At 42.5% G+C, this 71,402-nt stretch overlaps 3 protein-coding genes across 11 annotated transcripts in view; all 3 read left to right on the forward strand.

Moving 5' to 3' along the window:
- The first annotated feature begins 1,312 nt into the window (after window positions 1-1,312).
- sptan1.S (spectrin, alpha, non-erythrocytic 1 S homeolog) lies at window positions 1,313-36,206 on the forward strand. Of its 7 annotated transcripts, XM_041574741.1 has the most exons (58): window positions 1,313-1,407; window positions 1,546-1,600; window positions 12,107-12,346; window positions 12,639-12,764; window positions 14,339-14,479; window positions 15,759-15,905; window positions 15,992-16,125; window positions 16,660-16,804; window positions 16,902-17,056; window positions 17,198-17,333; window positions 17,708-17,809; window positions 17,894-18,031; window positions 18,115-18,225; window positions 18,334-18,411; window positions 18,508-18,663; window positions 18,756-18,960; window positions 19,047-19,228; window positions 19,327-19,570; window positions 19,683-19,805; window positions 19,940-20,157; window positions 20,434-20,526; window positions 20,612-20,746; window positions 20,832-20,980; window positions 21,493-21,552; window positions 22,321-22,519; window positions 22,610-22,714; window positions 23,227-23,247; window positions 23,799-23,834; window positions 23,924-23,971; window positions 24,085-24,176; window positions 24,366-24,510; window positions 24,588-24,769; window positions 25,416-25,515; window positions 25,622-25,819; window positions 25,905-26,051; window positions 26,207-26,310; window positions 26,390-26,552; window positions 27,667-27,681; window positions 28,919-29,050; window positions 29,170-29,307; window positions 29,476-29,580; window positions 29,683-29,891; window positions 29,997-30,117; window positions 30,366-30,487; window positions 30,601-30,733; window positions 30,909-31,007; window positions 31,085-31,244; window positions 31,575-31,651; window positions 31,740-31,949; window positions 32,072-32,368; window positions 32,489-32,601; window positions 32,822-32,839; window positions 33,546-33,608; window positions 34,330-34,384; window positions 34,471-34,721; window positions 35,194-35,340; window positions 35,430-35,577; window positions 35,947-36,206. In XM_041574741.1, the coding sequence occupies exons 1-58, from the start codon at window positions 1,328-1,330 to the stop codon at window positions 36,070-36,072; spliced, it is 7,632 nt and encodes a 2,543-aa protein (XP_041430675.1). In that variant the 5' UTR covers window positions 1,313-1,327; the 3' UTR covers window positions 36,073-36,206. The 7 variants fall into 7 exon arrangements, with proteins under 7 accessions (XP_041430675.1, XP_041430678.1, XP_041430676.1 ...); XM_041574744.1 differs by lacking the exon at window positions 33,546-33,608; XM_041574742.1 differs by lacking the exon at window positions 27,667-27,681.
- Window positions 36,207-51,015: 14,809 nt separating this feature from the next.
- On the forward strand, window positions 51,016-55,774 carry LOC121397614. Its single transcript, XM_041574666.1, has 2 exons — window positions 51,016-52,275; window positions 52,622-55,774. Exons 1-2 carry the CDS (start codon window positions 51,016-51,018, stop codon window positions 54,038-54,040), a joined length of 2,679 nt encoding a protein of 892 aa, XP_041430600.1. The 3' UTR covers window positions 54,041-55,774.
- A 13,589-nt stretch (window positions 55,775-69,363) lies between these two features.
- The window catches only part of set.S (SET nuclear proto-oncogene S homeolog), a 6,979-nt gene continuing 4,940 nt past the window's right edge, over window positions 69,364-71,402 (forward strand). For 2 of the 3 annotated variants that reach the window (XM_018231939.2, XM_041574156.1), the window contains exons 1-2: window positions 69,407-69,548; window positions 71,040-71,097. In XM_018231939.2, the coding sequence (XP_018087428.1) occupies window positions 69,476-69,548; window positions 71,040-71,097 (131 nt within the window). In that variant the 5' untranslated portion in view covers window positions 69,407-69,475. 3 annotated transcript variants of the gene reach the window in all.

Genomic DNA, 71,402 nt, shown 5'->3' on the forward strand with positions numbered 1-71,402 from the left:
GAGGAACTACTGGGGCATCTTTGGGGGCACAGATCTTCCCTGCTAAAGGGCTGTGGTTGCCTTGGGCTGGTACAGAAGCCCAAAACATAATGTACAACTCTTCTAGGCTACTTCTTTAGTTAGGCTTTCGTTCTCCTTTAAGAGAGAGAAATGGCTGCATGGGTCTGCTTTGTTGGTTGTGCTTGGCCTGTGACAGCGTCCTAGTATGGCAGGGTTAAATTCTCCTGAATAAATGCCTGGCACATTTCGGATTCCAGACATAAGATGGGACCTCCTATGTTACACTGGCACAAAGAGCTGGCCTGGAGAGGTCCTCGGTCACATTGGCAGCTACATGCCAAACAGCCTATGATTTGTCTATCTATAAATGAGGGGCTGAATTCATGGAATAGGGAAATTGGTCTTGTTCGTTGAAGGTTGCCATTAAACATTAAAGCGTTGTCTAGAACATAGAATTGTTGGTGCGCTTAAGGCTGCTTCTACACAGGCATTGCTTCTCTGCTTGCTTCCAGTGAGCTCTGGGTGGGAGCTGCAGTACTGCTTGCCTTGGTGTGGTCGTTCCCTAGAGATAATAACAGAGCACCTAGGGCCCACCAAAGAATCCGACTCCACTTAAATGTCAAAGATGCTGAGTGTTAATAGACAGGCCAGTCCAGCTCAGGTTTCTACTAGTGGCTGACAGTTAGTATTAATCGATGGTGCATTTAAAGGGGGAATTAAATGGAGTGAATAGAAATGGTTCACTGGGCCCCAGCTTCAATATGGAGGAGGTCTTGGAAAGCATTTGGGTTCTACGGGGGGTGGGGTTTGAATGTTTGGCAGCAGAAATTACACCAAGCTCTTACACAAGGTAGACCAGTAGTGTCTTGCAAGCCCTGGTGCAGATCTTACAACAGTAACAATTCCTCCTTGCACTGCATTTTGCAGCATTTTGCAGTACCCCAGATGGCACTTAGTGCCTCCATAGTGGCAACCAGTCAAAAAAAAAGTTGTCATGCATAGGATCCCATGGCCGGAAGATATGACCCATTGTGGTCCCTACCCAAGGAGGTTTCCCAGCCTGTTGTATTGATATTAGATCAAATATAGATAAACATTCTATTTTTAGTGGTTTTAGAAATATTGACAGTTTTAGCCTGCTACTATCATGCTTGTCAGCAACCTAAACTGGGTATACTGGCCAAAAACCCTCTTTTATTTTGCCTGTGTGATAGAGAGCGGGGGTGGGAATCCAGGAGTATTTTGACAGGCTCCTTTGCATAGTAGCACACCAATCCCTGCTTGGCAAGCTAAAGGAAAAGGCTGTTGCCAAGGCAGCAGGGTCCATATGATCTGCGACTCTTCTCTTATTAAGGGAGATACCATTTCAGCAGTGCTGTCGTCTGTGTGTCACTTCCAGGGCTGCAGGTCAGCTTTCAGAACTCCTCTACCTTGGCTTTAGCTTTGGGCATAGAAGGGAATGTTTGATAACCTAAAGGTTTAATAATCTAAGGATATTTCCAATTTACTTGTTTGTTACAATTGATTTAACCCTATTTCTCCCAGCATTAGCACTGTCTGTGTCTGCGTCATGTTTGCCCTACGTAAGATCCGAATCAAGGTATTGTGTGATGTTTGCTGTGCCCTTCTAATCCTTATTTACTCTCTCTCTCTATCACGTGTGGGGGTCTCCCGCATGTCTGTAGTGCATTCGTCCTCTTTCTCTGCATGTTCTGTGTTTAAGTGTGAATTTCCCCTTTAAATGATACTCATACCCCATATTAGGGCAACCAGAAAGGGGAATGGGATCCTTTTAACATTTGGTATTCATTGGAGCTGTTTTTAGGGTTGGGTAGAATAAAGGGGCAGATACCTTTTAGATCAGCAGTTGTAAGTAGGATAGGTTTGTGGGCGATTCTGGCCATAAGTTGTCTGCCCACCAAGCTGGGCAACCAAAGTCTCAATATTACACTAATAGAGATTGGAATACTGTTTGTTTTGTTCTAGGTCACCCCTAAATTAAAGTTGGTCATGTTTCAGTTTATATAGCACCCTCAAAGAAGGTTGAAGCCATACCCTGTACTGTACATTTCAAAAGGTGGCATCCATACAGTACATTATGAGGGTATATTTTATTGTGTGCCCAGAACATTCCTTCTCTGTATATTTGTCTTTATACATATAGGAAGACGGTGCCCTATTGTTTCCCTTAAGACGGTACAGTATGAGGGTATAGCTTATTGTGTGCCCAGAACATTCCTTCTCTGTATATTTGTATTTATATATAAATGGGAGGGAGGTGCCATATTGATTCCCTTAGACAGTACAGTATGAGGGTATAGCTTATTGTGTGCCCAGAACATTCCTTCTCTGTATATTTGTATTTATACATATGGATGGGAGCTGCTTAGACAATACACAGAATGTCAGATGTCAGAATGTCCCTGCTTAGACAATACACAGAATGTCAGATGTTGGCATCCCTGCTATAAATAGCACGGGTCAGGGGTCATTATTACTCTACTTTCCATATTGTGCAGTGTGGAACAGGACAGATCAGATATGGGAAGGTGCGGCTGGTAGTGCTCCAGACAGAGATCTAATCTGACACTTGGACTGTGACATTCTTTGAAAAGTATTTGGAATACGTCAATCAGAAAAAATGCAGAATCCATCCATAAAACTGACAGTTGCACTGCCCTTTGGTATTTGGAAGATTGGAGTTTTACTTCAGCTTGGCCAAAGCCAGCAAAATTATTTGGACAACATCAAGCCCTTGGGCAAAGTACAGAAAACGTTTAGAAGCACCCCCCCCCCGGGCAGATTGCCTCAGCCAGTGTTTGAGCACCTAGCATTGAGCCAAATGCACCCAAATGCTGTGTAATGATGTTACAGCTCTATAAATATCCATGCTGGAATTTCTTTTATCATTGTGCTATACCTTGCCCCGTGCCTGCCCATAGCGGGGAGAGGACCCTGCAAGCTAACCATGATGACTATTCTCCCTTTCCCTAACAGTATACGTTGTATGGTCATTGGATTCCCATTGATATCCACCTCTGTGTTTTTAATATTTAATAGCTGGTTGTTTTGGCACCAAGCTCAGCCAACTAGGTCCCTACAGCCCTTGTATCTTGCAGTACAGTTAATTTTGCCTCCAGTGCAGTATTGGAATGCGACCTGTGAGTAGAAGGGTCAGAAAGCTGCTGTCTGTGTAAATGGGTTCTATTCCTATGAATGTAATGGCTGGTTGAAGGGCAACTAGGACATGTTCTGCAGGCTGGAACTTTCTGGTATTAGTGTGTTATCAGGCTGTTGCAGAAGGGAGGGGCAGGCAGCCTCCATCTGCTCTTTTTCTCCTATACTATGGCTTGTAGGTGCGGAATGCAGGGCTTATCTGTGCCTGGGCGAGGCTGATTGCACTCACTTACAGATCCTGCCTACTAAGAATGGTATTTATTTGCTCTGTCATAGCCCTTCATTCTGTCTTTATTTGTATAGATGCCCTTCACGGGCAATTCATTGGCAAGGAGGCAGGTTGTGAGAGCTGTTTTACCTACAGTGTCTGTGCCCTACTGTATAGTTCTATGTATAGGGTTGGTTTTAGGTCCCTTTTTCTTAACTTTGGATCTCCAGATATTACTGGACTACACCCCTCCTCCCCATTCTTTAGCACATAATCAAGGGTTAAAGCATGGCTGGAGTTGTAGTTCACAGTATCTGGGGACCCAAGGTTAGGAAACGGGGCAAAATAATGGTACTTTACGCTGAGCTCCTATTTGTCATATTGATTTAAATGAGAGTTATGATGCGGGTACAGGAATTTAATTAATGCAACAAAATGCTTGTGGTATATAGCACTACATCTCCCAGTATCCTTAGTGCCAGTAATTGGTGGCTGTCAGTGTGTTGGTTGGCTTTTCTGGGGGGACAGAAGGCAGCATAATCCCCCAGTTTTCTCCACTCAGAGTCTCTGTCTCCCTCCCCTGTCCCGTTATTTATTTTGCTTAGTGATTTTTTTTTTCGTTGATTTTCTGTTGCTTGCCCCTTTCGAACCTTTCCTGGAGGATAGCTGCATCGTATGGTGCAGCGCGCCATAGCCTCCGTGAACCAGGGGTTTCCAAAAGCTGTGGCTGGGCGTTGCTCTGGTCTGCAATGATGCTGTTAATATTCAGACTGCAGAAGTCTGCAGCACTCTCTGGGTCGGTGTTTTGGCAGCGCCAACTGAGTGACGTCAGCTGTTCTGCTGCAGGAAAGAACAGTCCATTAGTTCTGCCCCACTGCACTCCCCGAACAATGAGTCTCTCTGCTGACTATCACACATAGCCCTTTATCCACTTAATGCCATTATTAGAGGCTCCCGCTGTCAGAAGCCACAAAGCATCCTCCGTGCTTCACAAAGATGTTGCCGATCTGTTTCCAGAAGCTTCTCTCATTGAACGGACCCTATAATTACCTTGCTCTTGTTTAACTCCTTGGAGGCAATAAGGGATTCAGAGGTTTGGGCGCTGTTCTGTGCCTGTACCCCATTATATGATAATACTTTTTGTTTGTTTGTTTGTTTCCTATCTGTTGCATTGAACTGAAGCACCTGCAGAGGGAGGAAGAATTCAGAAAAGGTAGGCTGTGTTGGTGACTTCCTTCTTATTATACTGAGCTGAAGCACCTTTAGGAAAGCAGGTGGCGTTGATGGTTTCCTATGTATTGCATTGAACTGAAACACCTTCAGAGGAAGGAAAAGTTCAGAAGGATAAGTTGTGTTTGTGGCTTCCTACTTATTGCACTGAACTGAAGCAACTTTAGGAAAGCAGGTGGTGTTGATGAATTCCTATTTATTGCATTGAACTGAAACACCTTCAGAGGGAGGAAGAATTCAGAAAGGTAGGTTGTGTTGGTGGCTTCCTACTTATTGGACTGAACTGAAGCATCTTTAGGAAGGCAGGCTGTGTTGAGGGTTTCCTATTTATTGCATTGAACTGAAGCACCTCCAGAAGGAGGAAGAGTTGAGGAATGTAGGTTGTGTTGGTGGATAGGGGAACCTGCAATTAAGAGGGACCCTGGATCATGAAAATGAGCTTCAGGGGATATATATATATGCGACTGTGAAACTGACTGCTTCCTACCCTGCCTTTGGTGTAGGGACAGGGCAGTGCCCTAGGCCCTGTGGGGAACTGAAATATAAAGGTGGTTCACGTATAAGAAAATACTTCAGCAGCACTCCGATTATGGTGAAAAAATTGGTACTTTATTCGTGCCTCAAGCTAAGCGACGTTTCGAGCTTTTCCAGCCCCGAGGGCTGGAAAAGCTCGAAACGTCGCTTAGCTTGAGGCACGAATAAAGTACCAATTTTTTCACCATAATCGGAGTGCTGCTGAAGTATTTTCTTATACGTGAACCAGACCTGGGCAGACAGGGTCACAGACGGCACCCGACGCTGCAAAGAGCGGTGAGAGTGTGTGTGTAGCACTACTTTGTGTTTTTTTGAAATATAAAGGTGGTGTTATGTTGCATATAGTATAGTATCTTGTAGTAATGCTGTAGTCCTGGGTTTGATTCCAACCAGGGCAAGGAGTTTGTATGTTCTTCCCGTGTCGGGGTGGGTTTCCTCCCACTCTCCCAAAACATACAGGCAGGTTAATTGTCTCTTGATGATTGCCCTATTGTGCGAGAATGTGATAGGTCCCTTAGATTATAATCTCTGCTGGGGCAGGGGCTCATGGGAAAGATGTATAATCTCAATTGAGTGCTGTGGAATATGGTGGTGCTATATAAATAGAAGGATAATAGTGTTTTTATTATATCAAGGACCAGCCTGCAGCCCTCATGTTAAACTGCAACTCCCCAGCATGCTGTCTTTGGCACCATCTTGCCTTACTACGCATACTATCCCATCTTGCAGTCCTTCTCAGAAAAACAATTGGGGTTCTTCTGCTTCTCTGCAGGGACCAGGGGCGTAACTACAGTGAAGCAAGGCCCAAATAATGATCAATTTCAATATCTATCAGTAGAACAGGACAACCTCTGAATATGCAGGGCAGTGGCTTTTTCTTGCCCACTGCAAGAATAGCTGTGATTAGAGACCAGCTGTTAGTACAGCAGGAGCAAATGCCGCTCAGCTCCTTGGCCAGGGCAGTCGGCTATTAGGAATCTAGGGAGCACATTCCTTTCAGGGCCTGCTGCACATCCACATCCTTCCTCTAAATTCCTGTAGCTCAGAGATAATGTGCAGTTCTCATGTCATCCTGCCGGGAAGCTTGTTTTTTCTTGTCATTTTGTTAAGCAGGACGGGGCCTGTTTGTTTTAAGAGTCTAGGGTGTGACCCTGGGGTGCTATTAGCCCTATTGTGATCCGAGCAACCCACAAGTTGACTGCTCGCAGGGTGGGTGCTTTAGTAGTGATGCCCTGAAAAACCATTGGCACCACCCTGGTTCTGCTCATCAGGAAGGAACTAATGGACTGCCAGATCCCAGGGATAATTATTCATTATTTACTGCCAGTGTGCTGCTGTGTAGACTAAATAAACCAAAAAAATGGCATGTATATCTGCTTCTATTAAGTAAAAATATAAATAGATTGTCAAGAGTAAGTCACTAAGTGGTTATATTCACAAAAAACCCCAGTCCAAGGGTAACCAAAAATTGGAAATAAACGCTCAAAGTGAGTGAAAGATTTGCAATTGATAAATGTAGTGGCAACGTTTAGTAAAATTTAAAAAGTATTTATTAGGACATGTATAGCCTAATGTTTCATGCCAAATGGGCACTTACTTATAAATTTAAATACTTTTTAAATCTTACTAAACTTCACTACTGAGTTTATCAATTGCAGATCTTTTTCACTCACTTTGAGCGTTTTTTCCCATTTTTTGCTGCTGTAGCCTAGTACTATAGTTGGTGTTTGTACCCCAGTTCCTTATCCTTTCCTGGTTGCTACACCCATTAGTTCTACTCTGGTAAGTCAGGTCTGGCAGCAATTTAAAGCATCACAGACCATTGCAGAACCAGAGTACCATAGAACCGACACATCATACATTGCAACTAGTGTTAAGACCTTTTCTGGAAAAAAAATACTGGCCTTCCTAAATTCTTGCCATTAATAACATTGGCATCAAGCATCATTTTTACCGGCCAACCCTAATTGCAACATGCTTTTTATATGTATAATTTCCTGCAGTACAATGTCCTGTAACTGCTTTCTGTAATGGGTTTTTTTTATCCGCATTAGGACATGCAGTCCTATATAAGGGTTGGGAGTTGGGACAGACTGGCAGATTCAGGCGACTTCAGAAATCGAAGCGCAGCGAGTGCATTAGCGCAGGCAATTCTTCATTCAAGCAGGCGGAAGGCAGATGGAAGGCAGTTCAGGGAGATTGTCGCCCGCAGAAGAGGCGATTAGTCACCAGGCGACTAAATCTTCCCGAATCTGCCAGTCTGCCCCAAACCTAAAGGTTGACACCTTGAGTTTAATATGCAGCTTGGATACACTGTTTACTAAAGCCCCCTAAACATGGATTTGTTAGCTGCTGGAAGCTTATCTCTGCATGCTTTGTTATCTGTAACTTTAAATTTGTAACCTTGACTAACGAATTTTGGCGAGGGACGGCCTGGGGCTCCGTTCATGTGACCTTCGATAAGTCATGTTATGTCCTTGTGCCTCTACTACCATGAATTAGATGCAAAGCTTTGTGTGCTTATATACACACCGGCTTACTGTGCTGGCTAATATAGGGATTCAGTACAATAAGGAGGGGTGAGAATTCTTCATTGATCAGACTCAGCATCATACGTTTGTCTCTGCCCATGGGATAACAGCATTGGTATCTTGCTGGTCTCCAGCCAGATCTGTGGGGTCGCAGAATGATAGCACTGCTTAGGGGCTGCTGCATATGTTGTATGGGGGTGGAGGAGGGGACAGGGATTTGTCCTTGTTATTGTTAGATGGGGTTGTCAGGCCTTGGAATGTAAGCCAGATCCATTTTTTCCTCCTTGGAATGCAGATGTCTTGACAATTCTCCCTGCTAATTTGTGTGGCAGGACCAAAAAATAGTGTCCCTGTGTACAGGGGGCCATATATGGGGCCTGATGATAGGCGAGTAGCTAAAACTCATCAGTCTTGTACTTGTCAGATATATTGCATTTATACTTTATACATTCAGTTGTGTGGCTAAGGGGGTCTCCTATGTACTGTCCAAGCGAAATAATTATATATATATATATATATATATATATATATATATATATATATATATATATATATATATATATATATATATATATACACTAAACAAAATAGCCCCAGCACTCTCAATATATAACCCCGTGAGAAAAAATATTCTTACACAACTGAACTGTAACTTTCTTAAAAAAGACACTTTTAGCTACAAAGTTTGTACAAAGCATGCATATATGCACTCTGTCCACATCAATAGCTTTGTGGGTGCTTGGTCAAGAAATTATGTATAATTGTTCAGGATGGACCCGCACACCAATTTCATCAATCAATAGTGTTTTATTTTAAAATCACTGTTCATCCAACATTTCAGCCCACATTGGGGCCTTTATCAAGGATAAAGTGCTTGTGACAAATTAACAGTTTATACCTGCAATCCCCTTCAAATGGGCGCCAAAATGACGTCATCACAATGTTCATTAAGCAATTAGTGCAGATAATTTCAAGTAATTAAAAAATACCTTATCATTTGTATCACTTGTTGTCACCAAATTGCAGTGAAACGAATCTGTGTATATAGTCCATAAAGATGAAAATCAAAAAGCAGTTACAGATTGCTTATAATGTTTCTTAACTGGCAGATACACAGTAACAGCACCTGTAAATCAAAACAAACCTTATCTCAACCATTTGCAACATATGTTTCAATACTTTAAGGAAACAAACAATTACCATTTTTATACAATAACCATTTCTATTTAATTTTAAGGTACTGTTAGAAGAAAATCACTTTTAAGCCAAAGCCAAGAGCCTGCTGCCAATTTAGTCCCTTAGGCACCACGCAATTCAATTCGTGGATTCAGAACGCCTCTCTTTTCAATAATACGTTGCCATAGTCCCCCCCCTTGCTCTTTTGGGGACTTGTTCAATTGGCATACATCTGAATGATGTCGGGCTATACCTAGCATCTGCCCAACGTTTTGCTACAAGTTGCTGGGAAATATCGTTTTTTATTTTTACTCTTTTCTTTTTTGTCTGGATCCAATGCCGCTCTTATACTCAATCTGTGCATTGCCATTCTCTCTTTTAACTGTCTGGTGGTTTTCCCACAGTAAATCAACCAGCAGGGACATTTGATAATGTACACCACCATAGTGGTGTCACATGTCATTCTCTGCCTGATGGTATATCTTTTTCCCGTGTAGGGGTGTGTTACGTGAGAACCCTGTATTAGTGCACTACACAGTATGCAGCCGATGCATTTAAACACTCCTGACCGTTGCATTAAGAAATGTTGTGCTTGCGATTTTTGGTATTTATTTGTTGGATCAGAGGCGCTTAATACCTCCTTTAAATTACTTCCTCTTTTATAGCTAAATTTTGGCTTTGTGGGTAACTTTTTCGATATAGACTCATCCGTGGTCAGAATAGGCCAATATTTTTTGTTTGACTGCTGCGCTATTTGCCCCATATCGGCTGACCTAATAAAGATTGTTTCCAATGTCTTTGCCTTTATGTCTATGTCTTACTTCCTGTTCCCGCATCACATCTTCCTGGTTAAGGGAAAGGGTCCATTCCTTGGTATCCAATAGTAACTTTTTGGGGTACCCTCTGTCCAAACATTTTTCACACATTTTAGTGAGATCTTCCTCTCTCTTATTGATATCCCTATCAATGCGCACTACCCTGAGCATCTGCAATTTGGGCAACAAACTCAGCAGGTGTCTAGGGTGGTTGCTATGGTAGTGTATCAATGTGTTTCTGTCTGGTTTTATATGAATGCATGTTTGTAAGTGGTTCCCATCTTTATACACTTTTACATCTAGAAAGTCAATTTGTTGCATGTCATATGTAACTGTAAACTTCACATGGCTATCCAGACCGTTTAGTTATTCCACAAATGTATCTAGATCACCAATAGGGCCCAACCACAAAAAGAATATATCATCAATGTACCTTCTATAGAAGGCCCCATGTTGCCTGAACAATGGTTGACTCAATATATGGTCAATTTCAAATTTATACATATTTGCATAGGCTGGGGCCACTTTTGACCCCATTGCAGTGCCCGTGTGTTGTATGTAGTATTAATTTTCAAATTTGAAATAGTTTTTATCCAGAATAAACCGGAGTAGGCTCAACATAAATTCAATTGGAGGCCCTGAATATAGAGAATTGTTGGTGACCAATTCATGTACCGCCTCCACACCCGCATCATGTGGGATGCAAGTGTAGAGGCTCTGTACATCCATTGTCGCTAGGACCATGTTTGTATTGGGAAAATCAATACTACGTATTACCCTTAGAAAATCATTTGTGTCTTTTAAATAACTACATATATTTTGTACGCACGGTTGCAACAGACAATCCACAAATTCTGCAATGCCTTCATTTTAAGAACCATTTGAGGAAATGATAGGACGCCCCAGTGGCTTTTGCAAGCTTTTGTGGATTTTTATCACAGGTCGAATGGGATGTATTGGCAAAAAATATTCAAGCATTTGTTCAGTGATTCACCCATTGTTAATAGCAATTTTTAGCATCACATTTAATTCTTTATGAAACCGATCTGTCCGATCGAATGGCAATTTCTCCCATCCCATTACTGTTTGTAATAAAGGTAGTCCATAATCACAACGCCCCCTCCTTTATCCGCAGTCTTAATGATAATATCCTTATTTTGTTTTAAGGATTTAATAGCTTCTTTCTGTGCCACTGTTAAATTGCCTCTCCAATTTCGCTTTATGTTGTAACAAGTAGACATGTCCACATTCAACATTCGATTGAATGTCCTAGTGGATGCATTTGTGCTCACTGGATCGTAGGTAATTTTGGGCTCAAATTTACTTAGGGCAAAAACCATATCCTCAGTGGCCCCCATATGTCTATCACCCGGATCTATGTTAGAGCCATGTGCCTCTGTGCTCCCACCTGTATTCTCACTGTTGGTATTTATATCGGCTGGACCTATGCCCTGGGCAAACTTCTCCTTAAGTCTCACTTGTCTTGTAAATATGAAATTATCCACAGTATGTAAAAAAAGGTTGCCACTTGCCATCGATACATATCCCAATCCTTTTGCGAGCAGTGATTCCTATATATACCTGTGTGTATATATATATATATATATATATATATATATACATACATACATACATACATACATACATACATACATACATACATACATACATACATACATACATACATATACATATATATATATATATATATATATATATATATATATATATATATATATATATATATATATATATATATATATATATATATAGACTGTTTGTTGTATTGTAGTCCCTCCAGTATTTATTGGGGCTGTTTGGGCCTGTTTACTTAAAATACCAGGGTCCAGGGCCTATTTTGGATCTCGGTTCAGACCTGGTGATGGTGACTCTGCAGGCAACATATGATATATACAAGGGTTTCCTTGTCCTTCTAAACGGAGAACTGAAGCCCAGGAATGAATATGGCTAAAAATTATGTATTTGATATTCTGAAGTTGCATTATCAGCCCAGAAGTTCAGCAGCACTATAACAGTAATGATCCAGACCTTCAAAGTTGTCCCCAGCAGCTCCCCATCTTGGATCTTGTTAGGCCATCTGTTGTGTGGCAGTGACACTGCACATACCCAGTGTACTGTGGGCTGGGCTGATGCTGAGAAGCCAAGTTTAGGGGCCATGAGAAATCATCAAGCAAAAAATAAGGTATTGTTTGCCATGCAATGATGATGCTGATTGTATGCTAAAGGGTTGTGGTGCCCTTGGGTTAGTAAAGAAGCCTAAAATGAAATGTGCAGCATTTCCAGCTTGCTACTTGCTAAGATTTAGTTTCTTATATATACGGACACTGTGGAACATGGTCTGGGGAGGTGTTGACTGAAGAACATAAGAATGTTTCACCAAACAGAGATAAAACTGTCCATCTGATTATTTGCAGAAAATGGATTCAGGTGGAGTGAAAGTGCTGGAGACCGCAGATGACATCCAGGAGAGGCGCCAGCAAGTCCTGGACCGATACCTGCGGTTTAAGGAACTCTCTACGCTGAGACGCCAGAAATTGGACGATTCTTACCGCTTCCAGTCCTTCCAGCGAGATGCTGATGAGCTGGAGAAATGGATCCAGGAGAAACTCCAAATTGCATCTGATGAGAACTACAAGGATCCAACCAACCTGCAGGTGAGCACTTTGCTTATGGGTTATAAAGGTGAGATTATTTTGTCCTTGTATACTGCCCCTTGTAAGGGGTAGTATACAAGCCCAGGTAATTTGCTTTACTAGCTTCTCCTCTGCAAAACCAGGAAGCAATGGTTTCCTCTAACAACTACTATGACTTGGCCTGCATTTTTTTCGTGTGAGCATATGTCTCTTTACTATATCTTGGGGCAGTGAATTTATATACTGGAGTAAATCTGTTCCTTTTATTTCCATGTCATATTAATATAATTCCCTGTCTGTGGCCTCTTTACAGGGAAAATTACAAAAACACCAGGCCTTTGAGGCAGAAGTACAGGCCAACGCAGGGGCAATCATCAAATTGGACGAAACCGGAAACCAAATGATTTCAGAAGGACATTTTGCATCAGAGAGTATCAGAGTAAGTGTGGGGTGTAGATGTAATCAGGTTATTCCACAGGGCATTTTTGTTACAGAATCATGGAGACCAATGTGCCATAGTTGCGTAGTAACTTTGTGGTCAATTTACACTCAAAATGTAAAAATGTTCGGGACATCACATAGTATTGGCAGCCAACTACTTGGCCCAGTGCCTGCCAGACTTCCCCCCCCACACACACTTGATTGCTCTCCTGTGCCACCCCCCCCAAACAGTATGCATGCCTCATTTCCTCTGACCAGCATCCACCAATGCTTGTTTGATCGCTTCCATGTTTTGATCTTCAATCACTTCCGTGCACGTGTAGCCCCCCCCCCCAGTTGTGCTCAAGGCTCTTGTTTCTACTGCCTACTCCTAATTCAGGCCCGGAACTAGGAGTACCTGCCTAGGGCTCAACAATAGGGGTGTGCTGGGCAGGGTCTGCTCCCTACCCCTAGTTCATGTTTGCTCCCTTCTCACGCTCTGACTTCTCCGTCTGCCTCTGTCGCCGCGACCTAGGGCGCCCCATCAGCTTGGCCTGGCCCTGCTTGAAAGAGATGATGTCCTGTGCTGTCTAACAGCAGATGTGGTTAATCCCACATTCTCTCATGGTCCATTCCCACATAGGAAATCCATATTATCAATAGGTAGAATTATTTCATGTTTAGTAACCGTTACCTGTGGCACGTGATAACGTGTCTGTCTGTGGTTCAGTATTTCACGCCTTACCGGACTTCACAACGCCCGAAAGTCACAACTGTTCAAGTTGGGTCTCACATCCAAGTAGGTGAAGGTGCCTGATTGTGCTGTGTTGCCTTCTGCTTCCCTTTTATTTACTCTGATTTTTCAACTGGGAAATGAAGGCTTAAAAGAGTGGAAACCTTGTGAAACTTTCCTTCTCCTACATTCCCTTTATGTTTCAGTGTGGCACCTCATGTATGCCAAGATGTACAAGATGGAGCAATCCAGATGTTGATATAATCTCCCAGCATCCTATATCATTTGCTGGAACCATTATGCAGTCTTTAATTTTAATTGGCTCTTAAGGTGGCCATAGACGCAAAGATCCGCTCATTTGGCAACATCGCCAAACGAGCGGATCTTTCCCCGATATGCCATTAACGAGCATGGCTATATCGGGGATAATCTGATTGTTCGGCCGTAAGGCTGAATGATCCGATTACGATGCGCAATGGGCTTCGGCGGGATCGGTTGGGTCAAAATCAAACCTGACCGATCGACCAAACAACCGATCTCCGCCGGACGAAGCTGTCGGCACTCTCCACACACAATCCGAAAATCGTACGAATCCTCGATTCGAACGATAGGATCTGTGTGTCTATGGCCAGCTTTAGACCTCATGTATAAGCCTTATCCTCACCACAGGGAGGTTTTCTTTTACAAAGGGTCTTTACATTCTGAGATCCTTCTCATAGTTCGATGGTCTATTACTTGCAATCTATTTCTATGACTTCTCTGGTCTCTTACTTGGTGTGAGTTTGGCTGTGAATTTCTCACCACCCCCTGGTAATATGTACGTTCTTAGTAATTTTTTCTTAACTCCTTTGTATTCCCAGACCCGGCTGGTGGAATTGCATCGTCTGTGGGAGCTGCTGCTCTTGAAAATGCAAGAGAAAGGAGTTAAGTTACTACAGGCGCAGAAGCTTGTTCAATATCTGCGGGAATGTGAAGACACCCTAGATTGGATTAATGACAAGGTAAATTCTGTTAAACTTAGCCTTAATTTTATGATTAGGAGACAAAAAGGAACACCAAGAGCCCCAATAGTGTAATATGTTTTTACAAGGAGTAATGGTAGAGTAAACAAGTTAATACTCACAAACCAGGGTTACCGATAGGCAACCACTGTATAGGCAGGTGGGGAGATTATCCTGACCCCACTCACGAATAAGACGTCGCTCTCTGTAGAAGAAGAACACGGGGACGATACCCCTCCACTCGGGGTGGACTCGAAACGGTAGCAAGACAAAACAGAGGCGCCAAAAGGATAAAAATAGCTAAAAGCACTTAAAAACCCAATGGGTAATTCAGAGGAGGTAGTAATGAACTTACCTCCTCCAAGCAGACACCAACGAAAGTGGTAATTTTCAATAATAGTTTATTCACAAAACAGTATTGCAACGCGTTTCGCAGGCATTTCCTGCTTCATCAGGCAATATAGAACGGGAACAAAAACAACAGTGTCTTTGTATAAACACGCAATATGGAACGGGAACAAAAACAACAGTGTCTTTGTATAAACACGCCAGGCGCCTCTGTCCACAGATGGCGCCTGGCGTGTTTATACAAAGACACTGTTGTTTTTGTTCCCGTTCCATATTGCCTGATGAAGCAGGAAATTCCTGCGAAACGCGTTGCAATACTGTTTTGTGAATAAACTATTATTGAAAATTACCACTTTCGTTGGTGTCTGCTTGGAGGAGGTAAGTTCATTACTGCCTCCTCTGAATTACCCATTGGGTTTTTAAGTGCTTTTAGCTATTTTTATCCTTTTGGCGCCTCTGTTTTGTCTTGCTACCTTAGTTTTATGATTGTTTCTGTCTGCATACTTTTATCTGTAGACTCTCTCTCTGTCCTATATAAACAGAAAGTTGTCCATCATTCTGCAGTTTTAGGAATTTTATAGAGTGTACAACCTGAACGTTCAAAGAAGTTGGGTTGCCTTTGCTCTAGAGATGGCCAAAAATGCATTTAGATCAACATTTGCCTTTGGGAGTACAGGACACAGGATTAAACTGACCTGCCAAAGTACTAAATGCTCTAATCATCCCATATTTATTTCCACCAAAGGTCTATATAGAAACCTATATTATTTGGCACTGATTTCTGTAAGAGTAGGCCCACTGTATCAGACTCTCTGGTAGGACCCAGACGACCTAGTCAGTACTCTTGGGTATATCCAACTCCCACAGTAGACTGGACACAGTAGACCTGAAATACGAAATTCAATAACGGTTTCTAATCTTCTTTATCCAGGAGGCCATTGTAACATCAGAGGAGCTTGGGCAGGATTTAGAACATGTAGAGGTCTTACAGAAGAAGTTTGAAGAGTTTCAGACTGATCTGGCCGCTCATGAAGAAAGAGTGAATGAAGTCAACCAGTTTGCCAGTAAATTGGCCCAGGTAATTGACTTGCAGATAACACTTTCCTGCAACTTGCCTGCAGAAGGTAAGAGATCACTAATTTGATCTCTTTGGCTTCCTGGCAGGACAAACACCCAGAGATGGAGTTGATAAAGACCAAACAAGATGAAGTCAATGCAGGTTGGCAGCGCCTTAAAGGTCTGGCACTCCAGAGACAAGGGAAGTTATTTGGAGCTGCTGAAGTTCAGCGTTTTAACAGGTATTAATTCCCAAAAGCTGCATTTGCCACTGTTGCTGCAGTGCTAATGATACTGCTACAGTGTCTTCCTCCACTCTGTCTTTTGACCTTCTTCTTATATAACTAATTGGGTCGTGTCTATTTTTTTTGTTGTAGCCCCAGACTTGTTCATGGCCCAGTTTCCCATTGCAGAAAGTATATTTTTGTATTTTTTAACCCCCCCCTAATTATCTGTAACTGCATTACTGCTGTGGTTATGCTCTTAGAGGTTTCTTAGGAGTTATTGCAGCGACTGTTGGTGTTACCTCTTCAGCTATAATTACTGCAACAGTGACCTTGAGATTGGGAAGGGCAACGATCAATTGACTGGGGTACTTTTTAAATCAGTGCTCCAGCTTATTGGCCACTTTCCTGGTCTCAACCCTGATATCAGTATTGCAGCAGCCATGGCCAGATAAGTGTTTGGCATCTGACCCAGTATGGCATGAGTAATGGTAATACCTTTAACAAACCTGAAATCAGAACTAACTTGGCCTTTCTGTTTGTTGTATATAGAGATGTTGATGAAACCATTGGCTGGATAAGAGAGAAGGAGCAGCTGATGGCATCTGATGACTTTGGCAGAGACTTGGCAAGCGTTCAAACACTCCTACGAAAACACGAGGGTCTGGAGAGGGACCTTGCAGCGCTGGAGGAGAAGGTACTGTTTTGTCTTTCCAAGAGTTCCATGAAGCCTTTGGAAAAGTGTTCCATTTGTATGGAATCTGACATGCAAGCATTTATCTTCTTGACTGTAGGTGAAAGCCTTGTGTACAGAATCAGACCGTCTGCAACAATCGCATCCTATGAATGCCCCTCAGATTCAAGTGAAGGGAGAAGAACTGTTAACCAACTGGGAGCAAATACGCACACTGGCAGCAGAACGACATGCTCGTCTCAATGACTCCTACAAGTAAGTAATCAAGGAGAAGCCCATATTGTCTGCATATCAGTCTGGCCTTGGTGCAATCATTAGACCATACATTGCCTGTTTGATGCATGCCTTCCTTATCTTGTCCCATTAGTAGTAACAATTCCATAATGTTTCTCCTAGGCTTCAGCGATTCCTAGCAGACTTCAGGGACCTGACCAGCTGGGTAACAGAAATGAAAGCTCTGATAAATGCAGATGAACTTGCCAACGATGTGGCCGGTGCAGAGGCTCTGCTTGACCGACACCAAGAACATAAGGTAAATGATGGAAACAATAACTGTCTGGAAACCAGTGGCTGGTTTGGTCAACTATGGAGCCTGGAACACAAATTAAGCCAACTACTAGATAGCTAGTGGTGCCCCTGAGTATTAAAACAATGTATGGGCTGGTGTATCAATGTCTGTCCAGGAATTGGTCAATATAATATATATAATAAATATCTTTGGGTGAGGGTCCAAAATGGTCAGTTGATGTGGTCCATTCCTAACAGGTCTTCACAGACCCTTGTTCTAGTATGATCAACCCAAATAGCCTCACTGCATGTTTTTAGCAATTGTTTGTGGTTTTGTTCTGTTGTATAATTATTTACATAAGCCATGAAATAAAACTCAGTTTTCTTTGTTTTTAACAGGGGGAAATCGATGCCCATGAAGATAGCTTTAAAGCAGCAGATGCTGCAGGTCAGGCCTTGCTGAACGCTGGCCACTATGCCTCAGATGAAGTCCGAGAGAAGGTAAATAAACCAGCCATTTTCCTGCAAGTAAGCTGTGTTGCCACTGGTTTGCTTAGTAATATCTACTCTCTAAATCATTTCTAGCTTACTATCCTAACAGAAGAAAGGACAGCTCTTCTGGAGCTTTGGGAGCTTCGCCGTCAGCAATATGAACAGTGCATGGACCTGCAGCTGTTTTACAGAGACACCGAACAGGTGGACAACTGGATGAGCAAACAGGAAGTAAGCACCCCAATTCTTTAGCTTTATTAGGGGTTCTGAGCTATTATCTGTGAAATCTTCACAAGCTCTATTTTGTGCTTTAGGCTTTTCTGCTCAACGAAGACTTGGGTGATTCTCTGGACAGCGTGGAAGCTCTTCTGAAAAAACACGAGGACTTTGAGAAGTCTCTTAGCGCCCAGGAAGAGAAAATTACAGTAAGATGTGGGGGAACCATTCAAATCAATTAACTGAGGGTCATTTTCTATATGGAAAAGAATAAGTTGCATCGCCAGCATTTACATATCTAATGTTCTTCTTTGAAGGCTCTGGATGAGTTTGCTACAAAGCTAATTCAGAATAACCACTACGCCAAGGAAGATGTGGCTACCCGTAGAGATGCTGTAAGTTTATTCCATTTAAAGAATGCCACGCAATCAAACTAAATTAAACAATCTAAAATATATTCGCTTCCATTTTGTCTCTTTTCCTTGTTTTAGCTGCTGAGCCGCCGCAATGCACTTCACGAACGTGCACTCTACCGCCGCACTCAGCTGGCAGACTCCTTTCACCTGCAGCAATTCTTAAGGGACTCCGACGAGCTAAAGAGCTGGATTAATGAAAAGATGAAGACTGCAACAGATGAGGCATACAAGGTGAGAAGAGAGTTTCCGGGAATATAGAAAATGCAGTGTTAGATTAAATAAAGTCTCTTTTTAATGAATAAATATGTTGATTTCCCGGGAAGGATCCCTCCAATCTCCAGGGTAAGGTGCAGAAGCACCAAGCTTTTGAGGCTGAACTCTCTGCTAATCAAAGCCGTATAGATGCCTTGGAGAACTCTGGCCAGAAATTAATTGATGTCAACCATTACGCATCTGATGAGGTGGCAGCCCGTATGAATGAGGTCATCAATTTGTGGAAGAAGCTGCTGGAGGCCACTGAATTGAAAGGTAATGATTTATTCAACTGACCTTCAAATGCTAGCAAGAATTACAAAGGAAACATGTTTAATCACCCTTCTCATTTCAATTTACAGGGATCAAGCTGCGTGAAGCCAACCAACAGCAGCAGTTCAATCGTAATGTGGAAGACATAGAACTGTGGCTGTATGAAGTTGAGGGGCATTTGGCTTCAGATGACTATGGAAAAGACCTGACCAATGTGCAAAATCTGCAGAAAAAACATGCCTTGTTGGAGGCTGATGTAGCGGCTCACCAGGTACTAAGTTTGAAACTGTTATAACCAAAAGAAGTGGATGAGAAATCATGGTTGTGTAAAATGTAATCTTGTCCATTTTTTTAAATTTCCTCTAATAGGACCGTATTGATGGCATCACTATCCAAGCTCGTCAGTTCCAAGAGGCCGGTCATTTTGATGCTGACAATATCAAGAAGAAACAGGAGGCCCTTGTTTCTAGATATGAAGCTCTGAAGGAACCCATGGCTGCACGCAAGCAGAAGTTATCCGATTCTCTGCGTCTCCAACAGCTTTTCAGGGATGTTGAAGATGAGGAGACCTGGATAAGGGAGAAGGAACCCATTGCAGCCTCCACCAACAGAGGTAAGCCTCAAACAGCAACATGGCTAATGGGCCTTTTGCAAGCAGGAAAAGTCATAAATGATCAGCATGAATGCTTGCACCTCATTGTGGTGATGTTTTTATTTTCCATCAGGCAAGGATTTGATTGGAGTCCAGAATATCCTGAAGAAACACCAGGCCCTGCAGGCTGAAATTGCTGGTCATGAACCCCGCATCAAAGCGGTTACCCAGAAAGGGGAATCTATGATCACCGAAGGTAAAGAGAAAATCTAAACTTTGCAAACATCTTTTCTTTTTTTTCTGCCATTATTTTAAGAAATGTCAAATACTTGTGTTGTATTGCTGATACTGCTTCTCTTGTTGGTTCTTACTGAGCTAATTATTTTCCAGGCCACTTTGCCTCTGAAGAAGTGACAGGTAAATTAAATGAGCTGAATGATAAGTGGGCCACTCTGAAGAACAAAGCATCACAACGTCGACAGGACCTTGAAGATTCTCTACAAGCTCAGCAGTATTTTGCTGATGCCAACGAGGCTGAGTCTTGGATGAGGGAGAAGGAGCCTATTGTTGGAAGCACAGACTATGGCAAAGATGAAGACTCTGCTGAGGTAAAGGTTCAGCCTGAGAGATCAGTATCATGTGTGGGCCATTTTGCTTCCTAAGGCAACAGAACCATACCCACCTCTTACCCTTACCTGCCCCTCTCAGAGATGAGCTGGGGTAATTAATTCATTGTAGAAACTGCTATTGCAATCTCCTACACTAACAAAGTTGACGGGGTTTACTTGTGGGTGGCTTATTGTTCTCCCTTCTAAAATGCCAACATATATGCAGAGAATACTTTCCTTCTGCTGTTCTTTCTTCATGTTATCTTTTGTTCACAGGCCCTTCTGAAGAAACATGAAGCTCTTATGTCAGATCTCCGAGCATATGGAAGCAGTATCCAGGGACTGAGGGAACAGGCCCAGTCCTGCAGAGTAAGTTTATAAACCATGATGTGTGTATTGATGTATGCCATATTCTGAATATTGTATATCAAACATCTGCCTCTTGCGATGATAGCAACAAGTTGCCCCAACTGACGATGAAACTGGAAAGGAGCTGGTGCTGGCATTGTATGATTATCAAGAAAAGAGCCCTAGGGAGGTAACAATGAAGAAAGGAGACATCTTGACCTTGCTAAACAGCACAAATAAGGTAACTAAGCACCGACTGTGAGACCACACTAGACACTGTGCAGTGTAGTGTTTAGCATTAAATGTTTTGTAATTGTTTTCTATAGGATTGGTGGAAGGTGGAAGTGAATGATCGTCAGGGCTTTGTGCCTGCTGCATATGTGAAGAAGCTGGACCCAGCACAGTCTGCATCTCGAGAAAACCTGCTGGAGGAACAAGGAAGCATTGCTCTCCGTCAGGAGCAAATCGATGGCCAGTAAGTCTCTACATTCGTACTTAATGCCAGATAACCTCTTCTTTCCTTTAGATCTTCCTGGGCCTGTGGAAAAACGGAACCTGAAAGAACTGGATATGTGTTTCTTTGTCAATCTTTTGCTTTTCCTTCCTACATACTGTATCATACACCTTCCATTCTTCACTTCTGTTCCCTGCATGGTGCCAATCTTACAGCTATGAAATTGCAAGAACTAGACATGAATGCACGAGTGCAGCTGTGATCTAACCCTGACTATTCTAAGCTTATATTTCTGACACAGAATAACTTTGATTAAAATGACACAACTCTATCCAATTGATGAATGCTACTACTGTCATGGTTAATATACCCCATAATTGTGGTTTGCATTTGTTCAGAAAGAAATGTTCGGCTCATTGTACTTCATCCCCTTCCTAATGCATCATCTGAAATGATCACCGCTCCCTTAATTTTTGTTAATCACACTAATTATCTGCATGCCTTTTTTGCTGTGATCCTTCTTGTCTGTGCAGGGCTCACATGTCTAAGGAAGCTGGCAGTGTTTCTCTGCGTATGAATCAGGTTGAAGAATTGTAAGTAGAAATGACCCATGGTTCCATGTTGCTCTTGCCTTGGGTCACACGCTGGCTGGGTGACTTAACTTTGTTAGCTGTTGCAGTTGTTAGCAATAGATTATTTTTCAGTGCATTAGGGGTTAATCTGTGTATTATGATCATTTGTGAGACCCCCAGACCATAACTCTTGTTCGCTGAAAACAACACCAGTTCCGGGTACTTCTGTGGAAGTGACATATATCCATCTTCTTCCTGGCAGAAAAGGATTCCTGTAGTAGTTCCACAGCTAGTGGAATTTTCAAAAAACAGGAGCACCACCCAATTTGCCACCGCCCAATACTTAAGCCTTTCCTTTAAGTATACAATATTCCCTATCCTTACTCACAAGCTTCCAAACTTTAGCACCAGATATAAACCCTGAAACTTAGTGTTTCTTCCTCTTAATCATATCATCCATGTCTTGTCAACTTAGCACTTCCAAAAAGGGGTGCCCCTTCACTTGAATACTGCAGTGAATTGAGAGGGTTGGGTGATGGAGACCACATAGGTGATCCTTTGGTCATTCAAAGGAATGCTCAGGTGAGGCCAGTACTAACCAGTTAGTCAGCAAAGAATTGGTGTACTGGTTGGTACGGGCACTGTAAAACAACCTGGGTGGTGTAGAGGGGTATAGTCAAGATGGGGTATAGTGAAGAAGGGGTATAGCCAAGGAGGGGTTTTATGTTAGTGTCCTGCCTCCTAGAAGTGGAAGGTCCATCACTGACCAGATACATCATGTGTTTGTAGGTACCACAATATCTTGGAGATGGGAGAGAAGCGCAAGGACATGCTAGAGAAGAGTTGCAAGAAGTTTATGTTATTCCGTGAGGCAAATGAGCTGCAGCAGTGGATAAATGAGAAAGAAACCTCTCTTACCAATGAAGAGGTCGGGGCTGACCTGGAACAAGTCGAAGTGCTGCAGAAGAAGTTTGATGACTTTCAGAAGGTAAATACATGATCTGTATGTTTTTTAAGTATCTGCATTGTGTTTGGAGGAAACTGATCCTACCTCATTTTTTTTACCTCTGTTGTAAAGGATTTGAAAGCAAATGAGTCACGTTTGAAGGACATTAACAAGGTGGCTGACGAGCTTGAATCTGAAGGCTTGATAACAGAAGAAGTCCAGCCTGTGCAGCATCAGGTATGCCTCCTCATAGAACTGCACCTGAGGCAAAATCCCCACAGAGAACCACTGCACTGATGTTGTAGAATAGACTGACTTTTTCAGTTTAAGCCCTCTTTGCAAATTCAACTTTTGGTCAGGGCTGGGACAGGCCGTCACCCCCCCCTTTTGCGTATAATATGGATACTTGTATACGGAAATATTGGTGTAACCGTCACGGTTGAAAGAAGCTAGCAAAGCCAATATGTTTTCATCCCAAATCATATCTTCATTAAATTGTATCTAACTTGCAGTCAGCTTCAGGCCGGCCACACAGTTTGGGAACCACTGCATTAGAGGAAAGTAGAAAATTGAGGAAAAGCTAAATGTCATCAGGTTTTATAAATCAGCTAAAAAAATTAACAGCTAGTGATAGACAAATGACTGCATAGCTGTCAAGAAAATCCAATGTGGTATCTGTACATAAGTGCTCTCAATGCATTTCAACACACAACCTTTGATTTCATGATTTTTTTTCTTTTCCTTTTTAGGAGGTGTATGGGATGCAGCGGGTAAGTATCTGTCAACTACGTGCTCCAGCCATTATTGGGGGACAGCATGCCATGAAGAAAAAACAGTGCTATGTACTTTCATTTAATGCATTAGTCAGGTGATCCCACTGGTGTCTAATAAAAGGGCAGCCAAGTTTGGGAGTTTTACTTTGAAAGCAGCTAGTAAGTTGCAGGTAAAACTGGCCAGATATGGGATGACTTTGACGTAGTTGGCCAGCTTAAATATATTGCAATATATGGACAAACAATCCCTGTGTTGTTTAAAGGGTAAGGCATTTTTTAGTAGCAGTATGCACAAAATGTCTCTGTCTTAGATATATTGATAATGGGTTGAGTGCAGAGGACCTCTTGTAGTTGACTATATATATATATATATATATATATATATATATATATATATATATATATATATATATATATATATATATATATATATATATATATATATATATATATATATATATATATATATATATATATATATATATATATATGCATTAAATGAAGTATATGTATATAAAAATCAAAGATGTTATCTTTTTTTCCTGCAGGATGACCCTGACTCCAAATCAGCATCTCCATGGAAGGTAAGTAGGTGCATTCCTTTAAATGGGCAATTGTGGTGTAAAATTGGAAAATGAAGGCACATCATGTATTTTCATGTACTTTTTTTCAGTCTGTTCGAACTGCTGTTCATGCGGTGGCTACCTTCAACTCTATCAAGGTATGATCGAGATGAATGTATCCTTCATCATAGAATGTTCCACATGAACCATTGTTCAGATCTGCTTCAAATGGGATTTAAGCATTGCTTGTGTTTTTCTGCATCGACTTTAGGATTTGAACGAGCGCTGGAAGTCGCTTCAACAGCTGGCAGAAGAAAGGAGTCAGCTTCTCGGCAGTGCCCATGAAGTACAAAGATTCCACAGGTAAGCAGCTATCAAAGAGAGCGAGCATTTGGTATGTTCCAAACACTGGCTCTTCATCCACTGTTGGAAAAGGAACCACTTGGTTCTGCCAAGTTCCAAATTCTGTATTTTTGCTTTAGTTCTAAACACTAAGAGGGTGGATTAAGTTTTAAGACATGGCTATATACTGTACCTTGGTGTATCTTGCAGAGATGCTGATGAGACAAAAGAATGGATTGAAGAGAAGAACCAGGCTTTAAATACAGACAGCTACGGACATGACTTGGCAAGTGCGCAGGCTCTGCAACGTAAACACGAAGGGTTTGAGAGAGACCTCGCTGCTCTGGGAGATAAGGTGAGCATAATGCCACCATTTTGCAAATGAAGCTATATGGAATGGTACATTGGCTATAAACATCTACTTTGTCTCAGATGAACTCTTTGGGAGAGACTGCTGAGCGCCTGATCCAGTCACACCCTGAGTCTGCAGATGATATTCAGGAAAAATGCACAGAACTTAATCAGGCCTGGAACAGCCTTGGCACCCGGGCAAACCAGCGCAAGGAGAAACTGGGCGACTCTCACGATCTGCAACGCTTCCTCAGTGACTTTAGGTAACAAAGATGGTTCCAATTTTAATAATATTAGGCCTTAAGGCAGCCATACACAAGTGTACAATATGGTTACCCATCTGATTGACCAATTGTCAGAACATCTGGATTTAACCAAATAATAATGATCCCCTTGTTCATCTGATGAGCAGATCTAAAAGAAGGTGGAAGGAATTTGCAGCCCATCACTAATAGGCCTGCTAATGCCATATCAAGTTTAAAAGCTCAAAAGCAATAGTAGAGTGCTTATACCTTTTGCGGTACCAGTTGCTACACTGGGGGACCCACACCTGCCACAGGGGTCATAAAGTTACCTGCAGAAAAATATCAGTGGCACACTGAAATTTGAAAAAGTGCAAGGTTTATGTTATAGAGGTGAATAAACCTTGCACTTTTTCAAATTTCAGTGTTCCACTGGTATTTTTCTGCATCAAGTTTAAAAGCTGTCTGGACAGACTACAATATGAAGGGATAGTAAGATGGTCTGTCACAATGGCATCCAGAAGGGATCACAGATATAATGCTGTTCTGGCAGTACGTCCAAAATTGACCAAACTGTCTGACCATTTAGGTGCTTGTAATGGTCGTCTTCATATATCAAATTCTTACGACTATGTAACAGAGTAACGCATATGGTTCTATTTCACAGAGATCTCATGTCCTGGATCAATGGAATTCGGGGCTTGGTGTCATCAGATGAACTTGCTAGAGATGTGACTGGTGCAGAGGCTTTGCTGGAACGACACCAGGTAGATATTCAAACATCACTGGAAATATTACCTCTCTGGCTGCATTGAATAAACACAGTTATTGTTTGTGCGGCAAATACTAATATGGCTACTCTTGGAACCTTAGGAACACCGGACTGAGATTGATGCCAGAGCAGGCACTTTCCAGGCTTTTGAGCAGTTTGGACAGCAGCTTCTGGCTCGTGGTCATTATGACAGCCCTGAAATCAAGGAGAAGCTGGATATCTTGGAACAGGAACGGGCAAGTTTGGAAAAGGCTTGGGTAGAACGCAGAATGATGTTGGATCAGTGCTTGGAGCTGCAGGTAACAAATCACCATATTTAATCCTAAATGTTTCCAACAGACTTCACTTCTTTGCTTTCTTATTCTGGATTCACTGTTTTTGCAGCTCTTCAACCGAGATTGTGAGCAAGCGGAGAACTGGATGGCAGCCCGTGAAGCCTTCCTGAACAGCGAGGATAAAGGGGATTCCCTGGATAGTGTGGAGGCTCTAATCAAGAAACATGAAGACTTTGATAAAGCCATTAATGTCCAGGTAAGATCCAGAGAGTGAATAGGACAGGGGAAATAATGATCTTGCAGGCTGTGGCCAGTGGAATCTTTTAGCTGACCTAGTATAAAGAAAATCTACTGTTGTTGAGGCTGGGAGAAGTGGTCGAAGAGAATTTTTTTTTTTTTTTTAATTTGCAGGAAGAGAAGATTGCTGCCCTCCAGGCATTTGCCGACCAATTGATAACTGCTGAGCACTATGCCAAGGGAGATATCGCCTCCCGTCGCAATGAAGTCTTAGACAGGTGGGTTCCATGAGTGTTCAGGATTATTAAACGTTGGTTATTGTCATCTTTCCATCGGCTAAGGGTATTTCTACTACAGGTGGCGCCGTCTCAAGGCTCAGATGATTGAAAAGAGATCCAAGCTTGGGGAATCTCAGACTTTGCAGCAGTTCAGCAGGGACGTCGATGAGATCGAAGCCTGGATCAGTGAAAAATTGCAGACTGCTAGCGATGAGTCCTACAAAGATCCCACAAACATCCAGGTAAATGTAAATGATAATGTCCTTTACACAAGATGCAGATCAATGTTCTCTGTTTTCCTGTGTGAACCTGCAGAAACACCCACAATCTCCCTTCCTGCACAAAACCAGCACAATGGGGCAAACCATTGCAAGGAGCTTCCCCTGCTTTGTGTTATTATACAATGGTGCTGACACCCTGTTGAAGGGATGCAATAAATCCTGCCCGGTTGTGCCAGTTTTGTCCTTCTCTATGGTAAAGGGCTGACCCCTTTCCTAGGACTAACCACTTGGCAGTATTTTAAAGAAATTGTGACACCTGAAATTAAACCTTTTTTTACATCTATCATAACATTGTCTTTGAATGCTATTTATAATATTGCCAGTTTTTACTGATGATTTTACATTACCTATCTGATCCCCCATGTTTCTCTATGAGTGGGCTGACATTTGTGCAACAGTAGTCTGTTGGCATTAGAAACTCTTAACTGAAAGGCTGAGAAGGGACAGGTCAGGTTGGTAAAACAGTCAGGTTTAGGAACTGGAAGTAACAAATACTTACAAAAGCAGACATATTAGTGAAAAACTGTCAACATGACCCATAGGTAATTTTTTGTGTACATTTTAGTGTCCGTATCACTTTAAAAAGACAAGGACCGCAAAATATCTTAGTCCTATAATATAGCCCAATACTGCCCATGTCATGATTTCCATTGCCAGCAATGCAATTTTTAGGTATTTTAGCAGGGGTGGGGTATGATGAGTAAAATACCTATTATAGCAGGAGAATGAGGAAGATATGGCCCAGCATCTGCCTTATCTGCAGTTTCAAGTAAGAGACTTGACTCCTTTCATCCCTATACAGGGAATACTCTTCTACATACATAACAATTGCTGGTCTATCTCTGTTGTGGTCTATCTCTGTCATGAATCTATTAAAATAAACAGAAGCAAATTTTTGCTTTTAAAATGTTAAAAGCTACAACCGACACAGGGAACAGGTGTCACAGGTCAATGTGTGATGGGCATTACCCAAATCCTGATATAGCTGAATGCATAATTGTAGTAATGCTCACCTAATAGGCCTTCAGTAAGTATGATGACACTCAACACCCTTTCTTCTTGCTCTGTTTTATAGCTTTCCAAATTGCTGGTAAGTGGTCAGGTTATTGTTTTCCGTCTTCCTCACCTGTGTGTAGTCACCTTGTTGTGGTTTCTTACTCCATTCGAGTCCTTTCATTTTCATTAGCAGTTCTAAGTGTTCCCCCCCCCCCGGGTTCCTGGTTTATGTTCATAGTCATTGTGTGGCTGGTGTTCTTTGCGTTATCAGAGCACGTTCTGCATGATCTCATTAACCTTGGCGTGAGCTCATATTCCTCTGATATTGTCCTTTTCCCATGTGTTGGTCAGTATTTGGGTTGCTCTATACTTGTTAGGGATTGGGATAGAGACTAACCTTGTGCTGGTAGAGGTGTTCCATGATTCCTGTGCGAGGGGATCATTTCCTCCTTGTGCCTTAATGCTAAACTTTGGGAAATGATTCCTCGCCAGAAGCTGTATCTACTTCAGCCAGATTCACTTTTGTCTTTTTGTCAACTCATTGTGACATATTTGCTGGGGATGCACCGACTTTCAAACTGAAGTCATGTGGCTTTTAAGAGTTTGGATTTGGCATGATTGAACACTTAGGATTCAATAGAATCCAAATGCTGTAGAAAGTGTTAGAACTCAGCTTAATCCCAAACTGAGCCCTGGATTCTGTGTATCCCTAATTTTAGCATCTCCATTTATTATGGTTTAACCAGAATATAATTTTCAGGGTTTCTTCAACTTAATAAAGCAGGGAAGGCACATGAAAGGTAGGGTATAGCTTACAACAGTACAGTAGGAGGCTGAGTAGCACAGAGCCTAGAAACTCCTTTCTGGTTATGGCCTTTTATGGTGCTCAAGGAAGTTCAGGTTCTATGGTAGATTCTATATTCCTTGGCAAGGGACCAGTCTTGACAAGTCCACATTTTTCATTCCATCTCAATGGTCTTAAATATGTTTTTAAAGTTTATTGACCACCCCAGTGCCTTCCCATACCAACTTTTCCCCTCTATGATGAACAGATGAGCTGGCCAGAGTGGAGACAACTTCTTGGCAATGGTCAAAGGTCCAAAGAAAAACAAAAACATTTATGAGGTTTCTTCTTGACGCTACTGCATTTGTGCAGTTGACTTTAGGCATCAGTAAATTCCACACAGAAGGTTAACATTTGCCATATATAATCATAAAATCATTATCTAACCCTAACGGGCCTTAAGGCTGAACCCCCTTTACTGACTTTAGGTGGGCCAGCTCCACAGTTTGGGAACATATACTTTAAGCTGTTCTCCATTGGTACACAGAGCAAACACCAGAAACACCAGGCTTTTGAAGCTGAGCTCCATGCCAATGCTGACCGTATTCGTGGAGTAGTCGACATGGGGAACTCCCTTATTGAGCGAGGTGCTTGTGCTGGCAGTGAGGATGCAGTGAAGGTGAGTTTTACTTGGTTATAGTTTATCATGTGCCATCTTTACTAGACAAGTCTATGTGCTATTCTGGGTATGCAGAGCCTAGTTCCTTTTTGTTTACCCTGACTCTTTTCATGACTTAGGCTCGCCTTGGAGCTCTTGCTGATCAGTGGCAGTTCCTTGTAAGCAAGTCTGCAGAGAAGAGCCAGAAACTGAAGGAAGCAAACAAGCAGCAGAACTTCAACACTGGCATCAAAGATTTTGATTTCTGGCTGTCAGAGGTAAGAAACTATATTCAAGATGGGAATGCTTGATCAGATACCTTCTTATAGACCAAGATATTCCAGGGCTGTCCAACGGATGGCATGGTGGCTACTCAGTGTAACAGTCCCCATCTTCTTTTGCTATGTTTAATGCTGACATATATCCACTCTCTCTCATTCCATTAGGTGGATGCTTTGCTGGCATCAGAGGACTATGGAAAGGACTTGGCATCTGTTAATAACCTGCTGAAAAAACACCAGCTTCTGGAAGCCGATATCTCTGCTCACGAGGTAAAGGAAAAGTATTGTATTGTACAAAGAGGGCTGCAATGATGTATTTGATGCAATGCCTCTGTGTTAACTTTATGTGTTCCTCAATGTCTTGCTCTACAGGATCGCCTAAAAGATCTCAATGGGCAGGCAGATAGTCTGATGACCAGCAGCGCCTTTGACACCACCCAGGTGAAGGAGAAAAGGGATGCCATCAATGACCGCTTCCAGCGCATCAAAAGCATGGCTGCTGCACGCCGCAGCAGGTTGAATGAGTCCCACCGCCTGCACCAGTTCTTCAGAGATCTTGATGATGAGGAATCATGGATCAAGTATGTCACTACTAGCCATAATAAAAGGGTTTAGTAATGGCATGTATATGCGGTGTTAGCTTTCAGAAAGTTAATGCCTAATGAAAATGTTGTTCTTGCACTCAGGGAAAAGAAACTTCTGGTTGGATCCGATGACTATGGTCGAGATTTGACTGGAGTGCAGAATTTGAGGAAGAAACACAAGAGATTGGAAGCTGAACTGGCAGCTCATGAGCCAGCCATTCAGGTGAGTAGGTTCAAATTCCTTTGCATTGACCGTGATCTAGCCGTGATCTCTCTGTGAACAGACAAGCTACATGTCAGACACCTTCTTTTAGTCTTTGGCATTCTGTTTTCAAACGGTGTCAAACCAAAGTACAACTGAAACTGGTGAAATTAACAAAGAGTTCCAGTAGACTTGCACTGACAGGTCAGCATAGAGACTGTAATGTTAACGTCACAGCTGTACTCTAACTCACCGATGTGTTGCTACAGGGAGTGCTGGACACTGGAAAGAAACTTGCCGATGACAACACTATTGGAAAAGATGAAATTCAGCAGCGACTGGCACAGTTTTTAGAGCACTGGAAGGAACTGAGGGAACAAGCAGCAGCTCGGTGAGCACCAATGATCACTGTCTCAATGAAGCATATGTGTTGGACTGCACCGTTTGTCTCTCAGATGCCATACATCCCAATTCCAATCTTTTTTTTTTTTTAAATATTTGCAGTGGTCAGAGGCTGGAAGAATCTCTTGAGTACCAACAATTTGTAGCCAATGTAGAGGAAGAGGAAGCCTGGATTAATGAAAAGATGACTCTAGTGGCCAGTGAAGACTATGGTGACACACTGGCTGCCATCCAGGTTGGTATACAGGGCAGCCTTAAGCTGAAGATCGAATCATGTGAGCATGCCAAGTGTGTGATTACCAAAGGAAACTAGACTTCTGCCTTGCATAGCTTCTCCACTAGACCTGGTCTCCATGATATTCAATTACTTTCAGAACAATAAGACCTCACTGTGTCTTTTTTAACTGCAGGGATTGCTGAAGAAGCACGAGGCATTTGAGACAGACTTTACAGTGCACAAAGACAGAGTACATGATGTATGTGCCAATGGAGAAGACCTGATACAGAAGGTAAGTCACGTGAGGGCATGGTATGTTTGTGTATACTGGAGTCAGACAAAGTACATTCCAATAATTCTCCCTACTAGAACAATCACCATGTGGAGAATATTAGTGCCAAAATGAAGGGTCTCCGTGGGAAGGTGGCAGAGCTAGAGAAGGCAGCTGCACAGCGCAAGGCCAAACTTGATGAGAATTCCGCTTTCCTGCAGTTCAACTGGAAGGCGGATGTTGTAGAGTCATGGATTGGTGAGTATCATCCCAAGGACTATTGAATCCCTCTTATAGCATTGGGACATTAATATTACCAATAAACCAGCCCCTCTGTTCTCTTAGCTGTAGCCTCTGTCTTCATTTTACAGGTATTCATTACACAGTTTTTAACGGGGAGGGGTGAAAAAAAACTGAAATTAATTTCAGGTTTACGGTTTAGTGAAAGAAATACCAAAAACCATAGATACGTTTCCTTGTTGTGATGAGTAAGTATTCTGCACAAACCCTATTCACTGACCATAGGAATATAGGAATAAAGACCAGTAGCACTGTCCTAATCATTTTCTACGTACTGTCGGTTTGTAGGTGAAAAAGAGAACAGCCTGAAGACTGATGATTATGGTAGAGACCTCTCCTCTGTGCAAACTCTTCTTACTAAGCAGGTGAGTTGCAATAAACACAAGTTGTTTAATGCAAGCTACCAGTGATTACAGCCTATTAGTAATGTACGCCCTCCTTTCTACATCCCAGGAAACATTTGACGCTGGGCTACAGGCTTTCCAGCAAGAGGGCATTACCAACATCACTACACTGAAAGACCAGCTTCTGGCCGCAAAGCATGTGCAGTCGCGAGCTATAGAGTCCCGTCATGCTTCTCTGATGAAGCGCTGGAACCAGTTGTTGGATAATTCTGCTGCCCGCAAGAAGAAGCTACTGGAGGCTCAGGAACACTACAGAAAGGTGAGTGCTGAGTCACTCTCACTCTTCTGACTGTTCTTATTAGGAGAACACATTTTCAGCTTACAGTGCTCTATATCGGTCGTCTACAATTGTCGCCAAATAAATACTGTTTCTTTTCACAGGTTGAGGACTTGTTCCTAACATTTGCCAAGAAAGCATCTGCCTTTAACAGCTGGTTTGAGAATGCTGAGGAGGACTTGACTGATCCCGTTCGCTGCAACTCTTTGGAGGAAATCAAGGCGCTACGTGAGGCACACAATGCCTTCCGCAATTCTCTCACCTCTGCCCAGACAGATTTCAACCAGCTTGCCGAACTGGACAGGCAAATCAAGGGCTACCGGGTAGCCTCCAATCCCTACACATGGTTCACCATGGAGGCTTTGGAGGAGACATGGCGCAACCTGCAGAAAATCATAAAGGTAACATCTTATGGATCTGAATTTGGCCTTGTTCTTGGGAGAATCCCTAAAATGAATTGTATAAATATTTAGGGTCTCATAGGTTTCAGTTGCAAAAAGTGTTTCTCGTGCTTCCTCTAGGAACGTGAACTTGAGCTACAGAAAGAACAGCGTAGACAGGAAGAGAACGATAAGCTCCGACAAGAGTTTGCCCAGCATGCCAATGCTTTCCATCAATGGATTCAGGAGACAAGGTTACAGATCATTCCAATCATCCGACCCTCATCCTTTCCATCTATAGCCTCACCATTTATACACTCCATTTTCATCTTTATTTTAATTCTGTGCTATGTTGATCAGTTTGGATTCTAATTTAAATGTATTGAAATGCTAATCTTGTGATTCTCAACTTTTTCTTTGTGTGCATTTTTCCCTCCTTACTCTGCTGCCATCTTCAATTTGCCTCTGTCCTAGGACCTACCTTCTGGACGGGTTAGTATTTCAACATTTTTCTGTCTCATTGTTTGATTTTTATTATTGTGTATGTATGTTGTGCTCTTGTCTCTCCTGCACTTATAGAGCCAACGTAATATTAACACAATTCTGGAGCAGTGCCAGAGAGCCAAGGGAGATTTGTTCCTATTCCTTTGCTTTTAAATGTTCCTAAAGCCAGTCATACACTTCCCAGGATTTCCTCCTGGCTTGGCTGCTCTTGACCTTATCAGCAGCTTATTGGGCTGTGTATAATAAGTATCTGTTGGGGCTCAACCTTATCTTCATCATGTTGGCTAGAAAATCCCTTTGGGCAAAGTCATATCAGATCTCCTGAGGGTGCAGCATAGCCCCCTGATCTGACTTGATGATTGACCCAAAGTCCAAGCCTCAGATCAGCTTGATTTTGAGTAACTAAGACAAAGATCCACTTGTCCTTTGACCTCTTTAAATAAGTGGGTCCTGTAAGTAGAGCTTGGCAACCCAATAGCTGTTGGCTTGTTTCAGGGCTCCATATACTTCTTTGTACAATATTGGGCCAGATTTTGGACAGCACTGCCTTAAGTTCCCTTCTATCATGACTTTTCTAATTTAACACAAAGTGCAACTGCAACTTGGCAAGTCTACGAGCAATTTCTCCGTCTTGTGTCTGTGTGTGTTCTATGTGTTGGGGACATTCACTTTTGGGTCTCTTTTCTTTAAATAGCATAGCCTATCGCCGAGTCATACGTGTGTATCAGTATGAAGTTGGGGATGATCTTTCTGGAAGGTTTTTTTATCTTACCTCTTTATTGCTCAGTTTCCACTGGTTTTCTGTGCCACTCTGATGCTTTCCCCGGTACTAACCCTCACTGCAACATTTTGGTTGGTAGGGCTGCAATGGTTTTCTGATTTTATTCTGCACTATGAGGGCTTAGTTAAAGCACTTTATCTTTTTGTACTGTCCAATCATGCAGGTTGAGCAAGAGTTATTCATACAGAAGGGATGATCACCTTAACACTTACTCTCACTCAGCCATCCGATGTGTGCAGTGTGCTGTGTTCCCTCCTCCACGTGATGCACATTGTGTGTTTGTGGCACTGGTTTGATCACCAGTAGAAAGCAGTTGCTGTGTCTGGATTGGTTGCAAAGTGGTTTTGCGGCTGTGAGCTTTGACTTGAGAAGGGCCAAGGCATATTGTTAACTGAACAAGCCAAAGACTATCCTGTTGTCAAGACTGACAAATAAACCTGCTCACTAATAAAAGGGGTGGCTTATATACAGAAAGGCTTGAAGAAGATGCTCCAAACACTGTTGAGCTTGTCTCGCACTGGGCTGAGGAGTGCGATGAACGCTGAGTGCTTGGCTTAGAGCTGTTGAGTTTAAAGCTGATCAGTCCAGCTACATAAAAATTAATTTCTAGTTGTCAGTCATATCTTTTCTAATTACTCTAGCGAGCGAGCATTTATAACTCATCATCGCCTTCTACTAATTTAAATTGTATCTGTAGGTCTTGTATGGTGGAAGAGTCTGGAACGTTGGAGTCACAACTAGAAGCTACAAAGGTTTGTTCCCCTTTATAATTCTACTTTTATCTGGGAATGAAAGAGATTTGTGCTGAGGTCTGAACGACCATGTTTCCGCTTTGCAGAGAAAGCATCAGGAGATCCGGGCCATGAGGAGTCAGTTGAAGAAGATAGAAGATCTCGGCGCAGCAATGGAAGAGGCTCTTATCTTGGATAATAAATACACAGAACACAGCACTGTTGGGCTGGCACAGCAATGGGACCAACTGGATCAGTTAGGCATGAGAATGCAACACAACCTGGAGCAACAGATCCAGGCCAGAAACACAACTGGTGTAACAGAGGAAGCACTCAAAGAATTCAGCATGATGTTTAAGTGAGTATCATTGGAATAGACTCAAATCACTTTATACGGAATTATATATGAGCATTCCTAGGATTCAAAGAGCTTGAAACTCTTTGTTTTGGCACAATACCCTGGGGTGTAGCATGATCCTGTAGGTAAAGGGAAATTAAAGTGTACAAAAGAAGAACGTATGCTTACCAAGTACTGGTCTATAGTTAACACAAGCATCTGAGGAAGGATCTCTGGATCTGAAACATGTAGTGCAACTTATCAAATAAAAGGATCACAGTTCGGCTGAAATGGAGTGATGTTTTGTAATATGTGAAGTCAAGGAGGTTTGGCAGTACCTGGCTGTGTGTGATTAAACATATACATTGAGAACAACAAGGGAGGTCTTTACCTACAGTTGATTTATACTGGTATATAGACATAGGTGTAACAAAGGACAGACCATTATCTGAGCATAAAGCTTGTAAACTGACAGCCAGTTTCTCCTTTCTAGGCATTTTGACAAGGACAAGTCTGGCCGCCTCAACCACCAAGAATTCAAATCTTGTCTGCGGTCCCTTGGGTACGATCTTCCCATGGTAGAGGAAGGAGAACCAGACCCAGAGTTTGAAGCCATTCTGGACACTGTAGATCCCAACAGGTAAAAATCACAGCAGTTGACCCAGATTGTCTTGGTTACTGGGAAACATGAGGTTTCTGATGAGTATTTTTTCTCTCCCCCTGCTCCAGAGATGGGCACGTTTCTCTACAGGAATACATGGCTTTCATGATTAGCAGAGAAACTGAAAACGTCAAATCAAGCGAGGAGATAGAGATTGCCTTCCGAGCACTGAGTACAGACCAGAAACCATATGTCACAAAGGAAGAACTATACCAGGTCAGTGTCTAAGGACAGGGGTTGCAATCAGTGTCAGTTTGGTGCTGTTTGATTCGTTACATCCCCAGGCCAGGATTTGCGGCAAGGCCACATAGGTCCGGGCCTAGGGTGGCAAAAATTAAGGGGTGGCATGCCGCCCAGCCGCAGGGTTAATCACCTCAATCCCGGAGCACTAAGCGATAGGCGCTTAGCGCTCCACTAATAAAATATGCCCATGCGCACAATCTTGTGGGAGGGAGGGGGTGCCGGAGGACATTGGCTATGGGCGCCCTCTGGGGAAATCCGCGCATGTACATCCCTTAATCCATCTGTTTAGGGCAAAGGGCAACAGGCTACCATTAACCATCTCTGCTTGTTCCTTCTTTACAGAATCTAACACGCGAACAGGCAGATTACTGCATTTCACACATGAAACCTTACATGGACAGCAAGGGCCGCGAACTGCCCTCCGCATACGACTACGTGGAATTCACACGCTCGCTATTTGTGAACTGATGTGGCTGATTAAAGCCTTGCTTGTGTCTGCTGTTTCTGGCTGTGCATGTTCTCTGCCTTCAACTGCCCACTGTATCCTTAGCCGACTGAAGAAGCAATATGAGCAATGTGCTTTAATAAATGCTGATTATTCACTAGTGTGTCTACTTGTTCTCTTTTCCAACTCAAGTGCCCAATGGCTGAATCATGGGATAGATGGGCAGAATTCTAAATGTGGATATATGAAGACACTAGTCTTAATTTCTGTTTCAAACAGGGGAATGGTTGTTTTTTTCTGTTATATATATATATAAGTAACAAGAAGCATCTTCTAAAATTCCTGAAACCAATATGCTGATTATAGGTGCCCTACTCGCTTTAGGTGCTACACGCTTTCATGGGAGACAACCAGAATTCCAGGAATCCTTAGAAATGTGGGGTTAACATACTAGGGATTTAAAAGTGTCAAGTGTCCCTTTAAAAGCACAACTTCTTCCTCATTCATTACCATTCACAGTCAAAACCTTCATTACCATTCTGGCAGTCACAGCCCCCCTCGTGTTTGTTTTCCCTCAGGAAGTACATCCCCAATCTCTCACCAATTCCATTTCAGCCTCTTTTCCTGACAGCACTCTACTTAGTATAGAAGTATATGGGATCAGTTATCCAGAAAGCTCAGAATTACGGAAAAGCTGCCTCCCATAGACTCCATTTTTTTTTTTAATTATTTCCTTTTTCTCTGTAGTAATAAAACAGTACATTGTACTCGATCCAGACTAAGATATAATTAATCCTTATTGGAAGTCTATTGGGTTTATTTAATATTAATGTGATTTCTGGTAGGCTTAGGTATGAAGATCCAAATTACAGAAAGATCTGTTATCCGGAAAAATCCAGGTCCCGAGCATTCTGTATAACGGGTCCCGTACCTGTACTAGGTCCCCATAAAGCTGACTTACTGGAGTATGTCCTTTCATTTCAGTGCCCACAACCTGTGCCAGGGGCCTAGATTAGATGGTTTTATCATGTACAGTTTACAGGGATAAACATGATGCTGTACAACACCAAGCTAAAACTGACTGTAGTGCAAAATGCATAACTGTTATTGGAAATTATGGGGAAAGCTTTGTTTCCTGTATGTGCTGGTATAACCTGGGCATTCCAAATACTGTATTTATTGGAGGATTTCATTGAATCTTCACTGAATCCTAAGAAAATACTCGCATATATATATGCACAGTGCATTAGAGATTATCATTCATATTAATCTCCAGCATAAGAGGTACCAATGATGGCTCTTTTAAAGTGTAATGGGTAAACATATTTGTAATGTTTGTTAGACACACCACAGTGAATGTAAATACTTACATTTGACTGGTCTGGGGGTCCAATTTCTGTGATACAGCACTGCCAATGGCCCCAGCAATCCTTTTCAGTATCCCAGACATGGCGCATGTGCAGTAGTAAAGATGAGGACATTCATGGTTCAAATTGTATTCCACGGCGAATGCATAACATCAGGGCGCTCAATGGAGCATCGGGAAAGATGATGGCACAGCAGAAACAGTCCCCTGGGCCTGTGTACTTCACAGGGGACAGAACCAGCAGCCTAGGGTATAAGCGTAATGAATATATTCACTGGCATAGCCCAATGAGTTCACTTTCCTTGTCCTTTTATAAGGTTTTTGTCCTTTAATTTAAGAACCATTAGGACAGAATTTACCTAAATTTCACTATAGTGTTTGTTGTCCTCACTACATACTGTAATTATAAGTGCCTGTACATTCACTTTTCTATTTCCTAACTTTTCACAAAGAAACACACCAGTCACTAGTATTGGCAGATAGATTCTGTATTATTTATGAATACATACCTTCTGTACTTGGCTTAATATATTCATCAAATAAAGCCCCATGTCAGATTTCAAAATTGAATATAAAAAAATCTGTTTGCTCTTTTGAGAAATGGATTTCAGTGCAGAATTCTGCTGGAGTAGCACTATTAACTGATGCGTTTTGAAAAAAACATTTTTTCCCATGACAGTATCCCTTTAAGCCTTCTTAATAGGAGAGTCAAACAGAAGTACAACTTGCAATTGGCCACCTTAAATACCTATCTCATGATTGGACACACCTGCTTATGAAGTTCAAGGCGTAAGCTGGCCATAGATGTTGAGATTTTTAAAAGATCAGATCCTGATCGTGAGACCACGATCTTCTCAGAACGATCGTACGATCGTATGAATTTACCATCAACTAAAAAGACCAATTTGCCAGGAAAACAAAGGGGAGCTGCCTGCTTGGCCCTGCAAACATAGATAGATTGCACTGGGACCGACAAAGATTTTTTGACCTGGCCGATCAATTTCCCGACAGATGTCGGCCGAAAAATCGTAAGATGTACGATCGTTCGAATACCACTAACCGCACGATAATTTCGAAGGATTGGTCTGACTTCCTTAAAATCGGTCGTTCGGCAAGAAGAATCGTCGCGTCTATGGGGAGCTTTAACGAGCTAATCCAACCAATTTGGTGTTGCCAGTAATCAGTATTGAGCAGGTACATGCATTTAAATTAGCAAAAATACAAGCGTGCCCAAATTTTTGCACAGTTTGTTTTTCACATTTGATTTAATTTCATACAACTGGATGAGGGAAATTTTTCTTATCATACTTACCGTAATTTCTCTTTCCTGGACTCAGGAACAGCATCAGGTCTGGACTGGGATTCACAATAGGCATTGGCATTCCAAGTACACAGAGGCCCAAGCAGCCCCCCGCTAGCCCAATAAATAGCAACTGTCTACTGCCTTAGCAGGGCGCATTCTACCTCTGTTTTTGAGGTTTTTGCAAACCCTGTTTCCTATACGCTGTTTCAATGCAGGCCGTTATCCATTTACTGAGCATCTTCTTAAAGGCCAACTGTCCTTTACAAGGCCCCTGTAAAATAAGAAACAAGCGATATGTTTTCCTCACAGCCGCTGATCTTGGGATAAATATTTCCAGAATTCTAACTGGATCAATCTCCAAAAGCTGAGGCTGCTGCTGGATAATTTCCTTTGAAAATCTTGGAATAATAATGTCTTGAGATTCGAAACTTTTTTTGGTATAAACTCCGGATCAGCTCTTAAAATGACTTTATCCTTAACACAGCAACACAGCTCTGCCTTAATCGATAAAGCTTAAAGTTCACTGATACGTCGAGCAGACACAATAGCAATTAAGAAGGCAACCTTCCAGCAAACCTCCGCCGTCTTAGGATGTGATGGATTAGCACCATTTATTTGCTACCATTGTACAAATTTATCCCAGATTCTGTTATATGTAATTCTGATGGATATTTTTCTTGCAGCCAACAAAGTAGATATAACTTTATCTGAACAACCAGAACTACTCAGCCTTGACCTTTCAATCTCCAAGCCAGTAAGTTGAATACCTGAGGATTCGGAGCGACTAATGGCCCTTGCTAGAGAAGATTGGAAAACTGATTCAACTGAATTGGAGGACTCATTGGCAATCCCGACAAGATCGGAAACCAAACTCTGCGGGGCCAACACGGAGCAATCATTATAATTATAACCTTCTCCACTGCAATCCTCTTCAGAAGTGGAAGGATTAATGGAATTGGAGGGAAGGCATAGCCCAAGTTGAATTCCCAAGGGGCTGTTAGGGCATCGACTGCTTCCGTACCCCTCATAGGGAATCTTGACATGAATCTCTGAATCTTCCTGTTGGACGAGGTTGCAAATAGATCTATTTCTGGGCAACCCCAAATCCTGATGATGAATTTGAAGAGATCAACCTTTCAGAACTAGAGTGAAGGCTTGAATAGCTTCCCACAAGGCATTTACTTCCAATATATTTGATGATAGATTTATCTGTCTGCATTTCCAAACTCCTTGAGCAAATTGTTTCTGGCACTGTGCCACCCATCCTGAAGCCGAGGCATTTGAAGTCAAAACTTCCCACTGAATCTTCCCCATCTGACAGCTCTTGGCTAAATTCTCTGGAATTATACACCACTGCAGCTGTTGTCAAACTCCTAGAGGCAGATGGAAACTCTGATGAAGATATATTTTGTCCCATTTTAAGAGGAACCAACTGTAGTGGTCTGAAATGCCACTGAGCCCAAGGCGCTAGCCCTACACATGAAGTCATTAGACCTAATATCCTCATAATTTGTCTGGTTGATAGTCTGAAGATCTTTGTAAATTCTTCAACCTCTTGGATAATCACTATTCTCCTTTGACTTTTAAGGGAAAGAGTTATTTCTCTTGAATCTATAATGGCCCCCAAGAATTGTATCCTCTGTGTTGGCTTCAAGTTGCTCTTCTCGCAATTGATGATCAAACCATGAACCTGAATCACTCTCTCTATATCTGATACTATTGCATCTCTGGATGAGGCCTTTATCAACTGGTCATCTAGATAATTGAATATTTGAATCCCGGAAAACCTCAGCTGTGCTACTAAAACAGAATCAGAATTTTCATAAACGTTCTTGAAAATGTTGAGAGTCCAAAAGGTAGAGAGGTGAACTGGAAATGTTGGAATCCAATCGCAAATCTCAAAAACCTTTGATCTTCTGGGCATATTGGAACATGATAGTATGCATCTCTGAGATCTATCGTGACTATCCAGTCATCTCTGAGAATACTTGCGCTTATAAGCTTGAGTGATTCCATCTTGAAAGAACGAATGTTTAGATAACTATTCACCAACTTGAGATCCAGTATCGTCAGATACTTGGCTGACGGTTACTTTACTTGGAACAGAGGAGAATATCTTACTAACCCTCTCTCCTCTTCCAGTACTTAGAAAAGTTGCTTTTGCAAAAAGTAATTATCGAACGATTCCCATAGCACTTGTCTTTTCCTTAATTCTAATGGAATTCTTGATAGGAGAAATCTTTGAGGAGGTACCTTCCTGAATTCCAATTTTTATCCTCCCTGTAGTATATCTAGTACCCATAAGTCGGTGCACCATGCTGCCCAGATTTTGAAGAAGGCTCCTAACCTTCCCCCGACCTCTAAATTCTGGGCAGGCCTCATTTCAGAATCCTCAGTATGGACGAAAGGAAGACAATCCTGAAGAAGAAGCTCTGTTTCTCTGACCTCTCAGCAAAGCACTCTGAACTCCTCTCCATGATTGTGATCTTCCAAATGATCTACCCAGTCTATATGCCTGTACCCAGCGTGCCTTCTGTTTCTATCTTGAGGGAAAAAAAAGCTCTTACCCCCTGATGCTCGCTTAATGATGTCATCCAGCTTCTGTCCAAAAAGCATAGAGCTGACAAACGGTAATGTACATATATTTACTTTTGAAGCCACATCCGCTGCCCAACTTCTTAACCAAAGACTTGATCTGGCTACCACTGACAGAACTGTAGACCTAGCTGTCAGTCTTACTAAATCCATAGAAGCTTCCGCAAAAAAATTCTGTTGCTAATTTGATTTCAAATAAAGCTGCTACAATATTATTTCTCTCAACCCTATTGACCAATGCTTCTTCAATATTAGCCATCCATATCCTCATGGCTCTTGAAATCAATGTCATTGCAATAGCTGGTCTGAATGCTGCTGTCCCAGCAAGGAAAGTCTTCCTCAATGCTGCTTCCATTCTTCTTTCCATTGGGTCGTTAAAAGACGCACCATCTCCTACTGGAAGAACCGTGATTCTTGCCAACTTAGAAATAGCCGCATCTACTCTCTGCACTTCCCATCCTAAAACCTCAGCCTCCTCAAAGGGATACATCCATTCAAATTTTGTGGATATAGATACGTTTTTCGATGGTTTTCTCCATTCAGCTGAGATTAAATCTTTAACAACTTCATGGCATGGACATTTTAATTGCCTATTAGCTCTCTTTCCAAAAAGCTTATCAGCCCTAGACTCCGTCACCTCCTTTGGTGTCAACTCCAATGCTTCCTTAACCGCTTTAATAAAAGGCTCCACTAATGTTAAATCAAATCCTGATTCATAACTTTGTTTATCATCTGATTCAGATCTATCAAAATATTGATCATTATCCTCAGAGCCTTCGGACAATACTTCTTGCGCACCAGCCGAATCTCTACTAGTTGTTGCTGCATCCAAAGTAGAAGTAACCACCTTCTTCATCCAGGAGAAAAATTCTTTCATTTGATCAGTAGAAGTTGAAGGATCAGAGTCTTTAGATCCCAAGCGACTTAAACAGTATTCACAGAACTTTTTTCTCTCCATTCCTTTGATTATTACAAGCATTCCTTTTCCTAGCTGTAGACTTATATCTCTCCATCCGAAACAAAAAACACGCCACATCATGTGCACGTCCCGCGTGTCAACATCACTTGCGTCCAGCGTCACACGAGCGTCAGCGTCACGCAGACGTCAGCGTCCAGTTCCACACGAGCGCTTACGTTAAGCGTGCCAACTCAAACAGATGCTGTAACTAAGAGCCTTAACAATGGCAATAAAAAAAAAACATGTCGGCCTACCCCCTCGGTTAACAGCCTTAGAAGGCAAAAATCTGCCCTGGCCACCTAACAGGGCTCCCAACCATCCACTGTCTAGAGGCGGGGTTAGGAAGGAACCTCAATGCAGGGAGGAAGAGAGAACTCGCTCCGGAAGGGTGCATGGATAAGACACCCAGGTAAGTCAAAGAAAAAAATCCTTATCACATACCTTTGTCCCAACCAACAAGGACAGGAAAAAGGACAGAGGGCTGAACTGAGGGAGGGTCTAATATAGAATTAAAAGTAGGAGGGGTAGAGGGGCCTGTCCTAGTCAACTTGGGGGCGGGTTAAAACCCATGGTGAATGCTGTTTCAAGGAGTCCAGGAATACTGCTAACAATCTTTGTTCAGAAATCACCCCAGTACTCAGATGTTCCTGGAAAATGAAAGACATACCACTGTTATCTTTTTTGTTGAAAGTGGAGTAAATTATTATGCAGGCTGAGAGGGGTTCCCAAACTTTTTCATATGACTGTATAATGACCTTATTACACCGGCCTAAAGTTTCAGCTTCTCAATAGCAGCAATAATCCAGGACTTTAAACTTGTCACAGGGGGTCACCATCTTGGAAAGTGTCTGTGACACTCAAATGCTCAGTGGGCTCTGAGCAGCTGTTGAGAAGCTTAAGTTTACGGGTCGTCACAAATTATCAAGCAGAAAATATGGTTTGTCTGTAATAAGCTGATGCTACAGGGCTGATTATTAAATTCTGATGCTAATTGCACTGGTTTCTGTGCTGCCATGTAGTAATTATCTGTATTAATTACTAATCAGCCTTATATTGTGACATTTATATTCTATGTGTACTGTATATTGTAAGTGGGTTTCAAAGCTCAGTAAGTGACAGCAGCACAGAGCATGTGCAGTGAATTAGCACAAAAGAAGACGGGGAGCTACTGGGGCATCTTTGGAGGCACAGACCTTTACTGCTAAAGGGCTGTGGTTGCCTTGGGCTGGTACAGAAGCACAAAACATAATGAAAAACATTTCTAGCTACATCTTTGGTTAAACTTTAGTTCTCCTTTAAAAAAGGGGTAACGTGTATTTATTAGTCAGTGTCTCTCTTTATGGGCAGGGTTATGTAGGAAATGACTTTGCTTAGTAGACCAGAAGCATGAAGGAGACGGGGGGGCAGACAGATACACGGTCTGCAATTTGTCTTGCAATGTCCTGCCTCCTGGTGGGAGTTGATTTAACCCTATGGTTTCTGTGTCTCCCAGGACATAGGAGAAAAGTAATTACATTGGCAAAAAAAAATTAAGGGCCAGAAAACATACCGCCAATAAGTGAAGACTGGAGGGGTGGCAAGCCACACACATCACTGAACTCTGAACATCTAAAACAGTATCAGGGTTGTTTGGGTTGAAGCTCCTGCGATCCAGATTCCACAGACACACAAAAGACTTTTCAGTGCTCCAGTCGCTGTCGCCTAACCTGATATTGGAAACCGGGTACATTCCTACATGTGTTCTGAACCTGCCCATTGGGGAAAAGTGGTGTAATTTGCAGTGGAAACACTAGACATGCCAAATGTGCGGTCCCCAGAAGCATGTCTACTGGGCCTAGTGGAGAATTGACTAGAGTTTTTTTCAAAAAGGATTTGTGGCTCATATCTAAAAAGATATTAATACAAGTGACACTGCAGTAAGAGCTTAAAACACTTTATGAGCTCACCCTGAAAAACTTTTGACTTGGATGTACAAAAGCCCACTTTTCAACTTCTCTTAAGCTTATAGGGAAATGCACTCACCAAGTATGTAGAGTGGAATGGGTGTGTCGCCCCGAACCCGTAGGAGAGGGTGAGTAAGGAATCGAAGAAAAACCGGCAAGCGCTCCTGGAACCACTCATATGATAAAAGACAGCTTTATTTCAGTAAGTTAAAAGCATCAAGTCCTGATGCGTTTCATATCCAAACGATACATAATCATAGGCATATGCCTATGACTGGAGAATATAGTCCAGGACAGATACCAGTGTACCCTTCTGTGACTCCTCTATTACTATGCCAGGAAAACTATTATTCTAACCTGGAAACTATCTACCCCACCCACCCTAAAGCAATGGAAATCTAAAATAAACCAAGCACTTCCCCATAAGAAGTTAACATTTATTAGCAGAGGCTACCCGGATAAATTTGGGAAAGTCTGGGGTGTATGGGCTGATATGATTGATACAAACATACCCCAGGTCACTACCTACATATATGGGAACAGATGCCAACATACGCCAACATATACCCCCCCCCAATTAGACCCCCCTCTTGTACCCATTTGTGTTTTAAAACAAAAAAAAAGAGTTTGATCTTCCAATGTGGTAACCATTGATCCATATGAATAATCGATGTACAATTTGAACGTTATTGTAAAGTTATCCTTTATTTCTGTATGTTGAAGATAAAACCAACAAACAGAAAAAATTTAAACAAAAGGTACAACGGTCTAGTAACCCATACCAACCAATCAGAAAGTAGCAGCTACTGGCTGCCTAGTTAAATATCTGATTGGCCGCTTTGGATTACAAGATGTGGTGCAATCTGCCTGTCATGAAATTGCCTTTGTGTTATAAACTGCAAACAAAAACATTTTAGCATTTGCAGATTATGTCCAATGTTTTTAATGAGTGAATTCTACATGCAAGGACAAAGCTTTTCTGATCACGAGGACTGCAGCTTTCTTACACCTGTCCTCCATCAGTATTTCCATGATTTTACATTTTCCCAAATTTTCCATAATTTTTTCTGGTCCCTGTGTAAAACGGAAAATAGGGGTTCTACTGTAACAGTATCTCATTATCAGTGGTTATTTACACAAGGGCTGTACAAACTGTTCCATGCACTGTCCGTGGTGCTGGACCAGGGCTCTGCCAGTCCTCCTTTTTTATCTTTCAAAAAACATTCCTAAATGGACCCCACTTCACATTCTCTCTCTGTAAAACGATTTTGGAACGTGTTTATTTGGATAAATGTTGAGCCATATAATTAAAGGGGTTGTTCATCTTTGAATTAACTTTCAGTATGATGTAGAGAGTGACATTCTGAGACAGTTTGCAGTTGGTTTTCATTTTCTATCCACTTCACATTAGAACCTGTTTTCCCTGGCCATCCATGTCAGCATTCACTCATGGGTTATTCCCGCCACTGATAGCTGATAGGACAGAATTAAAAGAATAATTAAGCAATCACCCTAACATACCTATATCTAGATCCACCCTTCCCCTCAAGAGTGTCTTTTTTTCTGTCCTGAAGATGATGGGTGCCTGTTTTTAGGCTAGAATATTTATTTTAGGCTTACCAGGTCCCAGTTCATCCTCTCTTTCTCTGAAGAGCCATGGACATATGCACTTTGTTACACTTGCATCCTGGCTGTCCCTCTTAGGCAGCTAGGGACTAAAAGGTTCCACATGCAAATACCATGTATGCTTATGCCATTATGACTGGGCAGGTAGCTGTGGCATGACAATTCCCTTTTTCAAAAGGGTTACAGGGCGGCTCACTGGCATCTCTTTTCCAGATCTTTTTATTGGCTTTGTTTGTTTATTTGCTATCAGATGTTTTGCTGATTTTCTTTCTATCCCCTCTGGCTGGTGATCCTTGCAAATGCAAAGCCCAAAAATGCTGCCAAACGAAGTTTATGGGTAAGCCTGTTTTGATAAGTAAGGTGGTAAAAAAGAGGGCAAGAGGGGGGGGGACTGGGGGGGATCAGGTAAGTTATGTCTGTACCATTCCTCTTAAAAAAGTAACATCCAATAACCTGGTTATTTCCATTATGGCTTAAATCCACCTGCGGTCTGCAGAGTTTGCCTTGCTAAGCTTATGGCCAAGACTTCGATTTGTATGATTCAAATTCGGCCGAATACGGACCTACTCGATAAAAAACGGGCCTATTCGACCAAAAAAAACCTTTGACTTAATTTCGGTTGGTCTTTTTGAATTCTAATTCTACATTTTTTCAATTTGAAATTCAACCCTTGATAAATATGCCACTAAATGTTAGGATTGCAGTATTGTAAGTTACCATTACTATGCTGTGTGTTTATTTTCAGTGTAGTAAGGACGTACTGCTGCTAAAGTTGTGCCTATGCTATGCTTTGGGTATTAATACTGTACGATTGCAGGTTTAGTTTACTATACCAGGTATGCTTAATATATTAACGCTGTATCATTGCTAGTTAGCATTACATTGCTATGCCTATACAATTTGATGATAACTGTATTTGTGCTCAGTAAATTTGATATGTCTTTATTTTCAGTGTGTTTATTCTGTATCATTGCAGGTTGTATTCAGATTTATCAAGGGTCGAATTGAAAATTCAAAGTAAAAAAAAAAAAAAAAAAAAAAATCGAATTTTGAGCTATTTTTGTGTACTTTGACTAGGGAATAGTCCAAATTTGATTTGAATTTGAAAAAAAAATAGAAAATTATTTATAAATCAAAATTTATCATGTATTGTCTATTTAAAAATTTGCCTTCGACCATTCGCCATCTAAAACCTGCCGAATTGCTGTTATAGCCTATGGGGAACCTCCTAGAACTTATATGGAGTCAATTTTGATTGAAAAATCAAAGTTTTTTTTTTTGAAAATACTTCGAATGAAATAGTTGAAATTTTACTTACCGTAATTTCTCTTTTCTTCTCAGTCCAATTGTCAGCACACAAATGGGAATTCCAGTCCCCTCCTCATCTGTAGGACAGCAGGAACAATAAAGTTTTTAACCCTATAAGAACCCCACCCCTTCCTCCTCCCTTCATGTTCTTTCAAAGTAATCACACAACAACTGAATGCATAGTAATTTAATAGGGAGGGTATAATTTCTTTGTGCTGACAATTGGACTGAGAAGGAAAGAGAAATTACGGTAAGTAAAATTTCAACTTTCCTTAACGTCCAATTGCAGCACACAAATGGGACATAGCAAGAAAAGGGTGGGCTTCAAGAATTCCTTGTCATCTTCTGTAGAATGGTTCTCCCAAAAGCTGCCTCCTGGGAAGCCTGAATGTCTAGTCTATAATGTCTAGAGAAGGTGTGAAGATTCGACCATGAAGCTGCTCTGCAAATTTGATCCATTGGAACCAGAAATTTTTCTGCCCAGGAGGTGGCCATAGCACGAGTCGAATGCGCCCTGACAAATATATGCGGGGAACGATTATCTGCAATGTAACATGTCTGGATAGTATCCTTGATCCATCTGGCCAGAGATAGTTTTGAAGCTGCCTTTCCTTTGTTTTTCCCAAAAAAAGAAATAAACAAATTTTCAGATTTTCTAAACTCCTGTGTTCTTCTCATGTATTCTTTGAGAATTCTACCCACATCGAGAGAATGTAATCGCATATCTTCAGGAGTATCAGGATCTGGGAGAAAAGTAGGGAGGCAAATCTCTTGCTTTATATTAGACCAGGATGCTACCTTTGGTGTGAAGTGTGGAGCTGTTCTTAACAACACATAATCCCGGAAAAACCTAATATAAGGTTCTTTCACTGATAAAGCTTGAAGCTCACTAACTCTCTTGGCTGATGTAATTGCCGTGAGAAACAAAGCCTTGAAGGATAAATGCTTAATATCTGATTTATCCAGGGGTTCAAATGGAGTTCCACACAATCCCTCCAAAACCACATTCAAGTCCCACTGTGGTATAGGTTGTATTATGGTCGGTCTCAGCTTTATTGCTGCTTTAATAAATCTTTTGATGAGAGGATTCTCTGAAAGCTTTATTCCCAAAAAAGCCGACAATGCAGATACTTGAACCTTGAGAGCATTGGGTTTAAGATCTTTCTCAAGACCTCTTTGAAGAAATTCTAAAATGTGGTTTATATTATTTTCGGATGCACCGAAATCTTGGGAACTACACCATCTTTTATAGGCTTTTATAATTCTGGAATATACCTTTGAGGTAGAGGGCTTTCTTGATTGAAGCAGAGTATTCAACACCTCCTTTGATACTCCCAATCCTTTTAATAGGGACCCATCAACCTCCAAGCTGTCAGTCTCCATCGCTGGAGATCCAGGTGAAACCGATGACCCTGTTCCAGAAGGTCCTTCGTTAATGGGAGAACCCAGTATTCCTCTTGACACATCTCCATCAGGCCCGAGAACCAACTCCTTTTCGGCCAAAAGGGTATTATGGCTATCACAGAGACCTGTTCCCGTCTGATCTTCTTTAGAACCCTGCCGATCAGGGGAATGGGAGGGAAGATATATGCCAGACTGAAGTTCCACTGTATGGAAAACGCGTCCAGGACCCAGGGGTTGTCTTCCTTGTATAGGGAGCAAAACTTGTAGATCTTCGCATTGTGGCAAGTTGCCATCAAATCTACCACTGTTGTACCCCATCTGAGTATGATCTTCTGATACACTTTCTGGTTCAATGACCATTCTCCTGGACACACTTTGCCCCTGCTCAAACTGTCTGCCAGACAATTGTTCTCTCCTCTTATGTGGATCGCTTTGAGGTCTTGTAGGTTGTTCTCGGCCCAGTTGAGAATCTTCAAAGATTCACAGCCCTTAGCTCTTTGAAATTCGAAGAAAGAGACTTTCCACATAATCCCAAGTCCCTTGGACCATAAGAGAGCCCAAATGAGCACCCCAGCCGAAATTTGAGGCATCTGTTGTGACCAGGCGCCAACTTTGTTCTCTTATCGAAACCGCATGTGAAGACGGGCCCAAGGGACTGCTTCTATGGATGCCGTCATAAACCCCAATACTTTCATCATCTGATGAAGAGATACTGGGACACGTGTTTGTAATCTTGAGATCTGAGCCTGAAGAGCTAGAATCCTCTGCTCCGTCAGACATACATTCATTCGATATGTGTCTAAGACAAAACCCAGGAATTGTTTTTGTCTTGAAGGGTTGAGGGAAGATTTCTCGTAATTTACTATCCAACCGAGGGCTTCCAGAACCTCGAGAATCCTCTTGAGATGCCTTGATAGTAGAGACTCTGTTCTGGCCTTTATAAGCCAATCGTCCAAATAAGGGACAATGTGAATCCCCTCTTCCCTTAGACCTGCTACAACCGCTACCACCACCTTCGTGAATACGCGGGGGGCTGACGTTATTCCAAATGGAAGAGCGCGGAATTGAGAATGTCGAAGCTGCTTGTCGAGAAAAACTGCCACTCTTAAATATTTTCTATGTTCTGGAAAAATTGAAAGATGCAGGTACGCGTCTCTTAAGTCTAGAGTCGCCAAAAAATCACCCTCCTCTAGAATTTGAATCACTGATCTGATGGACTCCATTCGAAAGTGTTTCTTTCTTATGAATTTGTTCAGTCTTCTTAAGTCGATAATCATACAAAAAGTCCCATTTGGCTTTGGGACCAAAAAAATTCTGGAATATGTGCCTAGGCCTTCTTCCAACTGAGGTACTTCCTCTAGAACTCTCATCTGTAAGAACTTTTTTACTGCATCCTCTAATGCTTGCTGCTTCTGATCTGGACTTTTCATTCGCGTAATGACAAATTCCTGAGGTGGTTTTCTTAAAAATTCTATCTTGTAGCCTTCCTTTATAAGATGAAGAACCCAAGGATCGGTGACAAAACTCTTCCATTGGAGATAGAAAAATTCTAGTCTTCCTCCCACCTCCAAACTTCTGGCGTCATGAAGAGAATCTATTTCCTCCTGAAGCACCTCTGGTTCTTCCTCTTGTACCTCTTGATATTCCTTGTCTTCTACATGAATGAGGTCTATCTTTCTCTTTTTCCCTCTCAGTAAACCTGGATTGCCGAGTTCTTGGCCGAGATCTTCTCTGTTTACGAAAAAAGAAATTTCTACCTCTTCCGGTTCTATCTTGAGGTAAAGATTTTCCCTTTTCATCTGAAAGTTTTTCCATCAAAGTATCTAATTTAGAACCGAATAGGTGTCCAGGCTCAAAATCCATGTTACAAAGATTTATCTTTGATGTAGAATCGGCCCTCCATGTAAGGTTACTTACCGAAGGGTTCCAGCGCGGCGGCTCTTGGCGGCTCTGACATCACGAGCGTCGAAGCGCAGGCGCGTGTGCGCGCATGGACGGCACAGAACGTAGTGACGCCTGCGTCTTTACGCAGGCGTGCCGACGCTGGCGAAAAAGCGGCGCCAAGACTTAAGGTATTTAAACCTACTTTTTTATTCCTTCTGTGCCTGGTTATCGTGGTTTATTCCTGTGAGACCTAGCTATACTTTTCTTATTGACTCCTGTGTATGACCTCTGATTGCCCTCGACTCTGATCCTTTGCTGAATACCCAGACCTCGACCTGTTTATCGTTCCTGTTGTTTGCTGCCTGCCTCTGACCTCGGATCTGCCTGACTACGCCTCTCTTCTCGACCCTCTGGTACCTCGATCCTGTGTAGCCTCACTGGCTTCTCTCCACTCACGGTTCCCCCTGTAACATCCTCAGGTGGATTCAGTGTTGTGCGAGCCGCTTGTGAGTCCTTCTACAGCTTGACAAGATCCATCATCTGAAAACCCTGGTAAGCCTGACAGTATAACCAGGCCAAATGGATCAAGCGGAAGGGCCATCGCCATTCTCAGTCCTTACCCAACAGTTATCCTCGCTTACTCAAGCGGTCCGTGAACTTCAGGGAGGTTACGCCCAGATGCAAGATCAGATGCGGACCCTGCAGTCGCCTCTCGGTGGTTCAGCATCCGTATCAGCGGCTGATCAATCTGCCTCTGAGAGCCAAGTACTTCCTTCTGACCTTCCTGAGCCCAAGATTCATCTCCCGGAACGGTTCTCCGGTGATCGGAAGACTTTTCGTCTGTTTAAAAATAACTGTAAACTTTTATTTACTCTGAAATCTCGTACCTATCCTACTGAACAGGCTCGGGTGGGTACTGTTATCTCCTTGTTGTCCGGAGATCCCCAGGCTTGGGCTTTTCGGTTAATGGATCTGCAGAGCCCAGAATTGGCTACAGTGGAGTCTTTCTTTAAAGCCATGGCCATATTATATGATGATCCGCACAGGACTTTGGCGGCTGAAGCGTCACTTCGTTCTCTGAGTCAGGGGCGTGGGCCAGCCGAAGATTATACAGTTCAGTTCCGCAAGTTTGCAGCAGATGTTGACTGGAATCAGTCTGCACTCAAACACCAGTATCGTCTGGGGTTGTCAGAAGGCCTAAAGGATGAATTGGCACGTACGGGAATCCCAGAGACTTTAGACGATCTCATTTTGCTCACCATACAACTTGATCGCAGACTCCGTGAGCGCAGAGCTGAGAGGTCAGGTCAAGGTTCCCCAATGTGGGTACTTCCTCATGCTTCCCCACCAATTCGGTTGCCTGCTGTCTCCTCTTCGGTTGCGGACCCTGAACCCATGCAGATCGGAGCTATTAGATCAGCATTAACTCCTGAGGAACGTTTAAGACGTCGGAGGCTCAATTTGTGTCTCTATTGTGGACTTGCTGGTCATCTGCTTCGTGATTGCCCCACTCGGCCCTCCTTGAAGGGTAAAGCAGTTTCTAACCAATCTCCAGTATTTACGTCTCCTTTTACTCCATTACTTACCATTCCACTTTCTTTACAGTGGGAAGACAAGTCGGTGAAACTGCAAGCAATAATTGATTCTGGGGCCAGTGGGTGTTTCCTGGATTCTGCGACGGCTAAGGCTCACTGTTTTCCCTTGCACGAGAAAAAGAATCCCACGTTTCTTCGAGTTGCTGATGGTTCACCCATATTATCTGGTCCAGTCATTCAAGAGACTTTTCCCCTCTCTATGTCCCTTAATAAAGTTCATTCTGAAACTCTGAACTTTGACATTGTGGCGTCACCCTTATTTCCTGTTATTTTAGGGATGCCGTGGCTTCGCAAGCATAATCCGTCTATCAATTGGGCTTCTGGAGAAATAGTTTTTTTCTTCTGACTTCTGTCTCTCAAGATGTCAACAAATAAGATCCTGCAGGCCTATTGAACTTTGCTCGCTAGCATCTTCGCAAGGAGTTCCTGACAATCTTCCAGTGGCTTATCAAGATTTTAAGGATGTCTTTAATAAGAAGGGTACAGACATTTTGCCCCCACATCGCATTTATGACTGTCCTATCGACCTGCTACCTGGTGCACAAATACCTTTTGGTCGTATATACCCTCTATCTGAGCCTGAGTTATAGGAACTTCGCAACTATCTTGTTGAGAACTTAGCCAAAGGTTTTATTCGTCATTCCACTTCTCCTGCTGGCGCTGGAATTTTCTTTGTAGAAAAGAAGGATCGTTCACTAAGACCCTGCATTGATTACCGCGAACTAAATAAAATAACTATTAAGAATAGATACCCACTTCCACTCATCCCAGAGTTATTCCAACGGCTTCGTGAAGCTAAAGTCTTTTCGAAATTGGATCTTAGAGGGGCCTATAATCTGGTCAGGATCCGCGAAGGAGATGAGTGGAAGACCGCTTTTCGCACAAGATACGGGCACTTTGAGTACCTTGTTATGCCGTTCGGCCTATGTAACGCCCCAGCAACGTTCCAACACTTTGTGAATGACGTGTTCCGTGATTTCTTGGATGTCTTTGTCATAATTTACTTAGATGACATCCTTGTTTTCTCCAATTCTCTCGAAGACCACAGAGTACATATGAAGAAGGTTCTTTCACGCTTACGCACTCATCAGCTCTATGCTAAGCTGGAAAAATGCATTTTCGAACAAGATTCTGTGGAATTTTTAGGTTTCTTTATCACTCCCCAAGGAATTCAAATGGATTCCCGAAAAGTTTCAGCAATCTTGGATTGGCCTGCTCCCACGTCTAGAAAAGCCGTCCAGCGATTTATTGGCTTCGCTAATTTTTATAGAAAATTTGTTAAAAATTTCTCTCAAATCATTTCACCTATCACCAGTCTCACACGAGCCAATGTAAAGTTTATGTGGACCTCAGAAGCTCAAAGAGCTTTTCAATGTTTAAAAGATCTTTTTATTTCTGCTCCTGTCCTTCATCACCCTGATCCTTCGCTTCCTTTCATATTAGAGGTGGATGCTTCGGAAAATGCTGTTGGAGCCATTCTTTCCCAAAGATCAGGTATTAAAGAGGAACTTCACCCAGTCGCTTTTTTTTCTCATAAGATGTCAAGATCTGAGTGTAATTATGACGTCGCTGACAGGGAACTATTGGCGATTAAGCTCGCTTTAGAGGAGTGGAGGTATCTCCTTGAAGGCGCCAAACATCCTATCCTTATCTTTACAGATCACCGTAATCTGGAATATCTACGGTCAGCTAAAAGACTTAGGCCCAGGCAAGCCAGATGGGCACTATTTTTTATGCGTTTTAATTTCCACCTTACTTATCGCCCTGGCACTAAGAACACAAAAGCTGACGCTTTATCTCGGATGTTTTCTCCACAACCAGATTCACATGAATCTTCCGAAACCATCTTGGGACCTAACCATTTTCTTCTCCTTCAGACCTCCTTCCTTGATCAAGTTAAAAGAGATTCTGGAGTTATTTCTCATTCTTCACTTCCTCAGGAAACAAGTTATAAAGACGGGTTTTTCTTTTTTAAGAATAAACTTTTGTTCCAGAAAACCTTCGTTTAGAGGCACTCAGAATTGTCCATGATGCTAAATTAGCCGGGCACCCAGGGATTAAAAAGACCTCTTTGTTGGCAAGAAGATTATTTTGGTGGCCTGGATTGAACAAGGACTGTACTAAATACGTTGTTTCTTGTGAAACTTGTGCTCGATCTAAGACCTCTCATAGCAAACCACTAGGTCTTTTACAACCTCTTCCTGTGCCATCCCGTCCGTGGGGATCTGTGTCTATGGATTTTATTTCAGAACTTCCTCCATCACAAGGACACACTGCTATTATGGTGTTCGTTGACCGTCTCACCAAAATGGCTCACTTTGTTTCTTTACCCAAACTACCTTCTGCTCCTGTATCTGCTGAAGTATTCATTCGGGAGGTGGTTAGACTTCATGGGATACCAGATGAAGTAGTTTCTGACCGGGGTCCACAATTCACCTCGCAATTTTGGAAGACTCTATGTGGGGCACTACAAATTAAGGTATCTCTCTCTTCAGCATTCCACCCCCAAACTAATGGTCAAACAGAGAGGACAAACCAAACTCTAGAACAATACTTAAGATGTTATTCTTCTTATCTCCAGGACGACTGGGTATATTTACTTCCTTTAGCAGAATTTGCTTATAATAATTCATGCCATTCCTCGACCAAACAGTCTCCATTTTTTGCTAATTATGGATTGAATCCTGCAATTTTCCCAGCTTCATCGCTTCCTGAGATCTCGCTCCCCGCAGTTCAGGATCGGCTTGTCTTTCTGAAACATAACTTAAAATTACTACAACAAACAATGACTAAAGCACAACAAGATTTCAAGAGCTTTGCTGACCGTAAACGAAGAATGGATCCTGAGTTCAAGGTCGGAGACCAAGTTTGGTTATCTTCAGTCAATCTCAAATTATCCTGTCCAAGTAAGAAGTTAGGGCAAAGATTTTTGGGTCCTTTTTCTATCACTCGTCAAATTAATCCCGTTTCGTTTCAATTGAAGTTACCCAAGTCTTACCGCATTCATCCGGTGTTCCATACGGCGTTGCTTAAACCTGTGGTACAGAATCAATTTCCAGGAAGAACTCTTCTTCCGCCTCCTCCAGTTATAGTTGATGACCAAGAAGAATTCGTGGTTGAACAGGTTTTGGATTCACGAAGGAGAGGGAAAAGACTACAGTATTTGGTCAAATGGAAAGGCTATGGACCGGAAGAAAATTCCTGGGAGCCCTCTTCAAATCTACATGCCCCTAGACTTGTGGCTCAGTTCCACAAGACTCATCCAGACAAGCCTTCTAGCATCTGCGTCCAGAGGCCGCATCTCGGTAGGGGGCAATGTAAGGTTACTTACCGAAGGGTTCCAGCGCGGCGGCTCTCGGCGGCTCTGACGTCACGAGCGTCGAAGCGCAGGCGCGTGTGCGCGCATGGACGGCACAGAACGTAGTGACGCCTGCGTCTTTACGCAGGCGTGCCGACGCTGGCGAAAAAGCGGCGCCAAGACTTAAGGTATTTAAACCTACTTTTTTATTCCTTCTGTGCCTGGTTATCGTGGTTTATTCCTGTGAGACCTAGCTATACTTTTCTTATTGACTCCTGTGTATGACCTCTGATTGCCCTCGACTCTGATCCTTTGCTGAATACCCAGACCTCGACCTGTTTATCGTTCCTGTTGTTTGCTGCCTGCCTCTGACCTCGGATCTGCCTGACTACGCCTCTCTTCTCGACCCTCTGGTACCTCGATCCTGTGTAGCCTCACTGGCTTCTCTCCATTCACGGTTCCCCCTGTAACATCCTCAGGTGGGTTCAGTGTTGTGCGAGCCGCTTGTGAGTCCTTCTACAGCTTGACAAGATCCATCATCTGAAAACCCTGGTAAGCCTGACACTCCATGGTTTTAACCATATGGCCCGTCTAGCGGTCGTGGCCAAAGCCATATTCCTGGAGGAAAGCTTCAGAGCTTCGATGGATGAATCGCATAGAAATTCTACTGCAGATTTAATCATTTTCATATCCTTTAACAGTTGTTCCCTAGTTGTCTTTCCTCGCACATCTTCCTCCAATTGGACCACCCAGTTTCTGAGGGCCTTGGAAACCTCTGACGCAGCGATAAGCGGCTTGCATTGATTTGATGATGTGGAATAAATGCGCCTAAGGGAACATTCAGCCTTGCGGTCCATGACATCCTTTAAACCAGACCCATCTTCCACTGGAATGGTTGTTCTTTTAGACAGACGTCCAACCGCAACATCAACCTTTGGAGGCAATTCCCACACCATGGCTTCATCACTGATAGGAAACAATGTTTTAAATCTCTTATTAATTACCAGGGGTTTATCCGGATTTTTCCATTCAAATTCTATCAAATCTTTAATCACTGGATGTACTGGAAACACTTTCTGCCTCTTCTGGGGCCATCCCTTTTCTGTTTCCACAGGCAATGTACTTCCCTCCTGATCTTCAATTGCCGCTCTCACAGCTTTAATCAATTTTGATACTGAATCCGGCTGAAAAACTGACATCTCTATTTCCTCGTCAGAAGATGAATAAATTTAATCAATTACTGTAAATTCTTCTCCTTCCAAGGATCTCGGAGACTTGTCCACATCACCTGAGTCTCTCTGTGAAATAGATTGTTTTATCTCAGAAAAAGATTGTTGAAGATAATCTTTCAGCCATTCCATAGAAACTTCAGACTGTTGTGGCACATTATCAGCCTTGGCTAAACACTCCTCACAACGTCCTCTTCCATAATCATCAGGTAATGGCACTTCACATTCACGGCAAACCAAATGTTTGGTCTTAGATTTCCTCTTGCCTGCAGCAGTTTCATGACTAGACATCTGCAATATATTAATACAGGAATAATAATCCTTGCATTCCAATATAGAGGATAGAGAGACAATATAGAGAGATAGAGACATCGAGCCATACCTTTAGGCTATTACCCCAGGCACCGCAGCTTAGAACCCAGTTTCCACCTCAGTGACAGGGAAACAATCCAACTGAAAAAAACGCTGGCTTTTTTTTTTTTTTTAATTTCCCCACTGAACGAGCGAAAAAACGCCAGCGTGATTACGCCAGCGTGTTTACGCCAGCGTGTTTACGCCAGCGTGTTTACGACTGCAGTTGGAACGCGGAAGTACCGGATCAACCGGTGTAATACAAACTATGGCTCAGAACGGGGTTACCGGCATTGTATTCCTTACCCCCTTGCTAGGACCACCAGCCCTGCTGGCTCCCCGCTTGTCTCCAGCCCTCTAGGAGCTGAAAAAATAAAAAAAAATAAAAAACGATCTTCCTGCCTGCCATCCTACCAAAGGTAGGACAGAAAAAACATGAAGGGAGGAGGAAGGGGTGGGGTTCTTATAGGGTTAAAAACTTTATTGTTCCTGCTGTCCTACAGATGAGGAGGGGACTGGAATTCCCATTTGTGTGCTGCAATTGGACGTTAAGGAAATGATCTTACTTCGATTCGAACGATCGAAAAAAGTCTATCCACCCACGATTTTTTAAATGAATTTCAGTTGGTCTTTTTTTATTAGAATTTCAAAGTGGAGTTCAAAAAAACTCGACCCTTGATAAATCTTCCCCTTAGTATATTAATCTTGTATCTCAGATTAGCATTACTATACTTCTGCTATTTTTAGGATATTAATATTGTATTATTGTAAGCTAGCAGGACTTTGCTTCTGCTAGTCAATACTGTTTTTATAGCAGGCAAACATTATTCGCCTTTGTTAGGTTCAATAAATTATTATGTGTAGGTAAGTGAACTATTAATATACTTTTGTATTTAGTATATTACTGCACGATCACAAGTTATCTTATACCTCTACTAGGCTCTGTATTTTTACGATTGTCACTGCAGTTATGGCATTACAATAATGCTTAAATCTTTCTGGATAGTAACCCAGCATGTATGGCCTCCTTTTAAGCACCACCATTCCTCTGTTGTATTAAGGAGGGGTATATCATACATACGTTACAACAGGTTGATTAAACTATAATATGGTTCTGCTACTTTCTCTATTCTGCTGCTGTGCTGGGTATACCACATTCAGTCTAATTAATTTAAATCTTTGCAAAGATACGAAGGTGGCAAGGAATTTCAAATCACTGCTTGTTCATGTAGGATATTATGTTATTATATTAATGGTTGGTCTATAATTGCAATTAATTTTAAGTATGCTAACATACTTACTTAAGTCAATTATTTCAATATTTGGTACCATCTCTAGTAAACCAGATATTGTTTGATAAACATTGCTGTAATTCATGTCTAACCTTAGACATTAGGGGGCAGATTTACTTAGGGTCGATATCGAGGGTTAATTAACCCTCGATATTCGACTGTCGAAGTTAAAGACTTAGAATATCGATTAAATCCTTCGAAACGTTCGATCCGAAGGATTTTAATCCATCGATCGAACGATTTTTGTTCGACCAAAAAATGCTTAGGAAGCCTATGGGGACCTTCCCCATAGGCTAACATTGACCTCAGTAGCTTTTAGGCAGCAAACTAGGGGGTCAAAGTTTTTTCTTAAAAAGACAGTACTTCGACTATCGAATGGTCGAACGATTTTTAGTTTGAATCGTTCGATTCAAAGTCGTAGTCGAAGGTCAAAGTAGCCCATTCGATGGTCGAAGTAGCCAAAAAAAAAAACATTCGAAATTCGAAGTTTTTTTCCTCTATTCCTTCACTCGAGCTAAGTAAATGGGCCCCTTAAAATTCGGTGCAATCAATTACATTTTAGCGCTACTGAATGCTTGCATGTTTTAAATGAATTAATACTGCAGTTTTTTCATGGCCTACGGTGTATATTGGAGTGTGATAAAACGTCCTCTACTATTGCAAATATCTATACAGTGGGTAGCTGCTGAACAGTAGGTATGTTGGTATTATGTTTAATTATGTAATGGTGCGTCTGTTGGTATAATCCTTAATAATGCAATTCTGAAGTTTGCCACTATTTGGAAATTTTAGATAAAAGTATAGCCATACAAAATAAATGAAGCATTTTCATCATCCCATCTCAAGCTCAATTTTAATGAGACATTTTGGTTGGATGGAGCAAATATGGAGATAGCCGGGCTGTTTAGTTAGTGTGATTCTGCGTTCATTAAGAAAATTATGTGGTTATACTATTACTAAAGTTCTCCATCTGGGTACAGCATTTTAAGAGGTTTTCTCCACTTTTGTGGTTCCTGCCCTGTGGCACATAAATACTGCAGTTATTTCTATGTATATGTTAAGGCAATATTTGCTGCATTAGTTCCATGCTATTATGCAGTTCTTCATATATTTTTTTAGAGTTGCTGCAATAATCATTCCTGGCAGCATTCGCGCTTTTGCACCCCATGTTGGATTAACTGCTAAAATACAAAGACACTCTTGAGGGGAAGGGTGGATCTATATATAGGTGTGTTAGGGTGATTGCTTAATTATTCTTTTAATTCTGTCCTATCCGCTATCAGTGGCGGGAATAACCCATGAGTGAATGCTGACATGGATAGCCAGGAAAGGAAAACTCCGGTAAGTTGGTGTTGAACTTTCCCTTTAATACCGTATACTACTGGGTTCAGCCATGCTTGGTCATGTAACATCCGGTCCGTTCTTCCACTATTGTGACCAGGTCCAATAAGTATCGCCAGTCTATGGCATCTTACAGCAGCCCCTTTGGTATTTGCCAGAACCTACACCTAGAGGTACCGACCCTTACGTGGGGCATTGCAAGACTGTTATGGCTCAGCTGTGGTCTCATATATGAACAATACAGACTGCAGAGCTACAGTATTTCCCCTTTAACTTTTAAAGTCACGTTAGTTGCTTTTCTTCCACTACTCCCCCATCTCCCTCCTGGACCCCCAGTGGGATTTATTCAGGAGGTGAGAACTGTAACAGCCAAATAGCACCCCCTAACATCTTTAACAAACCTTACATTGTGCTCGGACTATAAAGCTCTCCCGAGCGGTGGAAACTTTGCGTCTACACTTGGAAATTCAGACCCATTGACACTTTATACTTTAACGGGCAGCAGCGAGGCACTACATTTTCGGAGCCAAACCTTGAATCTTAGCCATGCACATTACAGTGCTAAATGGAATGTTTTTACAGAAATCCTAAATTCTGGAATGTCGGTATCTCAGAGGATTTATGAAATAATCTTCAGCACAGGCTGTTTTTGCTGGTGTCAGCGTATTTGATCACCCAGTTCTCAAACCCCATATTGAAACCATCTGACTGTAATTTAGTATAGAAGAACTGGGACTGGGGAAAGTTTTACACTGACCCGTTTGATTAAAATCAGAAAAGAAACTGTTTCAATTCTGTACCTGTAACTGTCAGAATCCTAAAGTGTACCCCATCTTTGTCTTTTTTTCTAAATGCCATTAAGTTGGGTCTCGCATTTTTACAACTGGATATGGCTCAAATTACCCTTTGTGCCACTGTCTTTATTTATAAGCATGTGGCTTACCCTAAATTCACTCAGCACTCCTTTGCATACAGGATGGGTCAGAAATATCACACTTTGCTCCCGTTCTTAAGTAAGTGTTAATCTAAAACTTATTATATACAGAGAATATGGATATTGCCTGAGATATGGCAGCCAATGTTAGCACCCAGCAACATATATCAGTAGTTTGTTCAGAGAGCTATACCCATATACTGTATACCCTGTACTGACTGAGAATCAATATGGCACCTTCCTCCCATATGTATAAATTCAAATATACAGAGAAGGAATGTTCTGGGCAAATAAACTTTACCCTCATACTGTACTGTGTAAGGGAAACAATATGGCACCTCCCTCCCATATGTATAGATAAAAATATACAGAGAAGGAATGTTCTGGGCACAATAAACTTTACCCTCATACTGTACTGTCTAAGGGAAACAAGGTGGCACCTCCCTTTCATATGTATAAATACAAATATACAGAGAAGGAATGTTCTGGGCACACTAAGCTATACCCTCATACTGTACTGTCTAGGGGAAACAATATGGCACCTCCCATATGTATAAATACAAATATACAGAGAACGAATGTTCTGGGCACACAATAAGCTGTACCCTCATACTGTACGGTCTAAAGCTGGGCACAGATGTGCAGCTTTTTCCTTATGTCTGATGAAAAATCAAATGTTGCAATCCACTAATCATTCAGTTAAATAAAGTAGTAAAAAGAACAAATCAGCAATGTTCTGGCTGTGTACAAAAGTTATGTCCGACAGATAGTAATGACAGTCACCCATTGATACTGTCATAGGCAATACATGCAGGGATATTATCATTAGCCGACAGAGATCTTCTAAACTGTCTGACTGACTAAATGACTGATCGCCATGGTACGAAAAATGTGACCCAGACCCATTCTGTACTGCTGGTTTTGTAAATGTACACGCCCACAAGCATTTAACATATGGGCTAAACAGTCATTTTTGACTCCTGCTTTGCTCCTTATCATGTCTAAGGGGCAGATGTTGCAATTTACCACTATTTGCATTGTGCTTTTTGGACACACGTTGCCAGTATTTAAAGCAGCAATGTTAACGTCGTATCCAGCCCATCATTGTACCCCACCCCACTGCCAACATCACTAAGGGCCACATTTATACAAGGCTCACCGCCTGCAAATAATAGAGGATAAGTGGAGTTTTCTGACAGCCACAATAAAATTGAGGTGGGAAAAACAAAACCTTCTGTCTATCACAGAGCAATCTATATGGGATTGTCATGTGGATTATGCAAAATCCTAAATTTTAAGAAGCAGCCGTGAGCTTTTCCTTCTGAAAATAGAAGTTTCTGTCCAGCCCTGGACTATGTGGCTGGCCAGAGAATCAAATTCAGGATTCAATTAATGGGGAACCCAAATAAAAAAATGCATTTCCTCTAAGTTTGCTTTCAGCATTGGGAACCCTGTATTTACTGGCTGGGGAGTTACAGTGATCCCTACGGCAGTTTCTTGAGATTTTAATTTCAATAAATATACTGCAAATGAACTGATACCATAAAAAGAATCTGATTCCAATTATGTGATGAGATATCTTTGAATGGTACTTTAATGGCAGTGTTGTGTCTGCATGGGAATTGCATGCATGCTCCAATTGAAATGTGCATCTGCTCTGTTGTCATATGGTAATGTCACACATTTAGCTTTACACAGTAATACACAACCTGTGGCTCTGGCAGGACTACAATTCCCAAAAACCCTCTGCACAGTTCATTTTATACTACTATGTAAGGATTTAACATTATTGGCTTGCAAATATGTCATATAAATTAAAGCACAATGCTGGAACCACCCAAAGCTGTACTTAAACCCCCAAACATTTTAGGCTGGGGGGTACTGGATTTGAGCTTAGAGTATGATACGAGAAAATGAATGCATAGTTACCGAAAGTTTCTTTTCCTGGCCACCCCCCTGGTCAACATGAAAAAATTCTGACTGATTGCTATTCATGCTGGTTCCCAACCTGGATAGAAGAAACGGTTATATCTTCGAACTATAAACTCCACCCCTTCCTGATTGCCGACAGTCTATTTTAAAAGTCACAAAATATGGCGTGCATGTTGACCAGGTGGATGGCCAGGAAAAGAAAATTTCGGTAAGTATGCATTAATTTTCGCCTTTCCTGGCCATCCCATGAAAAAATGCTGACTGATGCATTGTACCCAAGCAATCAATAAGAGAGGGTAGTAAAACACAACCAAAATGCTTCACGGTTTAATTTACAGACATGGCTGATGAAATAATAGATTGCCCATACTGGGCCTAAGATATATCTAAAGGTGATGACTGGTCTTGGCAGGATGTTGGAGGATCAAATGAAGGTAACACAATTGGCTCATTAATATGGAATTAATATGGAAATAACCTTCGGTAAAAATTTGAGAACTGGTCTTAGCACTACCTTTTCATTATGAAAAATTGTGTAAGGAGGATCTATTGAAAGAGCTTGAAGCTCACTAATTCGTCAAGCTGATGTAAGGGCAACTAAAAGGACCTTCAGGGTCAAAAACAAAATTGAAATCTTTTCCAGGGGTTCAAACGGAGAAGACATAGCTCTTAAAACAAGTGGAAGATACCATGCTGGACATATAGGTCTTGATGGAGGCCTGATTCTTATTACTGCCTAAAAAAAACTTTCTATCAAAGGTTCTCTAGACCATCTCTTCTTTAGAATAGCTGATAAAGCAGAAACTTGGCCCTTTAGGGTACTTAGACTCAATCCCCTATTGAGACCCATTTGAAGAAATTCTAAAAACTCCATCAAAGAAGGAGCTATCGGGTTGAGAGACCTTTCCCATGCCCATGAACCATAGCAGTCCCAGACTTTGATACTTGTCCATAGTATTGCTTTTTCTTGCCCTTAGTAGCGTATTAATGACCGACTCTGAGCAACCCTGCTCTCTCAAAATCCTCTTCTCAACCTCCAATCTGAGACTCATTGGATCTGGATGTTCCTATCTGCCCTGAACTAGAAGATCTCGGATCTGAGGCAGTGACAACGGTTGCGATACTGAAAAGCTCCTCAATAGCAGATACTACGGTCTCCTCTGCCAGTCCGGGAGCATTGCAATGGCCTCCATCCTGGTTAAACAGATCCTCTAAAGGACCTTCAAAATTACTGGGATAGGAGGAAAAATGTATGCGAATAGGCCCTCGAAGTTCTGAGAGAATGCATCCACTGGTGTTGCTCCTGGACAGAGAGCTTTGGGATAAGAAACTGGAATCTTGGTATATAGGTGAGTTGCCATTAAATCCACCTCTGGCATTCCCCAAATGGAGGTTTTCCAGCTGAAGGTTTTCTCAGGTTCAAACTCCACTCCCCTTGTAATAAGAGATACCGGCTTCATTGATCTGCTTCTGTATTCTCCACTCCTGGAATGTAGTGGGCTGCAAGATCGATGTCACGATCGGCACCCTAAATCCAGAACAAGTGCTAGGATCCCTGGTCTCGGCTCTACTTCTGCCTGTAACAGCCGCCTTTCACTTCAGGTGAAGCCCTCCGCTAATCAGATGCCGCCAGGTCTTGATAATAGAGGGGCCTAGCAAGAGTTCTCAATGAGCAAAGGGGCACGATTGTTTACCAAGGATTTTAGAAGGAAGGCCACACAACACAGGAGGATCAAACAGAATAGCGTGGTCAAGCAGACTGGGCCACCGAAAGCAGCATTCAAGAATAGTCAGAAAGGCCAGATCGGTACAGGCAGAGTACAATGAATGGTCAGACAGGCTAGGATCAGGAATGGAGAGTGTAGAATAGTCAGCAGATTGGAGAGTTCGGAGTGGTCAAAACAGGCAGGCAAGGGTCAATATCAGGGTAATCAGAAAGAATTCACTAGGAATACATAGCCAGGAACCAACTAATTAGAACCTAACAATGGGCCATTAAAACCATTTAAAGCCCCATAAAATATATCTGAATTTCGCGTCATCACGTCGGCGCATAAACCGGGAAGTGCTTGGCCGTGCACGCTATAGAGAAATCGGCACTGAAGGAGGACAGAACCATGCGGCGGGCATACCCGCCGGAGGCACGGCGGGCATCCCCACTGGCCACTAGACCACCAGGGTAAGCGGTCCTTGAGGACCTTACAGTCAAGCAGATGCCACTATGCTTATTCCATGATTAGGACAACTTCCCGGAATAATGATCTGCTCCTTATTCCTCCCTGCTCTCTGATGTAAGCTGCAGCCACCGCATTGTCCATTCTGACCTTCACAGCACAGCCCTGAAGTATCTCCTTGAAGGAAAAAAAGAGCCTGAAAAACAGCCCTGAGCTCCAGGATGTTGGAAGGGACTTGGAAAAGATTCTCCTGCCATCTCGCCTGAGCTGAAAAATTTAGAAGGTGCTCCCCAACCTATGCCTGATGCAATGGTAAACACCTCTATCCAGGCCGGTTCCTCGAGAGATAGCCACCATCGGAGATTGCTGGACACTGTCCACCAGCCCAGATGTTTCTTGCAACTCTGGATAATCTGAATTGTCTGGGACCAATCCTGCTTCATTGAATCCCGTTGGTCAAGAAAGGAAAACTGGATAAATCTAATCTTCCACTTGGCCCATTTAACAAAGCCTGTAGTCAATGTTAGAAGACCCTATAAGCTCATAATTTTCCTTGCTGATACTGCCGAAACAGTGTTATTTAAAGAATTATTCGTCGACCTTCTCCCGAGGAAGATAAACAAGCCCCAGTAAGGTGTCTATCTGGGGTCCTAGACGTATCATTCTTAGGGCTGGAATTGACTTTTCGACCGATTTATAATCCAGCCAAACTTTTCCAACACCACTATGGATCTATGTAGATTGGTAAGCAGAGTGGTTGAGTTCCTTGCAAATAGAAAAAGATTGTCCACATAATGGTAAACTTCCATTTTCTCTTGGCGATGATCACCACCAACACCTTTGTAAAGGTTCGAGGAGAAGTAGCCAGACCAAAAGGATGACAGCAGAACTGAAAGTGTTGATTTTGGAAAGAAAATCATAGATATCTTTGATGCTCTGAGGCTGTGTGTATATGCAGGTATGCATCCTTTAAGTCCAGGGATGCCAGGCAATCTCCTGGACGAATTACCGCTTTTATAGTTGAAAGGGTCTCCATCTTGAAAGTCTGTGTTTTTAGGAATTTGTTTATTTTTCGTAGAACCAAAATGGGACGTAAATCCCGTGGCCTTGGTCACCAAAGACAGGAGAGAATAAAACCCGCTTTTTTGTTTGTGAGGAGGAACTGGAGATAATTCTTGCTTTACGAGTAGCTGTTGAACATACTGCAATAGGGCCTCTCTTTTTTTCAAGATCTTTTGGCAGGGCAGTTGAAACAAAATTACTTAAAGAAGGTTTTTCTTGAAACTTTAAATGGTAACCTCTTTGAAATGCAGAGACTACCCAAGCATCTTGAATTTCTACCGCCCAGAACTCCTGAAAAGCAAGTAATCTTGCTCCTGCTGGAGGCTGGACCGACTGACTGTCATTGTGCTTTGGGTGAGGGCTTGGGAGACCTGCAGGTCTTGACTCTTGGGAGCTTAAAAAAAGCAGACTGTCCCGAACGCCAAGTAGAGGTTCTATATTTTCTTCCAGGTCGGTAAGCTCTGGCATCATCTCTTCTTCTGAAGAAAGTGTCTGCTTCTTAGAATGTTCACGAAATCGCTTTGTATGTGGTAGAAAATTGCTTTTCCCACCTGTAGACTTTGAAATTATCTCATCCAGTGCTTTACCAAACAAACGCCAATCCCTCATACAGCATCTTACATAGCGAATTTTTGGAAGCTGTATCTGCAAACCATGACCAGACCCAAAGGGCTCTACGGGTCGCTACTCCAAAGGCCATAGAACAAACAGAAAGCTGCACAAGATGTAATGATGCTTCAAGGCAAAAATTAGTCACTAATCTAAAATCCTCCAAGCCCTCCAAAAGCTTTTCCCTATGAGCTTCATCCTTGACTGCCAACTTGAGATTTTCAGCCCAAAGGGAGAGAGCCTTAGTAACGGAGACAAGTGCCGCTGAAGGTTTACAGGCTGCATGTAGCACTTTTTCAGCTCTGTTTCTAAACAGCGATCCATTGGGTGTTTCAAGGCAGAGATGTCATCTATTGGTAAGGCAGTTTTTCTTGAAAGCCTGGCTACAGGAGCATCCACTGAAGGAGGAGTATTTCATATTTCCTGGATATCATCAGTAAAAGAATACATCCTTTCAATGTTTTTTTCCACCGGAATTCTCTTTGTCCATTCCACCTGAATGAGATATTGTATTTCCTTGTGAATAGGAAAAGCTGACTTTTTCTTTTTAGAAAAAAGAAGGGAAGTGGATGGTTGTTCATTAATTAAAGGATTAAGATGCCTTTGGTCAAAAACCTTCCTCCTCTGAGGATGAGCTATTATAAGAAGATATTTCTTGAATAGAAGTATCTATCCCCTGAACAGAGGGATCAGGAGTAGTAAGTACCGTCTCTTTAATGGTTTGAGATACAGCCTCCTTTATCCATAACATAAGCGACTGCTGATCTGGAAGTGCTGTAGAAGTGGAAGGACGCGCTGAATCCTTAGAACTGAGGAATCTAACTCCTTTGACATACTGTATATTATGTGAAGCAATCCTTACAGATCTTCTTATCCCTCAGTGCAGGTTTATGCCATACAGCGTCTCTCAGATTCCTGCTTGTCACACTTTCTACTAGGCTCATCAACAATGGCAGAAATGCTGGAAGAAAAATATTATATATTCCTTAAGCATCATCACAGTAGGAATACTCATTCAGCAGGCTTGGGAGTGGCTCTCTTAACGGCAGCTGGGTCCATTTTGCAATGAAATAGAGCAACAAGGGCACTCGTGGACCAGCTACAAACACCTTTAAAGATAGAAGGGTCCGCATCATCAAGGCGTCACTGCGCCCACCCAGAAGTGCATAGGGAGCCGACGCAGCAGCGAGAAAGACCCCCCCCAAACCAAGGGTTCCCCTTCCAGGCAAGGCATAGTATAGGGCAAGGGCTACGGGCAGAAAGAACTTCTAAGAACTGCGCCCGGTAATTGAAAGAGGCAAATGTGAGTAATGAACCTGAAAGAATAAACAGAAAATGATTAGATATGAAAACAAAAGAAAGTCGGGAACCTTCCCAGACTGCCCAGGCTGGGACAGAACAAAAAAAGGCTGTCGGAAATCAGGAAAGGTTGGGATTTATAGGTCAAACCGTTTCTTCTGTCGAGGCTGGGAACCAGCAGGCAAATACCCATAAGTCAGAATTTTTTCATGTTGACTGGGTATTGCCAGGAAATTGTGTTTTATGACAGTGTGGAAGCACAAGGAACTTAAAGGGGGGTTTTCACCCCACCCGTCGCATTGAAGTTAACTTTTAGTATGTTAGAGTGGCTAATTCTAAGCAACTTTTCTCTTGCTCTTCATTATTTATTTTTTATCCTTTTGGAAATATTGTCTGTCTTCTGACTCTTGCCAGCTTTCAAATGGGTATCACTAACCCCTTCTAAAAAGCAAATGCTCTGTAGGGCTACAATTGTATTGTTATTGCTAATTTTTATTACTTGTCTTTCTATTCAGGCCTCTCCTATTCATATTACAATATTCAAATCAGTGCATGGTTGCTAGGGTAATTTGGACCCTGGCTACCAGATTGCTAAAAATGCAAATTGAAGAGCTGCTGAATAAAAAGTTAAGTAACTCAAATAATAAAAACCTATCGCAAACTGTCTCTGAATTTCACTCTACACCATACTTAAAGTTATCTTAAAGGCAAACAAGCCCTTTAACAAAAACCTCAATACTTCCTCTCTGCCATAACTCATACAGTGGGATCAAAGACCAGAAGCCTACATAAAGTAGAACCACCTGAAAAATATATAGGGGCGTCCGCAAGCACCTCCACCACATGCCAGCCAACTCCATGTACTTTAGAGACCTCATTTCCAAAGAGCATCAGGATGGGAAATCCCAAGATTGGAGAATAATGGAACATGAAGCAGTAACCAATCAGGATTGGGCTGGCTGCAATTGTCCGACCACAGCGAACTGCTGATTGGTTACTTTTGATTAAATGAAGTAAAAATTGCTCATGACACCCCCCATGACATGGGCTAGTCCAAGCTGTGACGCTATACAATGTACATCTTCCCCTTCAACAGTGCAGCACCGCCACATGGCGAAGAAGCGCACATCTCACTTAGATCCGCCCGTGAAATGGTTAAGGTGTTATAGTGGGCAGAGTCGCCTTCCTGTTACTCGCGTGCGGCGGGAACTCAGCGCGCCCACACAAAAAAGTCGAACCTGCCGCCCACATGTGCCGGAATGACGCGCGCGCTGCCCAACCTTCCAGACCACCTATAGCCTCCTTGGCTTTGCCATGCTCCCTGCGTCATGCTCGCCGGTCTTCCTACCTCCCCCTCTTACATTTCCCCGCCTTCCCTTAGTCTTGAGACTGAGAGAATTGGGCGCGACCTCTAAGCCATTCCCGCCTACTTCAAAGCCTCCACCCTGCTTCGCGAAAGAGAGGGGGGAATGGGCGCGGACTTTAGAGAAGTCCCCATTATGGACACGCCTTGGTTCCTCCTTTTTCGCCCCGCCTCGCGGAAAGGAGGTGGTTCCGCCTGGCTATTACCAAGAGCGGGAACGCGGGTTGGTGCCGAGCGCAGTGCGTCCCTCCATCCCCCTCCTCCTTCCTTTTCTCTCACACACGCACGGGAGCGAGATCTTCCCTCACACACAGCAGCGGCCATTGCGCCTTCTTCTCTTTTCCCCTTTCTCCCTCAGCTCGGCACCCGACGAACCCACTCACAGCTCCCGCCGCAGGAAGGAGGGGAAATTCCCAGGGCGTTCCGTCCCCTTCCCAGAAGCGGCCGCCTCACAGCGAAGCAGCTTCCTCTGTGTGTGTTCCCCCTCCCCTTCCAGCCAGGCCTGAGCCTGCACTCCCTCCCCCTGCCTCGCGCTCTCACCACCTCTCCTCACACACAACATGTCGGCGCCGGCGGCCAAAGTCAGTAAAAAGGAGGTGAACTCCAACCACGACGGAGCGGACGAGACCTCAGGTAAGGCCGGGGGGATAGAAAGCGGGGAGGACGAGGCCTTGCTCCAGCGCCATTTTTCGCAGCGGAAAGTGCGCTCTGCAGGCCGCACAGGAGTAGGCGAAACCCGCTCCATGGAGGGAGCCCCGTGGGATAAGGCGTGTGGGGGGTTACTTATATTCGGGCCGGGGACGAGAACAAGAGGCTGGGCTGCCCCGCGTTGCGCATGAAGCTCAGAGGCTCATTGTCCTACTCCGCCATGATGTTTCCGATCCGCATGGCGCAGGCATGGGAGGATAGATGGGATAAGAGCGGGGGTTCGGAAGGGGAAGGTCAAGGTACCGCGCTGTTCCCCTGAGGGCAGTGTGTAGGCGCCGAGCGGAGACTTGTGATCTTCCTCCTCACCACGTGGGCCCAGTTGCTTAACCTTGGCTCTCCGGGTGTTGTTGCACTACATCTCCCAGCATGCTTCACGCCATCGTCGCCTTAACAATTGCGCCTGCTGTAGTCTAGCGGTCTAAAGCTGACAAGCGGGGTAAAATATTCAGGGCCTGCTGGTGCCTTTTATCCCGCAAGCCGTGTGAGGGCCTGTGGAGTCCTTGCTGCTTACTTGCACTCGCATCCTTTCAGCTGTCCCTATACTTGGGCTCCCACGTGTCCGCTCTGTTTACCCGCCATCATGTTTATACTCCCAGATGTGACCACCTGGCTGCAATTATAGGCTGTTGAGCCTTTCCACTTCTCCCGTGTTCTATTGATTTCCTATATGGCCCGTGGATTATATGCAGTGAGGCTGCTATTCCTGTTTTTTTAACACCCAACATCCCCCTTCTTAAATGTTGTGCAACTCCCAGCATCCCTGCCAATGTTGATGAACTGTAACGTGCTGGGATGCACTCATTGCTCTCTATGCAAACTGTTCAGCTCTAGGAAATAGCTGGAAATCCAGCTCGGTGGTTTGTATACTGTCCTGGATAGGTTTTAACCTGATCCTTTCCAGAGACATGGAATCTTTTGCAGACCAGATCTGTAGAGTTCATCGATGTTCGTTGTTTTGCAGGGTAGTGATCAAATGATTGGGGAAAGCTGATTGCTTAATAAAGCACTTCTAATACTGGCATTGGAAAGGTTGAACAGTAGCAGGAACTAATACAATGTTTCAGTCCTTTCCAGTAGCATCTGATTAAGTTTGATAAACCTGCACCTGAGTTGCACTCCTTCTGCAATCTTATTCATAAACCTGCATTATGGTACCAGGGTAACAAGCTTTATGTCCTACAGTCACTAAAAAGCTTTTGGTGTCCTGTTATGTTTTTGTAGTAATGGTATTAGCTGGTGGCCTGCAATCTGTGCCCTTGGTGGGTAACCCAGCCTGCCAAAAAGCCACACACTAGCAGACACATTTATTTTGGATCCACACATGGGGGGTATAACTATGATGATGAGTTGGCAAGTGATGCAAAAACTGGAATCGTACAAGTTCATAGTACATCAATGTTATGTTTTATCCTTTAGAAAAAGAGCAACAGGAAGCCATTGAGCATATTGATGAAGTACAGAATGAAATAGACAGGTAAGGTTAAATTCATTAGTTAGCTGTGCCATATTCTTGTGTTCAGCTGTTAATGTACTGTTCTACTCCATGTTAAATGCTGTGCATTTCTGCACCAAACTACTTAAAAGTCCTAGTATGTCCTGCCAAGCTTTTTCTATTCTTGCTATTTCCTGCATAAGCATTTATCACACTTTACAATGTGCCATTGTTGGTATAATAGATAATTGGGACATGTTTGACAGCCTTCATCTAGAGAAGTGTGTAACTTTTTTAAAAGAATTTCCTGGTTTGGCTCTCGTTTGCAAAGTGAAAGGAAGCTGCTT

Source organism: Xenopus laevis, chromosome 8S (assembly GCF_017654675.1).
Source record: "Xenopus laevis strain J_2021 chromosome 8S, Xenopus_laevis_v10.1, whole genome shotgun sequence".
Classification (NCBI taxonomy): Eukaryota; Metazoa; Chordata; class Amphibia; order Anura; family Pipidae; genus Xenopus; species Xenopus laevis.

Bases quoted from the DNA above. Each gene is read 5' to 3' on its own strand.
- sptan1.S (XM_041574741.1), top strand. From the start codon at position 1,328: ATGATCTGCGACTCTTCTCTTATTAAGGGAGATACCATTTCAGCAGTG. The intron at 12,765-14,338 runs GTAAGTGTGGGG...TTGTATTCCCAG, and splicing joins TTGCATCAGAGAGTATCAGA to ACCCGGCTGGTGGAATTGCA. The intron at 29,892-29,996 runs GTATGTCACTAC...TCTTGCACTCAG, and splicing joins GATGAGGAATCATGGATCAA to GGAAAAGAAACTTCTGGTTG.
- LOC121397614 (XM_041574666.1), top strand. From the start codon at position 51,016: ATGGATCAAGCGGAAGGGCCATCGCCATTCTCAGTCCTTACCCAACAG. The intron at 52,276-52,621 runs GTGGCGTCACCC...CCTGAGTTATAG, and splicing joins AAACTCTGAACTTTGACATT to GAACTTCGCAACTATCTTGT.